This window comes from Mauremys reevesii, linkage group 5 (assembly GCF_016161935.1).
Source record: "Mauremys reevesii isolate NIE-2019 linkage group 5, ASM1616193v1, whole genome shotgun sequence".
Classification (NCBI taxonomy): Eukaryota; Metazoa; Chordata; order Testudines; family Geoemydidae; genus Mauremys; species Mauremys reevesii.
Window position 1 is genome coordinate 22,100,744 of NC_052627.1, and position 72,089 is coordinate 22,172,832.

General features: G+C 42.0%; 2 long non-coding RNA genes across 2 annotated transcripts; both read left to right on the forward strand.

The window, feature by feature from the left end:
* The first annotated feature begins 24,471 nt into the window (after nucleotides 1-24,471).
* Nucleotides 24,472-29,711, forward strand: LOC120405702. The gene is made up of 3 exons (XR_005598789.1): nucleotides 24,472-25,420; nucleotides 25,558-25,734; nucleotides 29,283-29,711. It is a non-coding gene; the product is annotated as an uncharacterized LOC120405702 (long non-coding RNA).
* Nucleotides 29,712-67,191: 37,480 nt separating this feature from the next.
* LOC120405703 lies at nucleotides 67,192-69,814 on the forward strand. The gene is made up of 2 exons (XR_005598790.1): nucleotides 67,192-68,654; nucleotides 69,613-69,814. It is a non-coding gene; the product is annotated as an uncharacterized LOC120405703 (long non-coding RNA).
* The last annotated feature ends 2,275 nt before the right edge of the window (nucleotides 69,815-72,089 follow it).

Genomic DNA, 72,089 nt, shown 5'->3' on the forward strand with positions numbered 1-72,089 from the left:
ACATCCCCTATGTTACGTTGATCTGGACAAGAGCGGGACATAAGAACAGCATTACGCTATGGGTATTCTAGCACCACTGCAAGTCCTGACCTTTCCTTAGAAACCCCTCATTTACACAAACTTTCTTCTCTATAGGTAGCACGGTAACTCCCTAATACACAGCCCAGTGCACTGCATTTTTGTATGCTATTGGCCCTCTGCATCAAGTCCTCCTTTCTCCTGAATAGGTCAGAATGTTGTGGAGCCAACATCCCAAAGCTGAAGCTTCAAAAGTCTTTTGCTGAATTGGGGTCTTAGTGTTCTGTCTTGCAAGATGCTGATAACTCCGGCCCTGATCCAACAAAGCACTTCAGCATAGGCTTATATTTAAGCACATGCTGATGTGCGGTGCTAGATCAGAGACAGAGTCCTCAGCACATTGGAGGATTGAGCCCTTAGGCTGTGCACCAGCAAGAAAGGGATTTGAAGTATTACAAATAGGAAACAAATACTTTTCAGTAGGCCAGCAGTAGTGATGGAGACATTTCCTTTTGTTTTCCTGGGAAGGAAGGAAAGGGAGAGTAGAAAAGATGGTGAATTGCATGGGTGGTTGGCTCCAAAATCAACAAGTCACAGGTGCAGGTTTGTTTTCTTTGTTGGCCCGGGTTACAAACTCCATGCTGACAGCAAAGTGGCTGGTAAGGAGAAGTAGAGGGAATTCAACTAGGGCATTTTTCCTAATGCTTCATTAAATTCATGCTGGCCTGGGAAAGAGCAGTGAGGATGAAAACACGGGCACAGCATGCAGCAAGAAGGTGGTCTGTAATTTTGACTTTGATCATAAACCCATGGGGTCAACAGTCTACCTGTCTGTGCTCTGTACAGCATGCTGTTGGTGCTCAACAAGTCAATAATCACCATTGTCCAAAGTCATCTGACATCAGAGAGGGAAGATGGCTGCCTGACCAAGCTCCTTAAAAATGGAGTGTTACTTAATTGATATTTACACCAGAATCTCTACTGCATTTAAAAGATATCTAAATGTACTGGCATTAGCCCATGACAAGACACTTTGCATCTCCAGAGGAGCCAAGGCTGCTGAAATAGCTGAAACAAACAGATTCCATTCCTCTCCCTGACACAGATACTGAGAATGTGATCTCAGCCATGCAGCCAGGTCATGAACTGTCTTCCACTGTGATCTCTTTCTCTCTCTCTGGGCCCAAATTCCACCCACAGATTTTGCTAGGACTTCCTTAGAGCTGACCATACAGCTCAACTATTTAAAAAGAGAAAATTGGAAGGATGGGTCGGAGGGAAGTTCACACACACTTTACTGTTGCCTTCTTAGATAGGGAGGATAGGTGGGGCATGATGTCCTCAGAACTGGGACAGCCAGTACTCTCAAAGATACTTAGAAACATCAACTTCTCCTCAGATTCTATAAAAATAATACACCCTAAGAGTGTACAAGGGTAAATGTTACAACAGAAAAATGTAATAGATTATAAAGTAACGTCATTAAGACATTAGCTAGGAAGGTATGCTAATTCTCTTAGAGCTCTTAGTTTCATAGAAAAGATCTGTCTATCATTTCTCTCTTTGGTGCTGATATAGTGCTATACTTTTGTACAGAATATAGAAATATCTAACTCCTTTCAGTTTCATTGCAATGTGTGGTCTCTCTCTCTCTCACTCACATCTCCCCAGCAGACAGCCTGTCACACCAATCTCTGAGCTTTCCTTTCTCTGTGGGAAGGATGAGTCACTATCAGTTTATTAATCTCATTCTTATATACTGTAGGAAGAGTTTTCTTTGATCTTTCAGGGATGGGTAAAGGAGTAGTCCTTTCCTATATCGGTTTGCCTCTCTCACTTGATAACCTTATTCTAAAAAAACATCCAAAGAAACCCCTTTTGATTTTAGTTTTCAAAAATTCATCATTTTTCAGGCTTTTTTTTTTTATATCTGATCCAAACTTTCAGTGTGAAATGATTGAATTGCATTAGTATCTAACAACAATGTTCACAGAGTTAAGAGCCTAAAAACCATTGTGGATGTTGGCCTATGTAAACATTACGGATACATATTTAAGTCACTTCCCTTTCAGATCCCATCTAGGAAACTAGCTTAGAAAATCTTCCTTTTTATATGCTCAACAAGGCAACCAGCACGCTGGTATAAAGAATAGATCATGAGAGTCAAGTTCCACAAATCTGAGAAGAAAAAATTTGCCCCTTACTTGTGAAACGCATTTCCTTTTATTATCTGTCTACTGATCAAACTTCCTGGCTACCATTAAATAAATTCTAACAAGATATTTATACTAATCAGGGGCGGCTCTAGGAATTTGGCCGCCCCAAACACGCCGGTCCCGCGGCTCGGGGGACCTCTTGCAGATGTGCCTGCAGATGGTCTGCTGGTCCCGTGGCTCCAGTGGAGCATCCGCAGGCACGCCTGCTGGAGGTCCTCTGGAGCCGTGGGACCAGCGGACCCTCCGCAGTCATGCCTGCAGGAGGTCCACCAGGTCCGCTGGTCCCACGGCTCCGGTGGACTTCCCGCAGGCATGACTGCGGAAGGTCCGCCGGAGCCACCTGCCGCCCTCCCGGCAAAATGCCGCCCCAAGTGTGCACTTGGCGCGCTGTGGTCTAGAGCCGGCCCTGATACCAATTTAACTTTATTTAATTTGACTGTCCAATTGTCCTGAGGTGTCAGTTTGAAGAGTACTATGTTCCAACGTGGAACACAGCGGATACATATTTCTGTAGAGGTATTGTTTTTTTAGATGAAAAGATGTAGCAATTATACAGTAGACGATCCATCATACCTGAGAAATACATTTGGAGTATCAGGAGGTTTTCTTTAAAATAATTAATAAATAATAATCCCACTAGAAGAGCATGTGCCATAGCTGAAATATTTGGCAGAGTCCCTTCAAATTTTCTGAGCACAAATAAGGCCAGATCTTCTGGTTTTAATCAGTTTAGCTCACTTGACTGGATTTGCCCAGGCTGAGGATCTCACCCCTAGTATGTAAGCGCTTGATCCTACAAGGTGCTGAACACCTTCACCTCCTACTAAATTAACGATGGCTACAGACTCTCACAGCACTTCCAGGAGTTGCTCAGCGCCTCGGCGGGTGGAGCCTTCAAAGAATATGTTAAAGAAATGTATTTATGTTTCCAGGAAGTCCCTTTCAAGAGTCTGGATTTTCATCTTGCATTCAACCGGGAGCGTTTCATTTGGTATTCTGTACGTGAACTACTATCATTATCATACAATCTTTGCTAAAAAATGTTGGCTAGCACAACTGGAGGGCAGCCTTGCATGGAAAGATGAGAGGGGAATAATTAAAAGGATTTCTCCTTTAAGTGAACACTGCATGTGGATTTTAGAAAATGGAGACTTTTCAGTAAAGGGAATTTGACCATTTTGTCTATAATTAATCTAGCACAGAGATAGAAAAACTAAATCATGGTGCTTCTTTATACTTTCCTTCCTTTGGATGAAAGTAGATAACTACTGACCTTTTGCCAGAGCTCAAATAAATTGCTATGTCCTGTCCACTGTTTATAAGGAGCAAGAAGAAATGGCCTATAAAATGTACTCAACAACAGCATCCACCCATTTTAACACTACTTCAGAGTGTATGCCATATGCATGCTAAGAACTAAGGGCCTGATCCAAAGCCTAGTAAAGTCAATGGGAATCTTTCCATTTATTTCAATACAATTTGGAGCAGGATTTAAAGATTCTATAGGTACAAAAGTCCAATTTTCAGGATTTTAGACCCTCAGCACCTGACAGCCCCAAAAGACAAATCAAAGACTGGTCCAAGATCAGATATTCCATACTCCTTGGGTAGATGTGAGAATCAGAGCTTTAGCGATAGCAGATGGATGATCCTATTTATCCAGGTTACTTAAGAACACAACTTGTTTCTTTCCTGATTTGGTTAATTTCTTTCCATTCTGGTATCTGCTATGGTCATAGCTGATGGCTGGCCATGCATTCTGTTATCCCCAAGTGTTCTTCCTGGATTATTGAGGATTTCACTGGAACACATAATAGATGGAAAGTGGCTTGTAAACTGTCTATATTCCTTTCCACCATCATGTTGGTACAGTGGACCAAATTCTGTTGTCCTTTACAACCAATGTAATTCCAGAGTAACTTCACTGACTGCAGTCAGGTTACTCTGGATTTACATTGGTGTAACTGAGATCAAAACTGCCCCACTTTTGGCATAGTAATTTCAAAAGATATAATAGTGTAAGACTTGTAATGCCCCCTATCATCTTAGTGCTAGCACAGAAGAGGGCTTTCCTTACAAAAAAGATGGCCCTAATGGGACTAGGTAGTGCATGAGGCTAGGGCAGTGACCTTTTATGTCTGGAGCATTGAATCCAAATCCCAGTTTACACTCTCACTGTAGTTCCTATTTTTTCAGATTAACACTGCCCACCCCTCCAAAACACAAAGTAGCATAATTGATTATCTATGTTATCAAGGGTCACAGGCAGGCCTTGATTGCAGTTACACTCATTTATACCAGCTGATGGGCTGGCTTTAAATTTTTGGGTAAATTGTCACTGACTTCATGGGAGCTCAGTCAAGCCCATGTGCATGAAATGCAAGTTGATGGCTGTGTTGGAGGAAAAGATTCTTGGATTTGAGGGGCGAGTTGAGATGCCACTGGGAACAAAGAATCTGAGGAGTTCTTAGTGTCACAGTTGGATCTTGGGTGGCCAGACCTAGTAGTCAGAGCCAGATTCCAGAGTCACAAGACAGGGGTCAAGAGTTGGCAGGGGCAGGATACCACGAGATCAGAAGCAGGAGACAAGTTGGACATCACAAGCACAAGTCAGGAACCTGAATCAGGCCAGGTCAGGATTCCAGCCAGTGAGAGGCAGGAGACAAACTGGGGATCAGAATCATGAGTCAGCTGCCAGGAGTTACGCCAGGTCAAGATGCCAGGAAATCAAGCCAGGGGAGCAGGAAGCACAAGGCAAACAGTCCAGAGCAGAATGGAGCCTGTTGTTCAGACAGCTTCCTGATTCTGCAGCTGGCTTAAACAGAGCCAGTAGGCCAATCAGACCTCGGGGTGGAGGCTCACACTGGGACCGGGCAACTTTCATTAGGCTGCTAAGTGGAGGGTTGGAGCACGGCTGCTCCCATTAACCCTGCAGACCTGGGTTTGTAGACCTGCCAAGTTCAGGAAACACCGCAGGTTCAAGGAAGAATGTAGCTGGCCACCAAGGAATTGGAGAGAGAGCAAGTCAGACAGGAGTTCTGGTGGTTCCTAACCAGTGGAGGTAGAAGGTCACAGTGGCATTCTACATGGAGGGAGACGGATGAGGATGGTAGGCTGTGGCTATCAGAGAGAAAAGGACTGGAACAAATTCAACACAGCTAGAAGTTTCAAATAAATACCAGGTCCTCAATGTGGAAACTTTGGAAGATACCTCTCAAGATCCAACAGGTCTCCATGAATGGAGAGATGTATTGGACACACATGTGGATGGCACCTTGGACCAACCTATAAGAAATCAAGCTTCCCTGCAAAGAGTTCTCCAACTGTCCAAGGAAAACAAATTATCCTTGTTGGAGATTCAATACACAGAAGAACTTTCTACAAGGGACAGGCAGACAACAGGAGAATGTGCTGCCTTCCTGGAACCAGGACATGAGATGTCACTCTAAGACTGGATAGGGTTATGAAGTCAATGGGCAAGGATCCACTGATGATGGTTTGTATCAGTAATATCTTACAGGCAGTAAATAACTTCAGAGGACTTGGAAATATGCTGAAGAAGAAGAAGAATGTTCAAACAATCTTCACCCAAGATCCTTCCTGTCCTAGGAGCAAAGAAAGGCAAAAGATTCTGGCGAGGGTTTTGAAGCATTAACATGTGAAACATTAATCCACCTTCTGTGGGGAGAGGGGGCAGCATAGTTTGCATGGCTTCCACCTCATTAGAAGGGGGACCAATCTCCTTGGAGACAGGCTAGCTGGAGTCAGGAGGAGGTTAAACTAATAACAGAAGGAGAAGGTAAAAGAGGGAAGATAGGAGCACTCAGCACAAAATTGAGATGTTAAGAACAAAATCAAGGAACCAAAGGACATGAAGATAGAAGAAATTTTTGACTTAGCTCTACATTAATGCTAGGCAGCTGGGTAACAATCAAGATGATTTGGAATTGCTCATTTATGAGAATAAATTCAATATAGCTGGTATTACCGAAACCTAGTGGGATGATTCCCATGACTGGAATGTTAGAAATCTTCTTTAGGAAGGACTGAGTGGGCAAAAGTGGAGTGGGAATGATATTCTATGTCAAAAATGGCCTCTTTCTGAGTCACTGATAACTCAGAAAAAATTATCTTGAATGCTAAGGGATCAAAGTCCTAACAGATAAAGCAAAGGATGGAATATTAGTTGGTGTCTACTACAGACCACCAAATCACACAAAGGAACTGGATGACTGCCTCCTTACACATCCACCTGTAACATGCAGGAAAAAACATTAGTGATAATGGAGGACTTTAATTTTGAGTGACATATTCTGGAGGTCTCCTGCTGTGAGTACTAAAACATCTTTGGAATTTCTAAACATTATAGATAATAATTTCCTAACTCAAAAAGTGTTGCAGCCAACGGGGGAATTCTTTATTAGACCTTGTCCTAACCAATAAAGAGGAACTGATCACAGAACTAAAAAATAATGGTAGCTTAGATATAAGTGGTCATGACGTGATCAGATTTATAATATGCAAACAGAATAAACTTCAGACCAGTAACACACACACACACAGTCTTTATGGAGCCAATGTCACAAAACTGAAAACAATTATGAGTCAAATCAGATGGGAGGAAGAAGTTAATCAGAAACATGTGACTGATAATTGGGAATCATTTAAGAACACCTTACTAGATGCCTAAAAAGCCACAAGGCCACAGATGAGGAAGACAGCTGTGCTGGTTAAAAAAATGATCAGGCTTACAAGGGAAGTGAAGATAGTTATAATTTAAAAAAAATAACAAATAGATAAAAGGAAAATTGATAGTAATATAAATCAGAAGATAGGAACTGTACAAAATTGATAAGCGAAGCAAAGGTACACAAGAAGAAATCTATGGCAAGCTGCGTTAAGTACAACAAGGAGTTTCTTAAATATATTATAAACAAAAAGAATCCTAACAAAGGTATTGGCCCATTACAAGATGGAAATGGTAGAATTATTAATAATAATGCAGAAAAGGTAGAAATGTTCAATAAATATTTCTGTTCTGCATTCGGGGGAAAAAACAGATGATGTAATCATATCATATAACACTCTTTTCATTCCATTGGTATCTCAGGAGAATGTTAAATAGCAGATACTGAAGTCAGATATTTTAAAATCAGCAGGTCCAGATAACTTTCCAAGAGTTATAAAAGAGCTGGTTGAGGAGCTTGCTGTACCACTACTGATGAGTTGCAATAAGTCTTGGAATACCAGAGAAGTTCCAGAAGACTGGAAGAAAGCTAATGTTATGCCAATATTTAAAAAGGGTAAATTGGATGATTTAAAAGGGTAAACAGGGCATTTATAGGCCTGTCAACCTGACATCGATCCCAGGTGAGATAATGGGGCAGCTGATACAGGACTTGAGGAATAAAGAATTAAAGGAGAGTAATGTACTTAATGCCAATCAACATGGGTTTAGGGAAAATAGATCCTGTCAAACTCACTTGATATATTTTTTGATGAAATTACAAATCTGGTTGATAAAGGTAATAGTGTTGATATAATATACTTAGAGACTTCTGTAAGGCCTTTGAGTTGTACAATGACATGTTGATAAAAATAGAATGATATAAAATCAATACGGTACACATTAAATGGATTAAAAACTGGCTAACTGATAAGTCTCAAAACTTAATTGTAAAAGGGAAAGTGGTTCTGTTTCCAGTGCGATCCCACAGGGATCAGTTCTTGGCCCTACACCATTTAACATATTTCGTAATGACCTGGAAGAAAACATAAAATTTTCACTGATAAAGTTTGCAGAGGACATAAACATTGGAGGAGTGGTGAATAATCAGGAGAATAGATCACTGATTCTGAGCAAACATTATATATTTTTTAATATAGCTAACTGTAAATGTATATCTCTAGGAACAAAGACTGTAGGCCATACTTACAGGATGGGGGCCACTATCCATGAAAGCAGTGACTCTGAAAAATATTTTGGGGGTGAGGGTGGATCAACAGAGCTCCGACTGTGATACTGTGGCTAAAAGAGCTAATTAGATCCTAGCATGCATACACTGGGGAATCTCAAATAGCAGTAGAGAGGTTATTTTATATCTGTATTTGGCACTAGTTCAACCATTACTGGAACACTGTGTCCTGTTCTGTTGCCCACAATTCAAGAAGGATGTTGATAAAGTGCAGAGGGCATAGAGAAGAACGGTTAAAGGATTAGAAAACATGCCCTATAATGATAGACTCAAAGAGCTCAATTTTTAGTTTAACAAAGAGAAGGTTAAGGGATGACTTGATTACAGTCTATAAGTATCTATATGTGCACCAAATGTTTAATAATAGGCTCTTCAGTCTATCAGAGAGAGAGATATAACAATGGCTGGAAGCTGAAGGTAGACAAATTCAAACAGGAATTACAGTGTAAATTTTTAATGGTGAGAGCAATTAATCATTGGATCAATTTACAAAGAGTTGTGGTGGATTTGCTATCACTGGCAATTTTAACATCAAGATTGGATGTTTTTCTAAAAGATCTGCTCTAGGAATTATTTCGGGGAAGTTTTATGTCCTGTGTTATACAGGAGGTCAGACTAGATGATCACAGTGTTTCCTTCAGGCCCTGGCATCTATTAAAGGAAGTGGCTGATATTCAGCTAGAAATTAACAGAATATCCTAGAATGCTTATCTATCTCTATTAGATAAGATGATGGATGCACAGGTGGAGGATCAGCTGGGGGCATTACTCATGGAATGGAAAGGTATTTAGATACATTTTTCTTTGGTCTTTCCAAGAAACAGTTTAATACAAGTTTAGGTGACTTTTAGCAGAGCAGGTCAGCAGACTTTAAAACCTCATGTTCAGCCAGCTTCTGCATATGTAAAATTTAGTGTGCAGAACCCTATGGGCCCTTCAGGATACAGAAAAGGTCTGAGCACAATGTTAGAATGGAAAAGTAATAACTCAGGCTTTCAGTTTGCATTTACTTTTCAGGTCATACAGTTTTCAATAAAAAGATAACCGAGGGCCATTTCATACAATTCTCAAGTCAGTGTAAAATTGCTTTAACCCTGTAGAGATTTACTTTTTGCAAGATCCACACTATTTCACTTCTTTTACACATCAACTCAATGGGAAACCATCAAGGAAAACCTTCCTCTTAGTAGGACTAAAATGGTGCAGAAAATGGACAGGGTTTTGCCAGTTTTCGGCAGAGACAATCATTTCAGTTTTGAGGTTTCGCTCTTGCAGGTCTGAGCAAAGGCCAATTCCACTAAACAATATCCTCCATGAAGTATGTCAATATGAATAAAAAGCAACACTGCTTTATATACGACATTATTAACATGAATTTCTGTTCTGAACTGTCAAAATAGTACCTTCTGACTCAGTGCGATGGGGTGCAACTCACCACTGTGGCGCCTCCTGCTGGCTGTCCTGGGGATTAGCTCTGCTAGCCAGTGCACCCTCTTCTGGTGGTGTCTCACCGCTGTCACTTCTGCTACAGGACCCCATCACTCCCAAGATCATGACATAGCCCTCTGGCTGTGCCACATTCTGTTCTCCCCCCTTCCAGGGGAACTGCAGTCCGGTGTCCAGCCACTTCCTTCAGTGGCAACTGTAGCCAATTGTAGGGTCACTTCCTCAGTGGCCTGGGTGAGGACATGGGCCTGCCCACTACTCCGGGTCCTGGCCAAGAGACCCTGTTAGAAGTCCACCACTTGCTGGGTCCCCTCTGACTCCTCAGTTCATTTCCCTGGGCCACTTCGCTGGATCCCCCAGCACCTTCTTTGCCCTTACCTGAGGGCTTCAGCCTGCCAGTCTTAGCAGCTAGCCAGGAGCACTCTCTAGCTTCTCCAGTCCCTGCTGGGAGCACTGCTCTGTCCAGGGTGCTGGCACTCCTTCCTCCTGCCAGGAGACTGATTTTCCCTGCCCTGCAGCCCTTCTTATATGGGCCTGACCAGCCCTCAATGGCTGCTCCTTGCAGCCTCTCTCCTATTGGCTGCTTTCTGTGCAGCCTGCCTAGGGCTCTATTAACCCCTTACAAGCCAGTGTGGGGCAGATGCCCCTTCACACTCAGCATGCTTGTTCCTTTTGTGTATTCAGATTCTTAAGTGCCCACTGGAATGACCAAAGAATTTACTACATTTTACTCCCATCAGCTCTTCAGAACCCACATATAAAAATGAGAGTGAACCGGATTCTTTTCCGGCTTATGTATTAGAATTATTATCAGTTCCATTTGGACAACCATTTGTGCAACCCCATTGCCTTAAAAAATTTACACCTGTGCAACGCCACTGAAGGCAATAAGGTAACACAGATTTAAGTGAAGGTACAATTTGTGGACAATGGAACTGCACAGGCATAATTGATAACGTCTGGTCAGCCAAATTTTATTACTAGAGTTGATGCATGAGTCAGAAAAAAAAACCAAAACAAAAACAGCTCAACTTTCAGTTTGCTGGACTGCCAGTTAGACAAAACAGAAAAGGACCAACTGATCCTACAGCCTCCAAACATGCCTGGTTCTCAAAATGCTTCGTTCTACAGATCCTCAGGAAAAGTGCTATGGCCTGCCAATTGTGAGCCATGGGCAAAAGTTTGAGAAAGCTGCTCCAGTAATTAATATATATGAGCTAATGATTATTGTTTGATGCTTTTCATCCTGAGATCTCAAAGTGCATTACAAAAGGAGGTAAGTATCTTATTCCCAGTGACAGCAGATTAGCGATGGATCCAGTAATAGTTGTGATTTAGTAACCTGACATCAGAGTTAATAATTATACATCACTACAGAGAGAAACATAATTAGGAGGAACATGGTTTATTCTGGCTGAATACCTCCATATTTGCTGAATATAATGAAGTGGGAATTAATTTTTCTGTTTTCAAGAAACTTAAGCAACAATATTTACAGAGAACAGCAATACAGAGAAATCTAATATAAAATATCTTCCCCCATCCCCCCAGTTTCATAAGCAGTTACAATATGATGCCTTATTTTTAATTCTAATCAAAATGTATCTTCAGATCAAACAGGATTAAATTTATACAGAAAAGTTATTCTGCAGACCAGCAAAGTTGGTCTAGATGTGTTGGAGTTTGTTCTCTGTCATTACATTTCACAGCCTCATACCAGAATCAATATTACAGGCAGTCCATGTGCCAATTTTTTATCAGCCCTTTATTGCTATTTATCTGGCTTCTCTTCAGCTCCTTTCTCTTTGCACCTCTATAAGCTACTTGAACTAAACTCTGCTCTCAGTCACACAGGCATAAATCTATAAAAACTCACTGGTGTAACTGACAGCCATGCGTGGCCCATTGTGTTCAAAGTTCCTACTGATAACACTAATAGATTCATGCATGAGTGTGCTAACCTGTATCCCTGTCTACATTAGGGTTTTACACTGCTGCCCAGCACTACAGCATGCATGTGAAACTGATAGCAATAGTCTCTGACATGTCTCTGATGCCAGTAGAATTATATGAGCTATGAATCCCTAGCCTGAGAGGGCTCAGGATTTGGCCCATAGTCTCATGTTATTTTTATCTTCCAGGAAATTCAGCAGAAACATTTGCTGTGTGCCTTAATAATTTCCCCAGCATGTTTCCTTGAACCCTGGACCCTCAGATCCAACTAAACGAATCTATAACTATAAAATAATATAAAGTTAAAATAGAGTCTCTGAAAACGACACGGTAGCTACTTATGAGGCCTGTGCCAATAGCTGCCCTGTGGTAAATGTTCAAAGCAGTTCTCAAGCTCTACCGCTCCTTTAGAAGGCATTGAGGGTATGGCTACACTTACAAATCTGCAGCGCTGGTAGTTGCAGCGCTGGTCGTCCAGCTGTGCAGGGCCAGCGCTGGTGTGTGGCCACACTCACAGCTACCAGCGCTGGTGTGTGGCCACATTTGCAGCGCTGTTGGGAGTGATGCATTATGGGCAGCTATCCCAGCATTCAAGTGGCAGCAACGGTGCTTTTCAAAAGAGGGGGGTGGGGTGGGGCGGGGCGTAGTGTGACAGGGAGCGGGGGGAGAGAGAGAGAGTGGATTTTTGGAGCCAACACTGTGTGTTAGCTTCCTGACTTGAAAAATCAGAACATGTTCCCGATCCCTTACCCTTAACTCTTAACTGCAAACAGCCTGTAGCCAACACGACTCCCTTTCTCCCCTCTGCCCCCCGCTGTTTCTGTCAAGCAAACACTCACTCCCTGCCTGCCTCATTATCTCATTTGATTGTTCACAGATTGATCACAACAAACAGGAGCTGTGTTTGTAGATAAACAGCTCCGGGATCTACGGATCTCGGAGTTCACAACAAAACAAAGAGAGGCTGCATAACAAAACAAAGAGAGTAATTTATAAAAGAATTCTGGGATACATCCTTATACCCTGGAGGCCAATCACAGCGCTGGTGTGTGGCCACACTTGATGACCAGCGCTGCAGTACCAGTGCTGGAATCCTTATTCCCCATGCTGAGTGAGGTGTACGGCCAGCGCTGCAGCCAGGGAGTTGCAGCGCTGGAAGTGCCCTGCAGGTGTGGCCACTTACTAATTGCAGCACTGGTGGAGGCTTTCCAGCACTGCAACTCGCCAGTGTAGCCATACCCTGAGAGTTAAAAAGTTGAATCCCAGCTCACCACTTTGAAACCAGAGGAGAAAGAAGCCTTCTGCTGAGAATTCACTGCTAGCTGCACCCAAACAAATTTAGTAGTCACTAAATTTCTACTCTCAGCTGCTAGGGTAGAACACAAAGAGAGAGATGAGCTCTAAAACACACAATACCCAAGCCAGGGAGAGCTATCTAGATTAGAATCAACAACTTGAATTATACCCAGCAACAGACTGAAAGCTGCTAGAAGGAATCTAGGTGCATAGGCATAATATGATTCATGGACACCGATGAGTTCACAAGTTGCAACATTCTGTATTGTCTAAAATGTGAGTGGTCTTCATGGATAGCCCCCATGTAGAGTAAACATTGCAGCAATTTAGTCTGGAGGTGACAAAAAGGTAGTGTGGATACAGGACTGGGAGTTGTGACTTGAGTATCTAACCACTCTGTTCTACATTTACCTCATCTGTAACCAGAGGCTAATGAACATAACGTTTACTTGCCTTTGCAGAATGCTTAGAGAACTACAGATGAAAAACTCCCTATATAATTATTAAAAATTATGGACCACTTGATAACTGTGGTGAGGTCCACATAGTGAGGATACAAACCTCATAGCCAAGTGCGGAGTTAGACAAAAACAGGTGTGTGTTTACTTCCTGTAGCTCATATTTCATAAAGGCCAGAAGGGACTACTATGATCATCTAATAATCTGACCTCCTGCATAACACCGGCCATAGAACTTCCCCGAAATAATTCCTGTTTGAACTTGAGCAGACCGTTTAGGAAAATATCCAACCTTATTTTAAAAATTCTTAGTGATGGAGAATACACCACAACCCCTGATAAACTGTTTCAACAGATTATGGTTAAACATTCACACTTTATGTCCAGTCTGAAATTGTTTAGTTTCAGTTTCTAACCATTGGATCTTTGTGTGGCTAGAATGACAGAATAATTTGTTCCCCATGTAGGTATTTACAGGCTGTGATGAAGTCGCTCCTGAACCTTCTCTTTGTTAAGCTAAGTAGGTTGAGCTCCTAGAGGCTATCACTATAAGGTGTGTTTTCTAATTTTTTAATCATGTTCATGGCTCTTCTGTGAACTCTCTCCAATTTATCAACACCGCAGTACAGGATTTGCTAGTTTAGACTATTGCCTAAGTGGTGCTGTTGCCCTTTAAAATGGCACCATGGGTAATCATGTCAATTAGCAGTGATTGACTAATATGGTATGTAGTCAGTGATGGAAGCCTATGGTAGCCTCCTCTACTGTTCAACATTTTCATGTATTCATAGGCATGTGTCCCCTATAATTTTGCCTCCAAAATGTAAAAACAGAGCCCCAAAAGAATAAATACTGCACAATGGCAGCAATTTTTTTTAAAGAGATCCTCTGCTGCTGTTACTGACACCTTCAAACATTTCAGGCATATTGACTTTGAATTTCTCATTTGCTCCAGTCTAACCACTCCAATTTTAATAGAGACATTAATTGTATCTGACTCACTCCAGTGGTATGACATTGATCTTTTAGCAGGCTTGTAACCCTGAGAATCATATTAGGGAAAGCTGAACATCAGTGAAATCAGAAACTACATTTTAATTCGTTATAGTCAACATCATTAAAGGGAGAAGACCCCACCATTAAAATCTCCTTCTGCATTCTCTCTCTCACAAAAGTGAAGTAACAAAGCCAATCCTGATATGTGCACATGCACTTTGTTTCCTTGCTTCAGCTGCTAAACATCAGCAATCCATTTCAAGCTCTGCCATAATGCTGCCCTTTCAATGGCATTACATTTTCTGGACAGCCTAATGAAATGAGTGATCCTGTTAGCAGCTCCTTGGTAGAGTTCACAAAAAAGCCAGAGAGATTTTTCACTTGCCTTTAGACCACAATGCAAAATAAAACTGACACAAGAATCTGTCAGAATCCAGCATTTCAGGATATGTTTCTAGTTATCAGAAGGAACAGTCATTTCTTCTACTTCTTTCTGCCTACTTGTAGCCAGTCAGTTTCCCAGGAACCTTTTGAGTGCATGCAGCCAAGTGACATCTTTCTATGGCATGCTTTCCATGTAACGGAGAATCTCTAATAATAGTTGTTCTTATACCATTAATTATCTGTGCTGCCCACAGAGGCTTCTACAATTTGGACATAATCCTGTTTCCATTAACGTCAATGAAAATATTCCCATTGACTGGAATGGGAGCAGGCTCTAAATCTGATACAAAATATTCTCTCCAATTCAGAATCCCCATGCTGAACCAGTAACCTCTCAGAGGCTTGTGCCTTTGCATAAGCCCAGGAAACTAGAGAGACTGAGCCAGTAACTGTGTCTATGCCTTGCTTTCAGTACACAAACTGAATGGCCTGTGTCTTGGTTTCAGCACACAAGGCAGAGATGCAGAGCAAGAGATCTTGCAGAAGCCTATGCTTTAAAATCATCTCAGGATGCTAAAGATGGTGAACTAGTGACTCACAGACAGAGATAAACACTTACAAGATCTCTATCAAGCATTCTTAAAACTACAATACCCACCTGCTGAAGTGAAAAAACAGATTGACAGAGCCAAAAGAGTACCCAGAAGCCACCTACTACAGGACAGGCCTAAAAAAGAAAATAACAGAACGCCACTAGCCATCACCTACAGCCCCCAACTAAAACCTCTCCAGCGCATCATCAAAGATTTACAACCTATCCTTAAAGATGATCCCTCACTCTCACAGATCTTGGGAGACAGGCCAGTCCTTGCTTATAGACAGCCTCCCAACCTGAAGCAAATACTCACCAGCAACCGCACACCATACAACATAAACACTAACCCAGGAACCTATCCTTGCAACAAAGCCCGATGCCAGCTCTGTCCACATATCCATTCAAGTGACACCATCATAGGACCTAATCACATCAGACACGCCATCAGGGGTCGTACACCTGCACATCTACCAACGTGATATATGCCATCATGTGCAAGCAATGCCCCTCTGCCATGTACATTGGCCAAACCGGACAGTCTCTACGCAAAAGAATAAATGGACACAAATCTGACATCAGGAATCATAACATTCAAAAACCAGTGGGAGAACACTTCAACCTCTCTAACCACTCAGTGACAGACTTGAAGGTGGCAATTCTGCAACAAAAAAACTTCAAAAACAGACTCCAAAGAGAAACTGCTGAACTCGAATTAATGTGCAAACTAGATACAATTAACTGTGGCCTAAACAGAGACTGGGAATGGTTGGGTCATTACACTAATTGAATCTATTTCCCTATGTTAAGTTCTCCTCACACCTTCTATGGGCCATCTTAATTATCACTTCAAAAATTTTTTTTTCCTCCTGCTGATGATAGCTCATCTCAATTGATTAGACTCTTCCTGTTGGTATGCATACTTCCACCTTTTCATGTTCTCTGTATGTATAAATATCTCCTGTCTGTGTGTTCCATTCTATGCATCTGAAGAAGTGAGCTGCAGCTCACGAAAGCTCATGCTAAAATAAATTTGTTAGTCTTTAAGGTGCCACAAGTACTCCTGTTCTTTTAGTGAATAGAATGAAGCAGCAGAACTGGTAGCCTCACAGAGGCCTGTGTCGTTTCATATCAGCCAGGGCCGGCTCCAGACCCCAGCGCGGCAAGCACGCGCGTGGGGCGGCCCTTTCCCGGGGGGGCGGCAGATTGGGCCGGCGGACCTGCCGCAGGCATGCCTGCAGGAGGTCCACCGGAGCCCCGGGAGGACCGGACCTGCCGCAGGCATGACTGCGGACGGTTCGCTGGTCCCGCGGCTCGGCTGGAAGTCCCGCAGGCATGACTGCGGCAGCTCAACCGCAGCCGCCGGACCAGCGAACCGTCCGCAGCTGTGGGAGGTCCAGCCGAGCCGCGCGACCAGCAGACCCTCTGCAGTCATGCCCGCGGGAGGTCCGCTGCTCCCGCGGCTCCGGGGCGCCTCCCGCGCATGACTGCTTGGGGCGGCCAAAAGGTAGAGCCGCCCCTGATATCAGCCCAGCAATCCAGAGTTGCTGAGCAGATGTTAAAGGGGAAATATGTGGGAATGCAGCTTCCCCTTATCTGCTTAAACAAGAAAGAGAATTTCCCTCTATTTCTCCTGGATTTTGAGAAGCTCAGCTCCCACTCCTGCTGCCTCTTCACTGCTGGGTGAAATGAGGATGCAGACGACAAGAGACTCTGAAGTGCAAGCAGCAGGAGGAGCTCATGCTCCATGCTCTCCCACAGCAGTTAGAGGAGCACAGGCACCTGACTGGGGAAGAAGAATTGTCCAAGCTGGGATTCCCCGTCTACCTCCTTTCTTTTACCACTAGCAATTGAATCCCAGAATATTTTGCTATGTCTAACCATAAGAAACCACTATCAACAGAAGCAATGATGCAAGAAAATAATTCCAAAATTCATACCAAGTTTGTAATACTTTAATATAAAGGGAATACCATGTAAGTGAAACTGCAGGGGGAAATTTAGGCAGGATAAATGGGGACACTGGGGTTTAATGCTCATAACTTTTTGACAAGTGCTATGGGCTCTTTGATGACCTGTGCTTGTGTTATCCTATGAAAAAAGAAGACTGACATGATTTCAGTAATCAAAAAGACCATGGTGAAATCTTGGCCGCATTGAAATAAACTGAAATTTTGTCACTGAGTCCAATGGGACGAGGATTTCATCCCATCCTTTATTTTAAAAAAAAATAGGCAGAGGGCACAGATCCTCTCCTGCTATTGCTATTGGTGTTATCAATTTGCTTTTCTCTCAGATGCAGAAAAAACAGCTAACACCTTACTTTCTAAAGAAGGACCGTCCCATCTGGGAGGAACCACATCTCTAGGAGATGCCACTCACTCAGCTACCATAGTAAACTCCATTATGATATTATATCATTGAAATAAATACAGTGGTTTCAAAACTAATTCAAGAGTTTCACCTACTCACTTGCAAGAAAATATAAACATGCTGCTTATCTTGGCCAAAGGTCCATAGTAAGACGGGAAGTTAATATACTGATCTGGAAACATAAGCAGATGGGAAAAGGTTTAGGTTGTTAGTCTAGACATGAAAAATTTGTCAGCGTATGAAGCAGTGTTCCAAAAAGCAAAAAGAAGAGGTACGGAATAGGATGAGAAAAAACCCTACTGAAAATGTAAAAAAATGTAAAATCATAAAGAATGCTCTCTCTTGGAACAACAGGGTTCAAATTGTGAGTTGCCTCTGTCTCAAAGAGGATATACCACAAATAGGAAGTGTGTTAGAGATGGGTGTAAAACTGATGAAAGGCAGAGAAACTTCCACATGAAAGAATGAAAAAAATTGGTGGGACTGCGTACAGAGGACCGAAGAGTGTGTAGTGTAGACTAAATTAAACAAATGGGATGAAGCAGTAAAAATAGGTTGTGAAAATCCTAATGCTTCCAAGAAACAACCAAACTCTACTGGAGAGGGTTATAAACCTAATATTTCCAGAACACAAATGAGACTACAAAATGAAATTTCAAAGTTTATTGGCAGGTGGCATTATTCAAATGGTAGCTGGTTCCTTGCATCTTAGAAAATCATCGCTGGATGTGGTCGTGGAAGGGTTGTTTGTTTTTGCCATAGCCGAAGTTTCGGAATGCTGGGTCCATGTCGTGCACAGGAGAAAGGGAGAAATTGGGAAATTAATATCTCCTTCTCCTCCTTCTCCTTCGAGTATGATCTCTATGACCTCTCCTCCTTCGGCCATGTCGTCGTCTTCTTCTCCTTCCATGTCAACCCCCGCGGCCTCCCCTTCATTGCCGTCTGCGACGGCTCCTGCTTCTGCTCCTGCTGCGTCTGTACCTTGCCATTTCCGGAGAAGATTTTGGCTTTCAAGATCTCTGCAGCGGGAGCACCAGCTCTGTAGGAGGCAGCCAACCTGTCTGGTGGGATATCCTCATCTTGTGAGCTGAGCTGGCAGCTCTGGCCTTTATATAGAGGGGCTGATAACTGTAACAAAAACCTACTGGGTCACTCACCTGTGATGAGCTATAATGGGCTCGTTCACATATGGGCATCAATTTTACTGTATAGCAAAGTGTCCATATAAAGAGAAAAACAGCTAATGTGACCACGTATACCCCCTAAATACGACTATCAAACAAAATGACTTATCAGGAAAAGAGACACATTTTCACACTATATGGCCATAAAATGGCTCTCTTTGTTGAAATGACCATATATGTAAAAAAACCTGAAGTATGGATAGAAAACAACTACATCTTTTAAAGTGACCACATAATGGAAATTCAATAGACTTTAATATAACTTTTATTAAAATAAGTGATCAATGTTCATGTGAATTGGTCTTAATATTAGAGCCATTGATCAAAGTCCCAAGTCTGGTGGAATGATAAATGCTTCATCAATCTTGAAAAGGGGGGGAACACTGTTAATTCCAAATATTAAATGAATAATATCTTTAAGACGCTCTAAAGAGTCTTAGAGCATTTAGGATCATTTTAAAAACTGAGTATCCTTACTGTAAATGAGTTTGAGGGGGAAAAATCTCTAGGAGTGAACAGAACACCCAGTGCAGAATAACTGCAAGAATTGTGTGTGTGTGAATCTGATTTCTTGATGGGCTTCTCATGTTGCAGAGGGAGAAAGAATATTCTGGATGCTGAATGCTTACAAAGCAGGGATAGCTCACTTTACTTTTAGGGAGAATGCTTTTGAAAAAACTCTCCGCAATGACCACGAAATCTCTTTGCAGAGAAAAGAGAGGAGAATTAAAAGTAAGTAAAGTCCAGTTAAAAGAAACATGTTGACATACCGTGAGAAAAAGGATAATGGAAATGGTAGTTTCTTCCATACCAAGTGCATCACACTCTTATCACCATAAGGAAAGGTTTCAAAGTGGAGGTTTTTTGTCTGGTTTTGGTTTGTTTTCAGCAGGGATTTGGCAAAATCTAATCTCACACTGGTTTAAATTTGGAGTAATACAAATCCATGGACCTGATTCTGATCTCACGATGTTCATACAGCGGTGTCATTCCATTACCTGAGAGAAGTTACCCCTAATTTATAGATGTTAAATTTCTAACACAAAAGGTCTTTTCCCCAGTGTGGGATAACTAGTTTAGACCTCAGTATGATGGGGGAAAAGGAACTGATCACTGGAATGGAAATTGGTAATTGCCGAGTATCTTGTCTTCATGGCACAGTCTCAACCAGAAATAAACATACATGGCAGATGATGGAGGGGTGGCCAAAGGGTGACCAGATGTCCCAATTTTATAGAGACAGTCCCAATTTTGGGGTCTTTTTCTTATTTAGGCTCCTATTACCCCCCACCACCTGTCCTGATTTTTCACATTTGCTGTCTGGTCACCCTAGGTAGCCAGGCAAAATTTGAGTGAGTGGGTGCTGCGACCCTGTGCTCCAGGTCACACTGTCACTCTCTCAAATTTGTCTTGCTGACTTTCCATTACCAGAGGGCCAGCTGGGGGAAAACTGTGTGCTGTGACCTCATGGACCAATTCACAATGACTGGAATGCGGAGCTGCGCCCAGCCCTGCAGAAGAGGAGCTGCTGCTGTGGTGTGAGTTCGCTTTCTAACCCCCACTCCTCTGGCCTTCCCTCCACACCAGGACCGTGAGCCATGTAGAAACTTCCCACAACCCACTGGTGGGTCACAACCCATTGTTTGGGAAACATATTGTTTTAGAGGATGTTTTTGTGGGTGTGTGAATAAATAGTGATTTACCCAGCCAGCGAAGTAAACAGTTACATTACAGTATCATTCAAATAATTACAGAGGGTTCAGAACTAATCGCTACATGCTTGGTACAGCACATACTTTTCTACAGGCAAACAGCTAAGAATAAAATTGGTAGTTTTTCGTATCTTGCCAATGCCATATTGTCCATAGTAAGGCTATAGGACAACAGATTGACCTGAAAATATGCATATGTTGGAGAATATATATAGGCTGTTTGTCAGGATGTGAAGCAAAACTGATAGGTGAGACAAGGAATGGGATATTACTAAAAATATAATGCCCAATATAAAATCAGAAGCCACCGAAGGATGTTGCAGCACTGTTCCAAAAAATCTCAAGAAGGAATGGAATGGATAATACAGAAAATATTCCATCATCAAATATTAAGACCGTCTAACACCAGTGTTCAAATTCTGGGCAGCTAATGTCATCTGACTTTCAGAGATGGTTGAAAATAATGGATCAAAGGCAGAGAAACTTCCGTATGAAAAAAGAAAAAAAAATGGGGACAGTTTTATTGAGGAAAAAAGAGGTACATGAATGATAAATATTTAGTGCAGAAGGTAGTAAAAAGGATGCTCGAATCCTGATCCTTCCAGGAAATAACCAACCTCTGACTGAGAGGCTAGGAAGAAACTATAAACTGTTATAAATACACCCAATATTTCCAAACCTATGCAATGACCCAATGAGACTGCAAAATGAAATTTCAAAGTTTATTGACAGGTGGCATTGTTCAAATGGTAGCTGGTTCCTTTTATCTTAGGAAGTCATCGCGGGGTGTTGTCACTGAAGGAATGTTTCTTTTTGCCATAGCAGACATTGCAGAGTGGAGGGTCGATGACTTGCACAGGAGAAATCAGGAAATTAAAAACTCCTCCTTCTCCTCCTCCTCCTCCTCCTGTGAGTTCGCTCTCTACCTCTATGACCTCTCCTCCTTCTGCCATGTCGTCGTCTTCTCCTCCTTCCATGCCGACCCCCACGGCCTCCCCTTCGTCGCCTTCTGCGACGGCTCCTGCTTCTGCTCCTGCTGCGTCTGTACCTTGCCATTTCTGGAGAAGATTATGGCTTTCAGGATCTCCGCAGCTGGAGCACCAGCACCATAGGAGACAGCCAACCTGTCTGGTGGGATGTCCTTAGTTTGTGAGTTGAGCTGGCAGCTCTGGCCCTTATATAGAGGGGCTGGTAAGTGTGACAAAAACTTACCGGGTCACTCACCTGTGATGAACTATAATGGGCTTGTTCAGACATGGGCATCAATTTTACTGTATAGCAAATTGTCCGTATAAGGAAAACACCAGCTATCCTGATCATGTCATTAATTAACACTTTCCACTGAAATGACTATATAAGGACAAAGCCACACGTTTTGACCCTATATGGACATATAATGGTTCTTTGTTGAAACGACAGTATAACCACAAAAACAACATCACAAACACCCTGAAGTTAGCATAGATGCAGCCAACTATGAAGCTATGGAATTGTTTGCCTCTACATTACCCTTGCCTTGCTGGATTAATTTTGTCAATGTTTGGGTGACTTGATTTTAACTGTGGATCTATTCAACCTACCTGTCTTTGGTGGAATTTCCTGAGCTTGTTAGTTGAGCTGGCACTCTGACCTTTATGTAGTGAGGCTGATAAGTATGACCCACATTGCCCTATTATTCAGCTGTGATAAACTAGAATTTAGCAATATATGGCCATCAAATTTACTGTACAGCAAAGTGTCTATGTAGGAAAACAAATAGATTTTTCCCCTTTTATAAACACTTTGGAAGTTGATTTATGTCGGTCACACTTATAAGAGGGGAAAGCAGTGACCAGTTGATATTATCATATCTCTTCACTACATAATGGCAACACCCATCATGACACCCAACCATCAGAAATGAGAAGTTGCCCTTCCTAATTTGATCTACTTTGATTACTACCCATGTGTTCATTTAAGAAGTCCCGGAGAAGGCACTAACTCAGTCCTAATTGTGTTTTCTTGACTTTGAACATTTAGCTTCTAATATCATGTGAAATGTTTTGGATCTAGTGCCTCTTTTTTTTTTTTTGGTTTAAAGTGAGAAAAAGTAACTTATGGCCCCAAAAGGTTTCACCTTTGTTTCCTGAGGGCAATTGAAACAGTATGTGAATTGCACTTTAAAAGAGATGGCTGATTTATACTATGTGTAACTTGTATCCTGCAGCAAATGAATAACTTCAATATTGTTGTCAAATGCACGCTGTAGTATTTTTGGGTGATAAAATAATTAAGTGTTGATACATTGTGATCCGTGTGTCATTGAGAGGACTAAAGATTTGTGAAAAATTGCTCAAAAGCTTAAAACCAAATCCATGATTTGAAGACAGTGTGTGAAATTCCTCTTTCCAATATTTCAAGCCAATACTTTTGCACTGGAAATGTATAAATCAAATATGTTATAGACTTCTGTCATAAACAGATAGTTAAAGGTTATTGCCTCTTTTATTTGTAAAGGGTGAAGAAGTTCACCTAGCCTAGTTGACACGTGACCAGAGGAACCAATTGGGGGACAGGATGTTTCAAAAGGAAGAATGGAAGTTCCCTTTGGCTTGGTCAGTTTCAGTTTTGGCCGGAGTGGAAAAGATCAAGGAACCAGCCTCTTATCAGAGTAGTGAGTATCAGAAACAAATAAATAGGTTTATGTTTATTTTCTTTTGTGATTTTGTGCAATTAGAGGAATAATCAAATTAGGGATTCTTTTGTGTACTAAGTTTTTGCCCAGGGGAACATCCTCTGTGTTTTGAATCTGTTGTCTGTGAGAGTAGCTGGTACGCTAATCTCTCCCAGAGGTTTTTTTCTTTTACCTTTCTTTTCTTTAATTAAAAGCCTTTTTTTAAAGAACCTGATTGATTTTTTCTTGTTTTTAGATGCAAGGGGATTGGATCTGGACTCACCAGGGATTGGTGAGGGAAGAAGGGGGGAGGGGAATGAGTAACTCTTCCTTGTTTTAAGATCCAAGGGGTTTGGATCAGTGTTCACCAGGGAATTGGTGGCGAAGTCTCTCAAGTCTACCCAGGGAGGGAAAGGTTTTGGGGGGGAAGACAGAGTTTTCCAAATGACTCAAATATTTGGATGGTGGCAGCATACTGATCTAAGCTGGTAATTAAGCTTAGGGTTTCTCATGCAGGTCCCCACATATGTACCCTAAAGTTCAGAGTGGGGGTGGAACCTATGACTACTTCTCCACTTCATAGTCTACAATATCTTCTTGGCTTCATCTCTCTTCTCAGTCACCTGTGTGATGCATACCATTAGTCATGCACTCACACTTGCTCCTGTCATGCCTTTATTACATCTGACCAGGCAAGTCTCAGAATAAGGAAACCTCTCAATAGAATAAGTACTCTGTGTTCCATTTGGACAAGGTGGTCTTTTGAACTGATGTGGCATTCAGCCCCAAAGTACTCCATCTTTCATAAATCCCAAGGTAGTCTTGCTGTCCTTGTGCTTCTCCAAAGCATTCACAGTCAAAGAAGAGACTCTAGAACTTGGTGGATGTCCACTGGCCTTCAAAATATAGATTGAATGTACTCAGTTCCTCAGGAAATCCTAGGCCCTTTCATGTTTTTCCACTCATGTATGAAGGCCGAGAAATCTTGCAAATCATCTATCTCATGATTCATTAGATGGAACATCTTGGGGGCACAAAGCAAAAAACCTTATCTCTTCATTAAACATCAGGGCCCTGTCCCTAAGTGAGGGGTGACAACATATGTTTTGGAGGGCTAGTATGCACAAATTCACATAGTCACTGACAGTTTTAATCACAGGAAACAAACTGGCTCTACAAAGCAGATCCACCTCAATAACCAAACAGGCCTCTGTAGAAGGATTGTTTTGAGATCAGTAAACGGCTATGTGAGTAGAAAATCATTAAGAGGCAAAATATTTTCTCTGTCATAGGATCAGATCATCTCCCCCAACCTCCATCCCTGACCTTTATGTAGAGAGGCTGATAAGTAGGACCTCACAAAAGCCCAAGGCTTAACATCAGCCCAGAGAGCCAGAGGTGCTGATCTAGCAAACCTTACAAAGACCTGTGCTTTGACAAGAGCCAGTAGCCTCACAGAGGCCTGACTTTGACTTTACCCCAGCAAAGTAGTGGTTCTGTGCCAGAGACCTGAGGCCTGTGTCCAGACTCATGCTAGGAAGATGGAGGTACCGAGCTAGTATCCTGACAAAGTCCCGCTTGGCTTCAGCCAGGAGCCTGGAAGTGCTGTAGCCGGAACTCTGTGTCAGTGCTTTCACCATTACCAACCTAGCATGTCATATGTGATGAGCCAGTGACCTCATAGAAGCCCATTCTTTGATATCAATCCAGTATGCTACATTTGAGGAACAAGTGACCTCATAGAGGACATAAACCCAGAAACCTAGAGGTGCTGAAACATTAACCACATAAAGGCCTGTTGCCTTGGCGCCAGCCATCATTCTAGAATGTGTTGAGATTTGACTTTATCCCAGCAAGCTAAAGGTCCTGAGCTGGTAACCCTCCAAGGCCTGTGCATTTACATTAACCCAGCACGCTATAATTGGTGAGCGAGTGACATCACAGAGGCCTTTGCACTGAATTCAGCCCGTGGTGATCAGATCAGCATGGGAAAAAGAATGAGCTAGTGAACTCTTCTGGAGCGATACAAGAGGGATTTAAGAAGAGCTGAGGAGCTGGCCTTCTGCAGATATTACATGTTAATATAGCCTGGAACACACAAGGACATTCCAGAAGCATTCTGATGCTGTACCATTATTCACAAAAGACAAGCTCTGTAAACTGGGTAACAATAGGCTGCTTAGTCTGAAATCAGAACTGGGCAAATAAAGAGAAAAACTGATATGAGATTCAATCAGTAAAGAGCTAAAAGTTGGGAATATAATTAATATCAGTTAACATGTATGTTTTCTTTTCTCCCAGATACAGAAGAAAAAGCAGGTGACACCCATGAGCAGCTCTCTCATTGAGACTCTTTGATTCAGGTTGTTAAATCTGAGAGGAGCCAAAAGCATTAGGGAATGTCTGTGGGTGTGCCAAGAAAGACCCACTCACCCACCCAGTCAGCACAGTAAACTGTTACACTACAATGTCATTCAGGTGAATACAATGGTTTCAGAACTAACTTCAGTGTTCTTTACTGGAGCCAAATATCTAGGAATAAGTGGTCAATATTCATCGCAGCAAAAGGTCTTAAGCACAAATGACACAAGGTTCCATAGTTAGACCAAAGGCTAAGAGACTGAACTAGCAATATGAGATGGGAAAATGTTTAAGGTGTTAGTCTGAACCTGACGAATTTGTCAGGATGTGCAACGAAATGACCGGTAAGGTAAGGAATGGAATATTAGTGAAAATATAATGCTGTTATAAAATCAGAACAAACCAGAGGTATGTTGCAGCACTGTTCCAATTCCGCTCCCCAAAGGAATGGAATGGACAATAGTGAAAAGATGCCATAATGAAATCACAAATGCTTTCTCCTGGAACAGGGCAGCCTATCCCATGTGGGGGCTCAGAGTCTTGTGAAAAAATATGATCAAAGTTGGAGAAATTTCCATATGAAAAGATAAAAAAATTCTTTATAAAGAAAAAACAGATACACAAGAGCGCAAATTAGAGAACAAAGTAGGGATAAATGTAGTAAAAAGATTGTGAGAAGCCTGATGCTTCCAGGAAAAACCAGTCTCTGAGAGGGTGCTTGCTCCTACCTACTTCCTATCCCACAAATGGCTCGGAGGCCTTCCGGTAAATCACCTTGTGCAATTTACAGTGTTCTTTTCCACCACCTTTACAGGCTATGCAGCCTCATCCCAACAGTAACACGGACTCCTCAGCTTCTCAGGCAAGGAGGGGAGAGGCTCTTACTCTACAAAGCTACCAGCCAGACAGGCCAGCCGGCCTGCCTGCCTCAGTCTGACCCCACTCACTCTCTTCTTCCCCTTCACTTCCTGACTTGTGTCTTTTGTACCATCTGGGCTAATGAGTGAGTTAGCCTTTTAACTCTCTCAAGACAATCCCAATCTATCACCCGAGTGTATTTCCTATTGTCAGATGCACTCAGAGCAACTAAGAGGAGCCTCAGTGATCATAGGGCGGGTTCAGCTGCTGTCACAGAGGATTAGGAAGAAACTGCAACCTGTCAAAAATACAGCCCCTATTTTCTAAATGCAGGCAAAACACAAGGACTCAGTGAGACTGCAAAATGAAATGTCAAAGTTTATTGACAGGTGGTATTGTTCAACTGGTAGCAGGCTCCTTCCATCTTGGGATGTCATCGCGGGGTATTGTCACTGAAGGAATGTTTCTTTTTGCCATAGCAGATGTTGCAGAGTGGAGGGTCGATGACTTGGACAGGAGAATGGGAGAAATCAGGAAATTAAAAACTCCTCCTTCTCCTCCTCCTCCTCCTCCTCCTGTGAGTTCGCTCTCTACCTCTACGACCTCTCCTCCTTCTGCCATGTCGTCGTCTTCTCCTCCTTCCATGTCGACCTCCGCGGCCTCCCCTTCGTCGCCTTCTGCGACGGCTCCTGCTTCTGCTCCTGCTGCGTCTGTACCTTGCCATTTCTGGAGAAGATTTTGGCTTTCAAGATCTCCGCAGCAGGAGCACCAGCTCTGTAGAATGCAGCCAACCTGTCTGGTAAGATATCCTCATCTTGTGAGCTGAGCTGGCAGCTCTGGCCTTTATATAGAGGGGCCGATAACTGTGACAAAAACCTACCGTGTCACTCACTTGTGATGAACTATAATGGGCTCGTTCACATATGGGCGTCAATTTTACTGTATAGCAAAGTGTCCATATAAGGAGAAAACCAGCTAACATGACCACATATACCCCCTAAATACCACTATCAAACAAAATTCCTAATCAGGAAAAGAGACACATTTTCACACTATATGACCATAAAATGGCTCTCTTTGTTGAAATGACCATATATGTAAAAAACCTGAAGTATGGATAGCAACCAACTACATCTTTTAAAGTGACCACATAAGGGAAATTAAAAAGACTTTAATATAACTTTTATTAAAATAAATGATCAATGCTCATGTGAATTAGTCTTAACATTAGAGCCATTGAGCAAGGTCCCAAGTCTGGTGGAATGATAAATGCTTCATCAATCTTGAAAAGAGGGGGACCACTGTTAATTCCAAATATTAAATGAATAATATCTTTAAGACTCTCTAAAGAGCATAGGCATTTAGGATCATTTTTTAAACTGAGTATCCTTACTGTAAATGAGATTGAGGGGGAAAAAACTGTAGGAGTGAACAGAACACCCAGTGCAGAATAACTGCAAGAATTGTGTGTGTGTTGATCTGATTTCTTGATGGGCTTCTCATGTTGCAGAGGGAGAAAGAACTCAGGGCAACTAAGAGGAGGCTCAGTGATCATAGGGTGGAAGATTAGGAAGAAACTGCAATCTGTCAAAAATACAACCCCTATTTTCTAAGTGCAGGCAAAACACAAGGACCCAATGAGACTGCAAAATGAAATTTCAAAGTTTATTGACAGGTGGTATTGTTCAACTGGTAGCAGGCTCCTTCCATCTTGGGATGTCATCGCGGGGTGTTGTCACTGAAGGAATGTTTCTTTTTGCCATAGCAGATGTTGCAGTGTGGAGGGTCGATGACTTGCACAGGAGAATGGGAGAAATCAGGAAATTAAAAACTCCTCCTTCTCCTCCTCCTCCTTCTCCTCCTGTGAGTTTGCTCACTACCTCTACGACCTCTCCTCCTTCTGCCATGTCGTCGTCTTCTCCTTCCATGTCGACCTCCGCGGCCTCCCCTTCGTCGCCTTCTGCGACGGCTCCTGCTTCTGCTCCTGCTGCGTCTGTACCTTGCCATTTCCGGAGAAGATTATGGCTTTCAAGATCTCCGCAGCTGGAGCACCAGCTCCGTAGGAGACAGCCAACCTGTCTGGTGGGATGTCCTCATCTTGTGAGCTGAGCTGGCAGCTCTGGCCCTTATATAGAGGGGCTGGCAAGTGTGACAAAAACCTACCGGGTCACTCACCTGTGATGAACTATAATGGGCTTGTTCAGACATGGGCATCAATTTTACTGTATAGCAAAGTGTCCATATAAGGAAAAATGCCAGCTGTCCTGATCATGTCATTAACACTTTCCACTGAAATGACTATATAAGGACAAAGCCACTAGTTTTGACCCTATATGGACATAAAATGGTTTTTTGTTGAAATGACAGTATAACCACAAAAACAACATCACAAACACCCTGAAGTTAGGAGGATGCAGGCAACTATGAAGCTATGGAATTGTTTGCCTCTACATTACCCTTGCCTTGTTGGATTAATCTTGTCAATGTTTGGCTGACTTGATTTAAACTGTGGATCTATTCAGCCTACCTGTCTTTGGTGGAATTTCCTGAGCTTGTTAGCTGAACTGGCACTCTGACCTTTATGTAGAGAGGCTGATAATTATGACCCACATTGCCCTATTATTCAGCTGTGATAAACTAGAATTAAGCAATATATGGCCATCAAATTTACTGTACAGCAAAGTGTCTATGTAAGAAAACAAATAGATTTTTCCCTTTTTATAAACACTTTGGAAGTTAATTTATGTAGGTCACACTTATCAGAGGGGAAAGCAGTGACCAGTTGATATTATATCTCTTCACTACAGAATGGCAACACCCATCATGACACCCAACCATCAGAAATGAGAAGTTGCCCTTCCTAATTTGATCTACTTTGATTACTACCCATGTGTTCATTTATGAACTCCAGGAGATGGCACTAATTCAGTCCTAATTGTGTTTTCTTGACTTTGAACCTTTATGTACCTAAAAAGGTTGTTTTTAAGATCATGTGAAATGTTTTGGATCTAGTGCCCTTTTTTTTTTTTTTTGTAAAGTGAGAAAAAGTAGCTTATGGCCCCAAAAAGTTTTACCTTTGTTTCCTGAGGACAATTGAAACAGCATGTGAATTACAAGTTAAAAGAGATGGCTGATTTATACTATGTGTATCTTTTTCCCTGCAGCAAATGAATAACTTCAATATTGTTATCAAATGCACACTGTAGTATTTTGGGGTGATAAAATAATTAAGTGTTGAAACGTTGTGATCCGTGTGTCATTGAGAGGACTAAAGATTTGTGAAAAAATGGTCAAAAGCTTAAAACCAAACCCATGATTTGAATACAGTGGGCCAAATTCCCCTTTCCATTTCAGGCAAGCAGGAATGTAACCCATTAGATTTGTAGTAAAAAGGAAGGTATTTTAGCCACTAGAACGAACAGTGTTTCAATAGCAGCTGTTACAATTTGAAAATAATAGGCTTGATTCTCCATTCACACCAGTTTTATATCACTATAACTCTATAAACTCTTATGGAGCTAACTCCTAATTGACACTGGTATAACTGAGAGGATGATCAAGCCAATCCTTTTCACTGGAAATGTCTAAATTAAATATGTTATAGACATCTCCACTTCATATTCTACAAAATCTTCTTGGCTTTATCCCTCTTCTCAGTCACCTCTATAGTACTCCATCTTCCATAAATCCTGTCCTTGTGCTTATCTAAAGCATTCACAGTCAAAGACTCTAGAACTTGTGGATGTTCACTGGCCTTCAAAATATAGATTGAATGTACTCAGTTCTTCAGGAAATCCTAGGCCCTTTCATGTTTTTTCACACATGTATGAAAGCTTTGAAAGCTTGCAAATCATCTATCTCATGATGCATTAGATGGAACATCTTGGAGGCCCTCTCCCTGAGGGAGGGGTGACAACATATGTTTTGGAGGGCAAGTATGCACAAATTCATGTAGTCACTGACAGTTTTAATCACAAGAACCATACAGACTCTACAAAACAGATCCACCTCAATCACCAAACAGGCCTCTGTAGAAGGACTGTTTTGAGATCAACAAATGGCTATGTGAGTAGAAAATCATTAAGATGCAAAATATTTCTCTCCTCTGTCATAGGATCAGGTCATCTCCCCCAACCTCCATCGTAGATATTTTTGTTTATGTGTTTCATTAATTGACTCTCTCAGTTTGGTTGCTATGTTTTATTGATTTTCACACCTCTCTGAGCCTTCCTTCTGTTTCCCCACATTCCCTACACTCCCCCCAGTCTGTTTCCCCATTCCCATGTTTTCCTGCTCCCTCATAGTTTCCTGTCCAATTTCCAAATAACAGAGAGAGCCACATTAAAATCACATTCTCTGAAGGCAGCCCAGGTTCGATTTCTTCAGGAAAAAGATGGGAGTCATCAGTGAACTTTACGGCACAAGCCTTCTTTCTCCACATTCTTTCTCTGGCTTTCACAGAGAAAATAAAACAGTGCAGTATGAAGCATGTGGGTTACACTTTGATTTCCGACCAGCAAGCCAAAGCTGCTGAGCCAGTAAGCTCACAAAGGCCTGCACTAGAGACCTCACAAAAGCCTGAGGCTTAACATCAGCCCAGAGAGCCAGAGGTGCTGATCTAGCAAACCTTACCAAAGAACTCTGCTTTGACAAGAGCCAGTAGCCTCACAGAGGCCTGACTTTGACTTTACCCCAGCAAGGTAGTGGTGCTGTGCCAGACACCTGAGGCCTGTGTCCCGACATCATGCTAGGAAGATGGAGGTACCGAGCTAGTATCCTGACAAAGTCCCGCTTGGCTTCAGCAGGGGCCTGGAAGTGCTGTAGCCGGAACTCTGTGTCAGTGCTTTGACCATTACCAACACAGCATGTCGTTTGTGCTGAGCCAGTGACCTCATAGCAGCCCATTCTTTGATATCAACCCAGTATGCTACATTTGAGGAACAAGTGACCTCATAGAGGCCTGTACTTGGACATAATCCCAGAAACCTAGAGGTGCTGAACCACTCAAGGCCTGTTGCCGTGGCGCCAGCCATCATTCTAGAATGTGTTGAGATTTGACTTTATCCCAGCAAGCTAAAGGTCCTGAGCTGGTAACCCTTCAAGGCCTGTGCATTTACATCAACCCAGCATGCTAGAATTGGTGAGCTAGTGACCTCACAGAGGCCTTTGCACTGAATTCAGCCCGTGGTGATCAGATCAGTGTGAGAAAAAGAATGAGCTAGTGAACTCACAGAAAGTGCTTTAAGTCCCATTTACTCTTCCGGAGTGACACAAGAGGGATTTAAGAAGAGCTGAGGAGCTGGCCTTCTGCAGTTATAAAAACTCAGGACCTATTTATCTGGAATGACTACAACCCTTGGAATTTATTAAAATCAATAATAACACTGTTTTAATATGTAGTGGCAAATGAGACATACAGCTTGTCTCAGTTGGCCATCTTCACTGATTACGTCTAGAGAATCCAGGCCTTTATTTGTTTTGACCACAATAGGAAATTCTGTCTATCCAATCACTGAAGCGTGCAGAAAATTGAATAGATTTATGGACTAGCAGTTACAATTTTAATTATAACCTCCATTTTGAAAACGTTAGCCCTCAGTCTCTCAGGAGGCTGTTTTGTGTAAAGCTTCACAGGCCAACTGGAATCCATCATTTAAGCAAATGGATACCTTCTTGAACAAGAAATACATGCCTTCACTTGACAGAAACACTTTTCCTATTTGCATTACTGAGAGTTTTGCTACAATAAATGTACAGAGAGAAATGGCATTTTCTTAAATGTAATTGCCTGGGCAAGTGTGACACATACTGTATAAAACAACATGAAAGTAGGTCGGATATATATATTTTTTTTCTGGGGGGGGTTTGATCTGTGTGTGTTGATCTGATTTCTTGATGAGCTTATGTTGCAGAGGGAGAAAGAACATTCTGGATGCTGAATGCTTACAAAGGATGGATAGCTCACTTTACCTTTAGGGAGAATGCTTTTTAAAAAACTCTCCACAATGACCACGACATCTCTTTGCAGAGAAAAGAGAGGAGAATTAAAAGTAAGTAAAGTCCAATTAAAAGAACCATGGTGAAAATTCAGGTAATTTTGCTAGGGACAAATATTTTTCAGCTCAGTTCCATAAGGGATTAGTTTAAACAGATATCTCAAAATTGCACAATACATTTATAAAACTGTCAATAACATTTCTAATGGGAAGAGCCCATCACTAAATACACTCCCTAGTTAAAACAGATTCATGTCTTCCAGTAATTTCTCGACAAGTAATCTTTCCCCTCAAGAAAATTTTGCTCAGTTAGACGACCTGGGAATGAAAGTCTGTCTTTATCACAGATGCAACAGATTCACCCCTGAAAATATTATAGCTGTTCTAAGAGACAGTCTACATGGGAACACTCCAAAAAGATATTCCAAATGAGCTGAAGGTGTGAATGTAAAGTGGATCATTTAAACTGAATTGCATTCAGAATGAATGCGGCTTTATTCAGTTTAGCTTATTTTAATTCTGAATTAGAGTAACCACACAGAGGTTTAATGCAATTTAACTAATCCTCTTTAAATTAATACTTGTAGTTAATTCAGATTAATTTTCCTGAGTGTTCCTGCGTAGACAAGTCCTAAAATTCGAGTAGCATGAGAGGTGTACCACAACTCAGAGACAAACGCTGAAGACATTTCAGCTGCTAGGTCTTGTGAGGCACCAGCCCTAGTTGCTTCCCTAACAGCTTTAATGCATGGCGAAAGTGAAGAGGTATTTTTCTAGAGCTGAAAAAGGGAGGGTTGCAATTACCCCAAGTACTGTGTCTTAAACAGTTACAACTCTGGAGAAACAATAGCAGTTCTTATTTGGGCCCCTGATTGGAGTGGGGTGGAAGAAGTGGGGTGGAAGAAGTGGCAATCTAATAGAGGACTAAGGTTCTTCAGGCCTAGTCACTGCTGGATAGTCCAGACCAGTCTCTTATTCCAAGCAAACAGGAGTTTACAGGTTTGCAGTTAGCGGTTTCTCTCACTGGAGCCTGTCTGCCATGATTTCCTGCTCAGTCGCTGCTGTTTCCACATGCACAGGCCAACTCTCACTTGCAATCTCCTTCAGCCACACCCTATTCCATATGCAGTCCCCCAGCTTCTGATGATGCCTGTCCTAGATACATTTCCCTGGGGATTTCTCCATGGATCCAGCTTCTCTGATGCTCCTGGTTTCCAAGCCACAGCTGTTCCCCCACAATCCCCTGCCCCAGGAGCGAGGGTCCTGCCTTAAGGTCTTTCCTTCTACCTGGCCAGAGGACGGAGAAAAAGGATAATGGAACTGGTAGTTTTTTCCATACCAGGTGCATCAATCACCATAAGGAAAAGTTTCAAAGTGGAGGTTTTTTGTCTGTTTGTTGGTTTGTTTTCAGCAGGGATTTGGCAAAATCTAATCTCACACTGGTTTAAATTAGGAGTAACACAAGTCCATGGACCTGATTCTGATCTCACACTGTGTTCATACAGTGGTGTCATCCATTTACCTGAGAATAGTTACCCGTAATTTATAGATGTGAATTTTCTAACACAAAAGGTATTTCACCCAATGTGGGGTAACTAGTTTACACCTCAGTATGATGCGAGGGGCGGGGGGGTGGGGGGGAGGAACTGATCACTGGAATGGAAATTGGTAATTGCCTAGAATCTTGTCTTCATGGTACAGTCTCAACCAGAAATATACATACATGGCCGATGATGGATGGGTGGCCAGGCAAAATTTGAGTGAGTGAGAGCTGCGACCCTGTGCTCCAGGTCACGCTGCCACTCTCTCACATTTGTCTCACTGTTCTTCCATCACCACAGAGGGGCAGCTGGGGGAAAACTGTGTGCTGTGACCTCATGGACCAATTCACAATGCCTGGAATGGAGAGTCAGGCCCAGCCCTGCAGAAGAGGGGCTGCTAATGTGGGGTTACTTTGCTTTTCAACCCTCCCTTCTCTGGCCTTCCATCCACACCAGGACCGTGAGCCATGTAGAAACTTCCCACAACCCATTGTTTGGGAAACATATTCCTTTAGAGGATATTTTTGTGCGTGTGTCAAAAAATACTGACGTACCCAGCCAGCAAAGTAAACAGTTACATTACTGTATCATTTAAATAATTACAGAGGGTTCAGAACTATTCGCTACATGCTTGATACACCTCATACTTTTCTGCAAGCAAACAGCTAGGAATAAAATTGGTAATTTTTTTTATCTTGGCAAGGCTATAGGTCAATAGATTGACCTGAAAATATGCATATATTGGTGAATGTCTATAGGCTGTTTGTCAGGATGTGCAGCAAAACTGATAGGTGAGACATGTTATGGGATATTACTGAAAATATAATGCCCATTATAAAATCAGAAGGCACTGGAAGAATGTTGCAGCACTGTTCCAAAAATTCTCAAGAAGGACTGGATAATACCGAAAATATGCCATCATCAAATCATAAGACAGTCTAACAACAGTGTTCAAATTCTGGGCAGCTTATCTCATTGGGTTTCAGAGATGGCTGAAAAAAATAATGATCAAAGGCAGAGAAACTTCCATATGAAAAAAGAAACAACTTGGGACAGTTTATTGAGGGGGAAAAGAGATAGATGAAAGATATATGATAGATAGGTTGCGTAGAAGATAGTAAAAAGGATGTAAGAATCCTGATCCTTCCAGGAAATAACCAACCTCTGGCTGAGACGGCTAGGAAGAAAGTGTAAATTATCATAAATCCACCTATTATTTCCAAACCTATGCAAAGAAACAATGAGACCGCAAAATGACATTTCAAAGTTTATTAACAGGTGGCATTGTTCAAATGGTAGCTGGTTCCTTGCATCTTAGGAAGTCATCGCGGGGTGTTGTCACTGAAGGAATGTTTTTTTGCCATAGCAGATATTGCAGTGTGGAGGGTCGATGACTTGCACAGGAGAATGGGAGAAATCAGGAAGTTAAAAACTCCTCCTTCTCCTCCGCCTCCTTCTCCTGTGAGTTTGCTCACTACCTCTACGACCTCTCCTCCTTCTGCCATGTCGTCGTCTTCTCCTTCCATGTCGACCTCCGCGGCCTCCCTCCGTCGCCTTCTGCGACGGCTCCTGCTTCTGCTCCTGCTGCCTGTACCTTGCCATTTACGGAGAAGATTATGGCTTTCAAGATCTCCGCAGCTGGAGCACCAGCTCCGTAGGAGACAGCCAACCTGTCTGGTGGGATGTCCTCATCTTGTGAGCTGAGCTGGCAGCTCTGGCCCTTATATAGAGGGGCTGGTAAGTGTGACAAAAACCTACCGGGTCACTCACCTGTGATGAACTATAATGGGCTCGTTCAGACATGGGCATCAATTTTACTGTATAGCAAAGTGTCCATATAAGGAAAATGCCAGCTGTCCTGATCATGTCATTAACACTTTCCACTGAAATGACTATATAAGGACAAAGCCACTAGTTTTGACCCTATATGGACATAAAATGGTTTTTTGTTGAAATGACAGTATAACCACAAAAACAACATCACAAACACCCTGAAGTTAGGAGGATGCAGGCAACTATGAAGCTATGGAATTGTTTGCCTCTACATTACCCTTGCCTTGTTGGATTAATCTTGTCAATGTTTGGCTGACTTGATTTAAACTGTGGATCTATTCAGCCTACCTGTCTTTGGTGGAATTTCCTGAGCTTGTTAGTTGAACTGGCACTCTGACCTTTATGTAGAGAGGCTGATAAGTATGACCCACATTGCCCTATTATTCAGCTGTGATAAACTAGAATTAAGCAATATATGGCCATCAAATTTACTGTACAGCAAAGTGTCTATGTAAGAAAACAAATAGATTTTTCCCTTTTTATAAACACTTTGGAAGTTAATTTATGTAGGTCACACTTATCAGAGGGGAAAGCAGTGACCAGTTGATATTATATCTCTTCACTACAGAATGGCAACACCCATCATGACACCCAACCATCAGAAATGAGAAGTTGCCCTTCCTAATTTGATCTACTTTGATTACTACCCATGTGTTCATTTATGAACTCCAGGAGATGGCACTAATTCAGTCCTAATTGTGTTTTCTTGACTTTGAACCTTTATGTACCTAAAAAGGTTGTTTTTAAGATCATGTGAAATGTTTTGGATCTAGTGCCCTTTTTTTTTTTTTTTTGTAAAGTGAGAAAAAGTAGCTTATGGCCCCAAAAAGTTTTACCTTTGTTTCCTGAGGACAACTTTAATTACAAGTTAAAAGAGATGGCTGATTTATACTATGTGTATCTTTTTCCCTGCAGCAAATGAATAACTTCAATATTGTTATCAAATGCACACTGTAGTATTTTGGGGTGATAAAATAATTAAGTGTTGAAACGTTGTGATCCGTGTGTCATTGAGAGGACTAAAGATTTGTGAAAAAATGGTCAAAAGCTTAAAACCAAACCCATGATTTGAATACAGTGGGCCAAATTCCCCTTTCCATTTCAGGCAAGCAGGAATGTAACCCATTAGATTTGTAGTAAAAAGGAAGGTATTTTAGCCACTAGAACGAACAGTGTTTCAATAGCAGCTGTTACAATTTGAAAATAATAGGCTTGATTCTCCATTCACACCAGTTTTATATCACTATAACTCTATAAACTCTTATGGAGCTAACTCCTAATTGACACTGGTATAACTGAGAGGATGATCAAGCCAATCCTTTTCACTGGAAATGTCTAAATTAAATATGTTATAGACATCTCCACTTCATATTCTACAAAATCTTCTTGGCTTTATCCCTCTTCTCAGTCACCTCTATAGTACTCCATCTTCCATAAATCCTGTCCTTGTGCTTATCTAAAGCATTCACAGTCAAAGACTCTAGAACTTGTGGATGTTCACTGGCCTTCAAAATATAGATTGAATGTACTCAGTTCTTCAGGAAATCCTAGGCCCTTTCATGTTTTTTCACACATGTATGAAAGCTTTGAAAGCTTGCAAATCATCTATCTCATGATGCATTAGATGGAACATCTTGGAGGCCCTCTCCTGAGGAGGGGTGACAACATATGTTTTGGAGGGCAAGTATGCACAAATTCATGTAGTCACTGACAGTTTTAATCACAAGAACCATACAGACTCTACAAAACAGATCCACCTCAATCACCAAACAGGCCTCTGTAGAAGGACTGTTTTGAGATCAACAAATGGCTATGTGAGTAGAAAATCATTAAGATGCAAAATATTTCTCTCCTCTGTCATAGGATCAGGTCATCTCCCCCAACCTCCATCGTAGATATTTTTGTTTATGTGTTTCATTAATTGACTCTCTCAGTTTGGTTGCTATGTTTTATTGATTTTCACACCTCTCTGAGCCTTCCTTCTGTTTCCCCACGTTCCCTACACTCCCCCCAGTCTGTTTCCCCATTCCCATGTTTTCCTGCTCCCTCATAGTTTCCTGTCCAATTTCCAAATAACAGAGAGAGCCACATTAAAATCACATTCTGTGAAGGCAGCCCAGGTTCGATTTCTTCAGGAAAAAGATGGGAGTCATCAGTGAACTTTACTGCACAAGCCTTCTTTCTCCACATTCTTTCTCTGGCTTTCACAGAGAAAATAAAACAGTGCAGTATGAAGCATGTGGGTTACACTTTGATTTCCGACCAGCAAGCCAAAGCTGCTGAGCCAGTAAGCTCACAAAGGCCTGCACTAGAGACCTCACAAAAGCCTGAGGCTTAACATCAGCCCAGAGAGCCAGAGGTGCTGATCTAGCAAACCTTACCAAAGAACTCTGCTTTGACAAGAGCCAGTAGCCTCACAGAGGCCTGACTTTGACTTTACCCCAGCAAGGTAGTGGTGCTGTGCCAGACACCTGAGGCCTGTGTCCCGACATCATGCTAGGAAGATGGAGGTACCGAGCTAGTATCCTGACAAAGTCCCGCTTGGCTTCAGCAGGGGCCTGGAAGTGCTGTAGCCGGAACTCTGTGTCAGTGCTTTGACCATTACCAACACAGCATGTCGTTTGTGCTGAGCCAGTGACCTCATAGCAGCCCGTTCTTTGATATCAACCCAGTATGCTACATTTGAGGAACAAGTGACCTCATAGAGGCCTGTACTTGGACATAATCCCAGAAACCTAGAGGTGCTGAACCACTCAAGGCCTGTTGCCGTGGCGCCAGCCATCATTCTAGAATGTGTTGAGATTTGACTTTATCCCAGCAAGCTAAAGGTCCTGAGCTGGTAACCCTTCAAGGCCTGTGCATTTACATCAACCCAGCATGCTAGAATTGGTGAGCTAGTGACCTCACAGAGGCCTTTGCACTGAATTCAGCCCGTGGTGATCAGATCAGTGCGGGAAAAAGAATGAGCTAGTTAACTCACAGAAAGTGCTTTAAGTCCCTTTTACTCTTCCGGAGTGACACAAGAGGGATTTAAGAAGAGCTGAGGAGCTGGCCTTCTGCAGTTATAAAAACTCAGGACCTATTTATCTGGAATGACTACAACCCTTGGAATTTATTAAAATCAATAATAACACTGTTTTAACATGTAGTGGCAAATGAGACATACAGCTTGTCTCAGTTGGCCATCTTCACTGATTACGTCTATAGAATCCAAGCCTTTATTTGTTTTGACCACAATAGGAAATTCTGTCTATCCAATCACTGAAGCTTGCAGAAAATTGAATAGACTTATGGACTAGCAGTTACAATTTTAATTATAACCTCCATTTTGAAAACGTTAGCCCTCAGTCTCTCAGGAGGCTGTTTTGTGTAAAGCTTCACAGGCCAACTGGAATCCATCATTTAAGCAAATGGATACCTTCTTGAACAAGAAATACATGCCTTCACTTGACAGAAACACTTTTCCTATTTGCATTACTGAGAGTTTTGCTACAATAAATGTACAGAGAGAAATGGCATTTTCTTAAATGTAATTGCCTGGGCAAGTGTGACACATACTGTATAAAACAACATGAAAGTAGGTCGGATATATATATTTTTTTTCTGGGGGGGGTTTGATCTGTGTGTGTTGATCTGATTTCTTGATGAGCTTATGTTGCAGAGGGAGAAAGAACATCCTGGATGCTGAATGCTTACAAAGGATGGATAGCTCACTTTACCTTTAGGGAGAATGCTTTTTAAAAAACTCTCCACAATGACCACGACATCTCTTTGCAGAGAAAAGAGAGGAGAATTAAAAGTAAGTAAAGTCCAATTAAAAGAACCATGGTGAAAATTCAGGTAATTTTGCTAGGGACAAATATTTTTCAGCTCAGTTCCATAAGGGATTAGTTTAAACAGATATCTCAAAATTGCACAATACATTTATAAAACTGTCAATAACATTTCTAATGGGAAGAGCCCATCACTAAATACACTCCCTAGTTAAAACAGATTCATGTCTTCCAGTTTTTTCTAGACAAGTAATCTTTCCCCTCAAGAAAATTTTGCTCAGTTAGACGACCTGGGAATGAAAGTCTGTCTTTATCACAGATGCAACAGATTCACCCCTGAAAATATTATAGCTGTTCTAAGAGACAGTCTACATGGGAACACTCCAAAAAGATATTCCAAATGAGCTGAAGGTGTGAATGTAAAGTGGATCATTTAAACTGAATTGCATTCAGAATGAATGCGGCTTTATTCAGTTTAGCTTATTTTAATTCTGAATTAGAGTAACCACACAGAGGTTTAATGCAATTTAACTAATCCTCTTTAAATTAATACTTGTAGTTAATTCAGATTAACTTTCCTGAGTGTTCCTGCGTAGACAAGTCCTAAAATTCGAGTAGCATGAGAGGTGTACCACAACTCAGAGACAAACGCTGAAGACATTTCAGCTGCTAGGTCTTGTGAGGCACAAGCCCTAGTTGCTTCCCTAACAGCTTTAATGCATGGCGAAAGTGAAGAGGTATTTTTCTAGAGCTGAAAAAGGGAGGGTTGCAATTACCCCAAGTACTGTGTCTTAAACAGTTACAACTCTGGAGAAACAATAGCAGTTCTTATTTGGGCCCTGATTGGAGTGGGGTGGAAGAAGTGGGGTGGAAGAAGTGGCAATCTAATAGAGGACTAAGGTTCTTCAGGCCTAGTCACTGCTGGATAGTCCAGACCAGTCTCTTATTCCAAGCAAACAGGAGTTTACAGGTTTGCAGTTAGCGGTTTCTCTCACTGGAGCCTGTCTGCCATGATTTCCTGCTCAGTCGCTGCTGTTTCCACATGCACAGGCCAACTCTCACTTGCAATCTCCTTCAGCCACACCCTATTCCATATGCAGTCCCCCAGCTTCTGATGATGCCTGTCCTAGATACATTTCCCTGGGGATTTCTCCATGGATCCAGCTTCTCTGATGCTCCTGGTTTCCAAGCCACAGCTGTTCCCCCACAATCCCCTGCCCCAGGAGCGAGGGTCCTGCCTTAAGGTCTTTCCTTCTACCTGGCCAGAGGAAGGAGAAAAAGGATAATGGAAATGGTAGTTTTTTCCATACCAGGTGCATCAATCACCATAAGGAAAGGTTTCAAAGTGGAGGTTTTTTGTCTGTTTGTTGGTTTGTTTTCAGCAGGGATTTGGCAAAATCTAATCTCACACTGGTTTAAATTAGGAGTAACACAAGTCCATGGACCTGATTCTGATCTCACACTGGGTTCATACAGTGGTGTCATCCATTTACCTGAGAATAGTTACCCGTAATTTATAGATGTGAATTTTCTAACACAAACGGTATTTCACCCAATGTGGGGTAACTAGTTTACACCTCAGTATGATGCGAGGGGCGGGGGGGTGGGGAGGAGGAACTGATCACTGGAATGGAAATTGGTAATTGCCTAGAATCTTGTCTTCATGGTACAGTCTCAATCAGAAATATACATACATGGCCGATGATGGATGGGTGGCCAGGCAAAATTTGAGTGAGTGAGAGCTGCGACCCTGTGCTCCAGGTCACGCTGCCACTCTCTCACATTTGTCTCACTGTTCTTCCATCACCACAGAGGGGCAGCTGGGGGAAAACTGTGTGCTGTGACCTCATGGACCAATTCACAATGCCTGGAATGGAGAGTCGGGCCCAGCCCTGCAGAAGAGGGGCTGCTAATGTGGGGTTACTTTGCTTTTCAACCCTCCCTTCTCTGGCCTTCCATCCACACCAGGACCGTGAGCCATGTAGAAACTTCCCACAACCCATTGTTTGGGAAACATATTCCTTTAGAGGATATTTTTGTGCGTGTGTCAAAAAATACTGACGTACCCAGCCAGCAAAGTAAACAGTTACATTACTGTATCATTTAAATAATTACAGAGGGTTCAGAACTATTCGCTACATGCTTGATACACCTCATACTTTTCTGCAAGCAAACAGCTAGGAATAAAATTGGTAATTTTTTTTATCTTGGCAAGGCTATAGGTCAATAGATTGACCTGAAAATATGCATATATTGGTGAATGTCTATAGGCTGTTTGTCAGGATGTGCAGCAAAACTGATAGGGGAGACATGTTATGGGATATTACTGAAAATATAATGCCCATTATAAAATCAGAAGGCACTGGAAGAATGTTGCAGCACTGTTCCAAAAATTCTCAAGAAGGACTGGATAATACCGAAAATATGCCATCATCAAATCATAAGACAGTCTAACAACAGTGTTCAAATTCTGGGCAGCTTATCTCATTGGGTTTCAGAGATGGCTGAAAAAAATAATGATCAAAGGCAGAGAAACTTCCATATGAAAAAAGAAACAACTTGGGACAGTTTATTGAGGGGGAAAAGAGATAGATGAAAGATATATGATAGATAGGTTGCGTAGAAGATAGTAAAAAGGATGTAAGAATCCTGATCCTTCCAGGAAATAACCAACCTCTGGCTGAGACGGCTAGGAAGAAAGTGTAAATTATCATAAATCCACCTATTATTTCCAAACCTATGCAAAGAAACAATGAGACCGCAAAATGACATTTCAAAGTTTATTAACAGGTGGCATTGTTCAAATGGTAGCTGGTTCCTTGCATCTTAGGAAGTCATCGCGGGGTGTTGTCACTGAAGGAATGTTTCTTTTTGCCATAGCAGATATTGCAGTGTGGAGGGTCGATGACTTGCACAGGAGAATGGGAGAAATCAGGAAATTAAAAACTCCTCCTTCTCCTCCTCCTCCTTCTCCTCCTGTGAGTTTGCTCACTACCTCTACGACCTCTCCTCCTTCTGCCATGTCGTCGTCTTCTCCTTCCATGTCGACCTCCGCGGCCTCCCCTTCGTCGCCCTCTGCGACGGCTCCTGCTTCTGCTCCTGCTGCGTCTGTACCTTGCCATTTCCGGAGAAGATTATGGCTTTCAAGATCTCCGCAGCTGGAGCACCAGCTCCGTAGGAGACAGCCAACCTGTGTGGTGGGATGTCCTCATCTTGTGAGCTGAGCTGGCAGCTCTGGCCCTTATATAGAGGGGCTGGTAAGTGTGACAAAAACCTACCGGGTCACTCACCTGTGATGAACTATAATGGGCTTGTTCAGACATGGGCATCAATTTTACTGTATAGCAAAGTGTCCATATAAGGAAAAATGCCAGCTGTCCTGATCATGTCATTAACACTTTCCACTGAAATGACTATATAAGGACAAAGCCACTAGTTTTGACCCTATATGGACATTGTCTCAAGACAATCCCAATCTATCACCCGAGTGTATTTCCTATTGTCAGATGCACTCAGAGCAACTAAGAGGAGCCTCAGTGATCATAGGGCGGGTTCAGCTGCTGTCACAGAGGATTAGGAAGAAACTGCAACCTGTCAAAAATACAGCACCTATTTTCTAAATGCAGGCAAAACACAAGGACTCAGTGAGACTGCAAAATGAAATGTCAAAGTTTATTGACAGGTGGTATTGTTCAACTGGTAGCAGGCTCCTTCCATCTTGGGATGTCATCGCGGGGTATTGTCACTGAAGGAATGTTTCTTTTTGCCATAGCAGATGTTGCAGAGTGGAGAGTCGATGACTTGGACAGGAGAATGAGAGAAATCAGGAAATTAAAAACTCCTCCTTCTCCTCCTCCTCCTCCTCCTGTGAGTTCGTTCTCTACCTCTACGACCTCTCCTCCTTCTGCCATGTCGTCGTCTTCTCCTCCTTCCATGTCGACCTCCGCGGCCTCCCCTTCGTCGCCTTCTGCGACGGCTCCTGCTTCTGCTCCTGCTGTGTCTGTACCTTGCCATTTCTGGAGAAGATTTTGGCTTTCAAGATCTCCGCAGCAGGAGCACCAGCTCTGTAGAATGCAGCCAACCTGTCTGGTAAGATATCCTCATCTTGTGAGCTGAGCTGGCAGCTCTGGCCTTTATATAGAGGGGCCGATAACTGTGAAAAAAGCCTACCGTGTCACTCACTTGTCATGAACTATAATGGGCTCGTTCACATATGGGCGTCAATTTTATTGTATAGCAAAGTGTCCATATAAGGAGAAAACCAGCTAACATGACCACATATACCCCCTAAATACCACTATCAAACAAAATTCCTAATCAGGAAAAGAGACACATTTTCACACTATATGACCATAAAATGGCTCTCTTTGTTGAAATGACCATATATGTAAAAAACCTGAAGTATGGATAGCAACCAACTACATCTTTTAAAGTGACCACATAAGGGAAATTAAAAAGACTTTAATATAACTTTTATTAAAATAAATGATCAATGCTCATGTGAATTAGTCTTAACATTAGAGCCATTGAGCAAGGTCCCAAGTCTGGTGGAATGATAAATGCTTCATCAATCTTGAAAAGAGGGGGACCACTGTTAATTCCAAATATTAAATGAATAATATCTTTAAGACTCTCTAAAGAGCATAGGCATTTAGGATCATTTTTTAAACTGAGTATCCTTACTGTAAATGAGATTGAGGGGGAAAAAACTGTAGGAGTGAACAGAACACCCAGTGCAGAATAACTGCAAGAATTGTGTGTGTGTTGATCTGATTTCTTGATGGGCTTCTCATGTTGCAGAGGGAGAAAGAACTCAGGGCAACTAAGAGGAGGCTCAGTGATCATAGGGCGGAAGATTAGGAAGAAACTGCAATCTGTCAAAAATACAACCCCTATTTTCTAAGTGAAGACAAAACACAAGGACCCAATGAGACTGCAAAATGAAATTTCAAAGTTTATTGACAGGTGGTATTGTTCAACTGGTAGCAGGCTCCTTCCATCTTGGGATGTCATCGCGGGGTGTTGTCACTGAAGGAATGTTTCTTTTTGCCATAGCAGATGTTGCAGTGTGGAGGGTCGATGACTTGCACAGGAGAATGGGAGAAATCAGGAAATTAAAAACTCCTCCTTCTCCTCCTCCTCCTTCTCCTCCTGTGAGTTTGCTCACTACCTCTACGACCTCTCCTCCTTCTGCCATGTCGTCGTCTTCTCCTTCCATGTCGACCTCCGCGGCCTCCCCTTCGTCGCCTTCTGCGACGGCTCCTGCTTCTGCTCCTGCTGCGTCTGTACCTTGCCATTTCCGGAGAAGATTATGGCTTTCAAGATCTCCGCAGCTGGAGCACCAGCTCCGTAGGAGACAGCCAACCTGTCTGGTGGGATGTCCTCATCTTGTGAGCTGAGCTGGCAGCTCTGGCCCTTATATAGAGGGGCTGGTAAGTGTGACAAAAACCTACCGGGTCACTCACCTGTGATGAACTATAATGGGCTTGTTCAGACATGGGCATCAATTTTACTGTATAGCAAAGTGTCCATATAAGGAAAATGCCAGCTGTCCTGATCATGTCATTAACACTTTCCACTGAAATGACTATATAAGGACAAAGCCACTAGTTTTGACCCTATATGGACATAAAATGGTTTTTTGTTGAAATGACAGTATAACCACAAAAACAACATCACAAACACCCTGAAGTTAGGAGGATGCAGGCAACTATGAAGCTATGGAATTGTTTGCCTCTACATTACCCTTGCCTTGTTGGATTAATCTTGTCAATGTTTGGCTGACTTGATTTAAACTGTGGATCTATTCAGCCTACCTGTCTTTGGTGGAATTTCCTGAGCTTGTTAGTTGAACTGGCACTCTGACCTTTATGTAGAGAGGCTGATAAGTATGACCCACATTGCCCTATTATTCAGCTGTGATAAACTAGAATTAAGCAATATATGGCCATCAAATTTACTGTACAGCAAAGTGTCTATGTAAGAAAACAAATAGATTTTTCCCTTTTTATAAACACTTTGGAAGTTAATTTATGTAGGTCACACTTATCAAAGGGGAAAGCAGTGACCAGTTGATATTATATCTCTTCACTACATAATGGCAACACCCATCATGACACCCAACCATCAGAAATGAGAAGTTGCCCTTCCTAATTTGATCTACTTTGATTACTACCCATGTGTTCATTTATGAACTCCAGGAGATGGCACTAACTCAGTCCTAATTGTGTTTTCTTGACTTTGAACCTTTATGTACCTAAAAAGGTTGTTTTTAAGATCATGTGAAATGTTTTGGATCTAGTGCTCTATTTTTTTTTTTTTTTTGCAAAGTGAGAAAAAGTAGCTTATGACCCCAAAAGGTTTCACCTTTTCCCCTGAGGGCAATTGAAACAGTATGTGAATTACAAGTTAAAAGAGATGGCTGATTTATACGGTGTGTATCTTTTTCCCTGCAGCAAATGAATAACTTCAATATTGTTGTCAAATGCATACTGTAGTATTTTGGGGTGATAAAATAATTAAGTGTTGAAACCTTGTGATCCGTGTGTCATTGAGAGGACTAAAGATTTGTGAAAAAATGGTCAAAAGCTTAAAACCAAACCCATGATTTGAATACAGTGGGCCAAATTCCCCTTTCCATTTCAGGCAAGCAGGAATGTAACCCATTACATTTGTAGTAAAAAGGAAGGTATTTTAGCCACTAGAACGAACAGTGTTTCAATAGCAGCTGTTACAATTTGAAAATAATAGGCTTGATTCTCCATTCACACCAGTTTTATATCACTATAACTCTATAAACTCTTATGGCGCTAACTCCTAATTGACACTGGTATAACTGAGAGGATGATCAAGCCAATCCTTTTCACTGGAAATGTCTAAATTAAATATGTTATAGACATCTCCACTTCATATTCTACAAAATCTTCTTGGCTTTATCCCTCTTCTCAGTCACCTGTGTGATACGTACCATTAGTTATGCAATCACACTCGCTCCTGTCATGCCTTTATTACATCTGACCAGGCAAGTCTCAGAATAAGGAAACCTCTCAATAGAATCAGTACTGTGTGTTCCATTTGGACAAGGTCGTCTTTGAACTGATGTGGCATTCACCTCTATAGTACTCTGTCTTCCATAAGTGCCGTCCTTGTGCTTATCCAAAGCATTCACAGTCAAAGACTCTAGAACTTGCTGGATGTTCACTGGCCTTCAAAATATAGATTGAATGTACTCAGTTCTTCAGGAAATCCTAGGTCCTTTCATGTTTTTTCACACATGTATGAAAGCTTTGAAAGCTTGCAAATCATCTATCTCATGATGCATTAGATGGAACATCTTGGAGGCCCTCTCCCTGAGGGAGGGGTGACAACATATGTTTTGGAGGGCAAGTATGCACAAATTCACGTAGTCACTGACAGTTTTAATCACAAGAACCATACAGACTCTACAAAACAGATCCACCTCAATCACCAAACAGGCCTCTGTAGAAGGACTGTTTTGAGATCAACAAATGGCTATGTGAGTAGAAAATCATTACGAGGCAAAATATTTCTCTCCTCTGTCATAGGATCAGGTCATCTCCCCCAACCTCCATCCTAGATATTTTTGTTTATGTGTTTCATTAATTGACTCTCTCAGTTTGGTTGCTATGTTTTATTGATTTTCACACCTCTCTGAGCCTTCCTTCTGTTTCCCCACATTCCCTACACTCCCCCCAGTCTGTTTCTTCATTCCCATGTTTTCCTGCTCCCTCATAGTTTCCTGTCCAATTTCCAAACAACAGAGAGAGCCACATTACAATCACATTCTCTGAGGGCAGCCCAGGTTTGATTTCTTCAGGAAAAAGATGAGAGACATCAGTGAACTTTACGGCACAAGCCTTCTTTCTCCACATTCTTTCTCTGGCTTTCACAGAGAAAATAAAACAGTGCATTATGAAGCATGTGGGATACACTTTGACTTCAGACCAGCAAGCCAAAGCTGCTGAGCCAGTAAGCTCACAAAGGCCTGCACTAGAGACCTCACAAAAGCCTGAGGCTTAACATCAGCCCAGAGAGCCAGAGGTGCTGATCTAGCAAACTTTACCAAAGAACTCTGCTTTGACAAGAGCCAGTAGTCTCACAGAGGCCTGACTTTGACTTTACCCCAGCAAGGTAGTGGTTCTGTGCCAGACACCTGAGGCCTGTGTCCAGACATCATGCTAGGAAGATGGAGGTACCGAGCTAGTATCCTGACAAAGTCCCGCTTGGCTTCAGCAGGGGCCTGGAAGTGCTGTAGCCGGAACTCTGTGTCAGTGCTTTGACCATTACCAACACAGCATGTCGTTTGTGCTGAGCCAGTGACCTCATAGCAGCCCGTTCTTTGATATCAACCCAGTATGCTACATTTGAGGAACAAGTGACCTCATAGAGGCCTGTACTTGGACATAATCCCAGAAACCTAGAGGTGCTGAACCACTCAAGGCCTGTTGCCGTGGCGCCAGCCATCATTCTAGAATGTGTTGAGATTTGACTTTATCCCAGCAAGCTAAAGGTCCTGAGCTGGTAACCCTTCAAGGCCTGTGCATTTACATCAACCCAGCACGCTATAATTGGTCAGCTAGTGACCTCACAGAGGCCTTTGCACTGAATTCGGCCTGTGGTGATCAGATCAGTGTGGGAAAAAGAATGAACTAGTGAACTCACAGAAAGTGCTTTAAGTCCCATTTACTCTTCCGGAGTGACACAAGAGGGATTTAAGAAGAGCTGAGGAGCTGGCCTTCTGCAGTTATAAAAACTCAGGACCTATTTATCTGGAATGACTACAACCCTTGGAATTTATTAAAATCAATAATAACACTGTTTTAACATGTAGTGGCAAATGAGACATACAGCTTGTCTCAGTTGGCCATCTTCACTGATTACGTCTATAGAATCCAAGCCTTCATTTGTTTTGACCACAATAGGAAATTCTGTCTATCCAATCACTGAAGCTTGCAGAAAATTGAATAGATTTATGGACTAGCAGTTACAATTTTAATTATAACCTCCATTTTGAAAACTTTAGCCTCAGTCTCTCAGGAGGCTGTTTTGTGTAAAGCTTCACAGGCCAACTGGAATCCATCATTTAAGCAAATGGATACCTTCTTGAACAAGAAATACATGCCTTCACTTGACAGAAACACTTTTCCTATTTGCATTACTGAGAGTTTTGCTACAATAAATGTACAGAGAGAAATGGCATTTTCTTAAATGCAATTGCCTGGGCAAGTGTGACACATACTGTATAAAACAATATGAAAGTAGGTCGGATATATATTTTTTTTTCTGGAGGGGGTTTGATCTGTGTGTGTTGATCTGATTTCTTGACGAGCTTATGTTGCAGAGGGAGAAAGAACATTCTGGATGCTGAATGCTTACAAAGGATGGATAGCTCACTTTACCTTTAGGAGAATGCTTTTAAAAATCTCTCCACAATGACTACGACATCTCTTTGCAGAGAAAAGAGAGGAGAATTAAAAGTAAGTAAAGTCCAATTAAAAGAAACATGGTGAAAATTCAGGTAATTTTGCTAGGGACAAATATTTTTCAGCTCAGTTCCATAAGGGATTAGTTTAAACAGATATCTCAAAATTGCACAATACATTTATAAAACTGTCAATAACATTTCTAATGGGAAGAGCCCATCACTAAATACACTCCCTAGTTAAAACAGATTCATGTCTTCCAGTTTTTTCTAGACAAGTAATCTTTCCCCTCAAGAAAATTTTGCTCAGTTAGACGACCTGGGAATGAAAGTCTGTCTTTATCACAGATGCAACAGATTCACCCCTGAAAATATTATAGCTGTTCTAAGAGACAGTCTACATGGGAACACTCCAAAAAGATATTCCAAATGAGCTGAAGGTGTGAATGTAAAGTGGATCATTTAAACTGAATTGCATTCAGAATGAATGCGGCTTTATTCAGTTTAGCTTATTTTAATTCTGAATTAGAGTAACCACACAGAGGTTTAATGCAATTTAACTAATCCTCTTTAAATTAATACTTGTAGTTAATTCAGATTAATTTTCCTGAGTGTTCCTGCGTAGACAAGTCCTAAAATTCGAGTAGCATGAGAGGTGTACCACAACTCAGAGACAAACGCTGAAGACATTTCAGCTGCTAGGTCTTGTGAGGCACCAGCCCTAGTTGCTTCCCCTAACAGCTTTAATGCATGGCGAAAGTGAAGAGGTATTTTTCTAGAGCTGAAAAAAAGGGGAGGGTTGCAATTACCCCAAGTACTGTGTCTTAAACAGTTACAACTCTGGAGAAACAATAGCAGTTCTTATTTGGGCCCCTGATTGGAGTGGGGTGGAAGAAGTGGGGTGGAAGAAGTGGCAATCTAATAGAGGACTAAGGTTCTTCAGGCCTAGTCACTGCTGGATAGTCCAGACCAGTCTCTTATTCCAAGCAAACAGGAGTTTACAGGTTTGCAGTTAGCGGTTTCTCTCACTGGAGCCTGTCTGCCATGATTTCCTGCTCAGTCGCTGCTGTTTCCACATGCACAGGCCAACTCTCACTTGCAATCTCCTTCAGCCACACCCTATTCCATATGCAGTCCCCCAGCTTCTGATGATGCCTGTCCTAGATACATTTCCCTGGGGATTTCTCCATGGATCCAGCTTCTCTGATGCTCCTGGTTTCCAAGCCACAGCTGTTCCCCCACAATCCCCTGCCCCAGGAGCGAGGGTCCTGCCTTAAGGTCTTTCCTTCTACCTGGCCAGAGGAAGGAGAAAAAGGATAATGGAAATGGTAGTTTTTTCCATACCAGGTGCATCAATCACCATAAGGAAAAGTTTCAAAGTGGAGGTTTTTTGTCTGTTTGTTGGTTTGTTTTCAGCAGGGATTTGGCAAAATCTAATCTCACACTGGTTTAAATTAGGAGTAACACAAGTCCATGGACCTGATTCTGATCTCACACTGTGTTCATACAGTGGTGTCATCCATTTACCTGAGAATAGTTACCCGTAATTTATAGATGTGAATTTTCTAACACAAGGTATTTCACCCAATGTGGGGTAACTAGTTTACACCTCAGTATGATGCGAGGGCGGGGTGGGGAGGAGGAACTGATCACTGGAATGGAAATTGGTAATTGCCTAGAATCTTGTCTTCATGGTACAGTCTCAATCAGAAATATACATACATGGCCGATGATGGATGGGTGGCCAGGCAAAATTTGAGTGAGTGAGAGCTGCGACCCTGTGCTCCAGGTCACGCTGCCACTCTCTCACATTTGTCTCACTGTTCTTCCATCACCACAGAGGGGCAGCTGGGGGAAAACTGTGTGCTGTGACCTCATGGACCAATTCACAATGCCTGGAATGGAGAGTCAGGCCCAGCCCTGCAGAAGAGGGCTGCTAATGTGGGGTTACTTTGCTTTTCAACCCTCCCTTCTCTGGCCTTCCATCCACACCAGGACCGTGAGCCATGTAGAAACTTCCCACAACCCATTGTTTGGGAAACATATTCCTTTAGAGGATATTTTTGTGCGTGTGTCAAAAATACTGACATACCCAGCCAGCAAAGTAAACAGTTACATTACTGTATCATTTAAATAATTACAGAGGGTTCAGAACTATTCGCTACATGCTTGATACACCTCATACTTTTCTGCAAGCAAACAGCTAGGAATAAAATTGGTAACTTTTTTTATCTTGGCAAGGCTATAGGTCAATAGATTGACCTGAAAATATGCATATATTGGTGAATGTCTATAGGCTGTTTGTCAGGATGTGCAGCAAAACTGATAGGTGAGACATGTTATGGGATATTACTGAAAATATAATGCCCATTATAAAATCAGAAGGCACTGGAAGAATGTTGCAGCACTGTTCCAAAAATTCTCAAGAAGGACTGGATAATACCGAAAATATGCCATCATCAAATCATAAGACAGTCTAACAACAGTGTTCAAATTCTGGGCAGCTTATCTCATTGGGTTTCAGAGATGGCTGAAAAAAATAATGATCAAAGGCAGAGAAACTTCCATATGAAAAAAGAAACAACTTGGGACAGTTTATTGAGGGGGAAAAGAGATAGATGAAAGATATATGATAGATAGGTTGCGTAGAAGATAGTAAAAAGGATGTAAGAATCCTGATCCTTCCAGGAAATAACCAACCTCTGGCTGAGACGGCTAGGAAGAAAGTGTAAATTATCATAAATCCACCTATTATTTCCAAACCTATGCAAAGAAACAATGAGACCGCAAAATGACATTTCAAAGTTTATTAACAGGTGGCATTGTTCAAATGGTAGCTGGTTCCTTGCATCTTAGGAAGTCATCGCGGGGTGTTGTCACTGAAGGAATGTTTTTTTGCCATAGCAGATATTGCAGTGTGGAGGGTCGATGACTTGCACAGGAGAATGGGAGAAATCAGGAAGTTAAAAACTCCTCCTTCTCCTCCTCCTCCTTCTCCTCCTGTGAGTTTGCTCACTACCTCTACGACCTCTCCTCCTTCTGCCATGTCGTCGTCTTCTCCTTCCATGTCGACCTCCGCGGCCTCCCCTTCGTCGCCTTCTGCGACGGCTCCTGCTTCTGCTCCTGCTGCGTCTGTACCTTGCCATTTCCGGAGAAGATTATGGCTTTCAAGATCTCCGCAGCTGGAGCACCAGCTCCGTAGGAGACAGCCAACCTGTCTGGTGGGATGTCCTCATCTTGTGAGCTGAGCTGGCAGCTCTGGCCCTTATATAGAGGGGCTGGTAAGTGTGACAAAAACCTACCGGGTCACTCACCTGTGATGAACTATAATGGGCTTGTTCAGACATGGGCATCAATTTTACTGTATAGCAAAGTGTCCATATAAGGAAAAATGCCAGCTGTCCTGATCATGTCATTAACACTTTCCACTGAAATGACTATATAAGGACAAAGCCACTAGTTTTGACCCTATATGGACATAAAATGGTTTTTTGTTGAAATGACAGTATAACCACAAAAACAACATCACAAACACCCTGAAGTTAGGAGGATGCAGGCAACTATGAAGCTATGGAATTGTTTGCCTCTACATTACCCTTGCCTTGTTGGATTAATCTTGTCAATGTTTGGCTGACTTGATTTAAACTGTGGATCTATTCAGCCTACCTGTCTTTGGTGGAATTTCCTGAGCTTGTTAGTTGAACTGGCACTCTGACCTTTATGTAGAGAGGCTGATAAGTATGACCCACATTGCCCTATTATTCAGCTGTGATAAACTAGAATTAAGCAATATATGGCCATCAAATTTACTGTACAGCAAAGTGTCTATGTAAGAAAACAAATAGATTTTTCCCTTTTTATAAACACTTTGGAAGTTAATTTATGTAGGTCACACTTATCAGAGGGGAAAGCAGTGACCAGTTGATATTATATCTCTTCACTACAGAATGGCAACACCCATCATGACACCCAACCATCAGAAATGAGAAGTTGCCCTTCCTAATTTGATCTACTTTGATTACTACCCATGTGTTCATTTATGAACTCCAGGAGATGGCACTAATTCAGTCCTAATTGTGTTTTCTTGACTTTGAACCTTTATGTACCTAAAAAGGTTGTTTTTAAGATCATGTGAAATGTTTTGGATCTAGTGCCCTTTTTTTTTTTTTTTGTAAAGTGAGAAAAAGTAGCTTATGGCCCCAAAAAGTTTTACCTTTGTTTCCTGAGGACAACTTTAATTACAAGTTAAAAGAGATGGCTGATTTATACTATGTGTATCTTTTTCCCTGCAGCAAATGAATAACTTCAATATTGTTATCAAATGCACACTGTAGTATTTTGGGGTGATAAAATAATTAAGTGTTGAAACGTTGTGATCCGTGTGTCATTGAGAGGACTAAAGATTTGTGAAAAAATGGTCAAAAGCTTAAAACCAAACCCATGATTTGAATACAGTGGGCCAAATTCCCCTTTCCATTTCAGGCAAGCAGGAATGTAACCCATTAGATTTGTAGTAAAAAGGAAGGTATTTTAGCCACTAGAACGAACAGTGTTTCAATAGCAGCTGTTACAATTTGAAAATAATAGGCTTGATTCTCCATTCACACCAGTTTTATATCACTATAACTCTATAAACTCTTATGGAGCTAACTCCTAATTGACACTGGTATAACTGAGAGGATGATCAAGCCAATCCTTTTCACTGGAAATGTCTAAATTAAATATGTTATAGACATCTCCACTTCATATTCTACAAAATCTTCTTGGCTTTATCCCTCTTCTCAGTCACCTCTATAGTACTCCATCTTCCATAAATCCTGTCCTTGTGCTTATCTAAAGCATTCACAGTCAAAGACTCTAGAACTTGTGGATGTTCACTGGCCTTCAAAATATAGATTGAATGTACTCAGTTCTTCAGGAAATCCTAGGCCCTTTCATGTTTTTTCACACATGTATGAAAGCTTTGAAAGCTTGCAAATCATCTATCTCATGATGCATTAGATGGAACATCTTGGAGGCCCTCTCCCTGAGGGAGGGGTGACAACATATGTTTTGGAGGGCAAGTATGCACAAATTCATGTAGTCACTGACAGTTTTAATCACAAGAACCATACAGACTCTACAAAACAGATCCACCTCAATCACCAAACAGGCCTCTGTAGAAGGACTGTTTTGAGATCAACAAATGGCTATGTGAGTAGAAAATCATTAAGATGCAAAATATTTCTCTCCTCTGTCATAGGATCAGGTCATCTCCCCCAACCTCCATCGTAGATATTTTTGTTTATGTGTTTCATTAATTGACTCTCTCAGTTTGGTTGCTATGTTTTATTGATTTTCACACCTCTCTGAGCCTTCCTTCTGTTTCCCCACATTCCCTACACTCCCCCCAGTCTGTTTCCCCATTCCCATGTTTTCCTGCTCCCTCATAGTTTCCTGTCCAATTTCCAAACAACAGAGAGAGCCACATTACAATCACATTCTCTGAGGGCAGCCCAGGTTCGATTTCTTCAGGAAAAAGATGAGAGACATCAGTGAACTTTACTGCACAAGCCTTCTTTCTCCACATTCTTTCTCTGGCTTTCACAGAGAAAATAAAACAGTGCATTATGAAGCATGTGGGATACACTTTGACTTCAGACCAGCAAGCCAAAGCTGCTGAGCCAGTAAGCTCACAAAGGCCTGCACTAGAGACCTCACAAAAGCCTGAGGCTTAACATCAGCCCAGAGAGCCAGAGGTGCTGATCTAGCAAACTTTACCAAAGAACTCTGCTTTGACAAGAGCCAGTAGTCTCACAGAGGCCTGACTTTGACTTTACTCCAGCAAAGTAGTGGTTCTGTGCCAGACACCTGAGGCCTGTGTCCAGACATCATGCTAGGAAGATGGAGGTACTGAGCTAGTATCCTGACAAAGTCCCGCTTGGCTTCAGCAGGGGCCTGGAAGTGCTGTAGCCGGAACTCTGTGTCAGTGCTTTTGACCATTACCAACACAGCATGTCGTTTGTGCTGAGCCAGTGACCTCATAGCAGCCCGTTCTTTGATATCAACCCAGTATGCTACATTTGAGGAACAAGTGACCTCATAGAGGCCTGTACTTGGACATAATCCCAGAAACCTAGAGGTGCTGAACCACTCAAGGCCTGTTGCCGTGGCGCCAGCCATCATTCTAGAATGTGTTGAGATTTGACTTTATCCCAGCAAGCTAAAGGTCCTGAGCTGGTAACCCTTCAAGGCCTGTGCATTTACATCAACCCAGCACGCTATAATTGGTCAGCTAGTGACCTCACAGAGGCCTTTGCACTGAATTCGGCCTGTGGTGATCAGATCAGTGTGGGAAAAAGAATGAACTAGTGAACTCACAGAAAGTGCTTTAAGTCCCATTTACTCTTCCGGAGTGACACAAGAGGGATTTAAGAAGAGCTGAGGAGCTGGCCTTCTGCAGTTATAAAAACTCAGGACCTATTTATCTGGAATGACTACAACCCTTGGAATTTATTAAAATCAATAATAACACTGTTTTAACATGTAGTGGCAAATGAGACATACAGCTTGTCTCAGTTGGCCATCTTCACTGATTACGTCTATAGAATCCAAGCCTTCATTTGTTTTGACCACAATAGGAAATTCTGTCTATCCAATCACTGAAGCTTGCAGAAAATTGAATAGATTTATGGACTAGCAGTTACAATTTTAATTATAACCTCCATTTTGAAAACTTTAGCCCTCAGTCTCTCAGGAGGCTGTTTTGTGTAAAGCTTCACAGGCCAACTGGAATCCATCATTTAAGCAAATGGATACCTTCTTGAACAAGAAATACATGCCTTCACTTGACAGAAACACTTTTCCTATTTGCATTACTGAGAGTTTTGCTACAATAAATGTACAGAGAGAAATGGCATTTTCTTAAATGCAATTGCCTGGGCAAGTGTGACACATACTGTATAAAACAATATGAAAGTAGGTCGGATATATATTTTTTTTTCTGGAGGGGGTTTGATCTGTGTGTGTTGATCTGATTTCTTGACGAGCTTATGTTGCAGAGGGAGAAAGAACATTCTGGATGCTGAATGCTTACAAAGGATGGATAGCTCACTTTACCTTTAGGGAGAATGCTTTTTAAAAATCTCTCCACAATGACCACGACATCTCTTTGCAGAGAAAAGAGAGGAGAATTAAAAGTAAGTAAAGTCCAATTAAAAGAAACATGGTGAAAATTCAGGTAATTTTGCTAGGGACAAATATTTTTCAGCTCAGTTCCATAAGGGATTAGTTTAAACAGATATCTCAAAATTGCACAATACATTTATAAAACTGTCAATAACATTTCTAATGGGAAGAGCCCATCACTAAATACACTCCCTAGTTAAAACAGATTCATGTCTTCCAGTTTTTTCTAGACAAGTAATCTTTCCCCTCAAGAAAATTTTGCTCAGTTAGACGACCTGGGAATGAAAGTCTGTCTTTATCACAGATGCAACAGATTCACCCCTGAAAATATTATAGCTGTTCTAAGAGACAGTCTACATGGGAACACTCCAAAAAGATATTCCAAATGAGCTGAAGGTGTGAATGTAAAGTGGATCATTTAAACTGAATTGCATTCAGAATGAATGCGGCTTTATTCAGTTTAGCTTATTTTAATTCTGAATTAGAGTAACCACACAGAGGTTTAATGCAATTTAACTAATCCTCTTTAAATTAATACTTGTAGTTAATTCAGATTAACTTTCCTGAGTGTTCCTGCGTAGACAAGTCCTAAAATTCGAGTAGCATGAGAGGTGTACCACAACTCAGAGACAAACGCTGAAGACATTTCAGCTGCTAGGTCTTGTGAGGCACCAGCCCTAGTTGCTTCCCCTAACAGCTTTAATGCATGGTGAAAGTGAAGAGGTATTTTTCTAGAGCTGAAAAAAAGGGGAGGGTTGCAATTACCCCAAGTACTGTGTCTTAAACAGTTACAACTCTGGAGAAACAATAGCAGTTCTTATTTGGGCCCCTGATTGGGAGTGGGGTGGAAGAAGTGGCAATCTAATAGAGGACTAAGGTTCTTCAGGCCTAGTCACTGCTGGATAGTCCAGACCAGTCTCTTATTCCAAGCAAACAGGAGTTTACAGGTTTGCAGTTAGCGGTTTCTCTCACTGGAGCCTGTCTGCCATGATTTCCTGCTCAGTCGCTGCTGTTTCCACATGCACAGGCCAACTCTCACTTGCAATCTCCTTCAGCCACACCCTATTCCATATGCAGTCCCCCAGCTTCTGATGATGCCTGTCCTAGATACATTTCCCTGGGGATTTCTCCATGGATCCAGCTTCTCTGATGCTCCTGGTTTCCAAGCCACAGCTGTTCCCCCACAATCCCCTGCCCCAGGAGCGAGGGTCCTGCCTTAAGGTCTTTCCTTCTACCTGGCCAGAGGAAGGAGAAAAAGGATAATGGAAATGGTAGTTTTTTCCATACCAGGTGCATCAATCACCATAAGGAAAGGTTTCAAAGTGGAGGTTTTTTGTCTGTTTGTTGGTTTGTTTTCAGCAGGGATTTGGCAAAATCTAATCTCACACTGGTTTAAATTAGGAGTAACACAAGTCCATGGACCTGATTCTGATCTCACACTGTGTTCATACAGTGGTGTCATCCATTTACCTGAGAGTAGTTACCCGTAATTTATAGATGTGAATTTTCTAACACAAAAGGTATTTCACCCAATGTGGGGTAACTAGTTTACACCTCAGTATGATGCGAGGAGCGGGCGGGGGGAGGGGTGTGAAAGGAACTGATCACTGGAATGGAAATTGGTAATTGCCTAGAATGTTGTCTTCATGGCACAGTCTCAACCAGAAATATACATACATGGCTGATTATGGATGGGTGGCCAGGCAAAATTTGAGTGAATGGGTGCTGCGACCCTGTGCTCCAGGTCACGCTGCCACTCTCTCAAATTTGTCTCGCTGACCTTCCATCACCACAGAGGGGCAGCTGGGGGAAAACTGTGTGCTGTGACCTCATGGACCAATTCACAATGCCTGGAATGGAGAGTCGGGCCCAGCCCTGCAGAAGAGGGGCTGCTAATGTGGGGTTACTTTGCTTTTCAACCCTCCCTTCTCTGGCCTTCCATCCACACCAGGACCGTGAGCCATGTAGAAACTTCCCACAACCCATTGTTTGGGAAACATATTCCTTTAGAGGATATTTTTGTGCGTGTGTCAAAAAATACTGACGTACCCAGCCAGCAAAGTAAACAGTTACATTACTGTATCATTTAAATAATTACAGAGGGTTCAGAACTATTCGCTACATGCTTGATACACCTCATACTTTTCTGCAAGCAAACAGCTAGGAATAAAATTGGTAACTTTTTTTATCTTGGCAAGGCTATAGGTCAATAGATTGACCTGAAAATATGCATATATTGGTGAATGTCTATAGGCTGTTTGTCAGGATGTGCAGCAAAACTGATAGGGGAGACATGTTATGGGATATTACTGAAAATATAAAATCAGAAGGCACTGGAAGAATGTTGCAGCACTGTTCCAAAAATTCTCAAGAAGGACTGGATAATACCGAAAATATGCCATCATCAAATCATAAGACAGTCTAACAACAGTGTTCAAATTCTGGGCAGCTTATCTCATTGGGTTTCAGAGATGGCTGAAAAAAATAATGATCAAAGGCAGAGAAACTTCCATATGAAAAAAGAAACAACTTGGGACAGTTTATTGAGGGGGAAAAGAGATAGATGAAAGATATATGATAGATAGGTTGCGTAGAAGATAGTAAAAAGGATGTAAGAATCCTGATCCTTCCAGGAAATAACCAACCTCTGGCTGAGACGGCTAGGAAGAAAGTGTAAATTATCATAAATCCACCTATTATTTCCAAACCTATGCAAAGAAACAATGAGACCGCAAAATGACATTTCAAAGTTTATTAACAGGTGGCATTGTTCAAATGGTAGCTGGTTCCTTGCATCTTAGGAAGTCATCGCGGGGTGTTGTCACTGAAGGAATGTTTCTTTTTGCCATAGCAGATATTGCAGTGTGGAGGGTCGATGACTTGCACAGGAGAATGGGAGAAATCAGGAAATTAAAAACTCCTCCTTCTCCTCCTCCTCCTTCTCCTCCTGTGAGTTTGCTCACTACCTCTACGACCTCTCCTCCTTCTGCCATGTCGTCGTCTTCTCCTTCCATGTCGACCTCCATGGCCTCCCCTTCGTCGCCTTCTGCGACGGCTCCTGCTTCTGCTCCTGCTGCGTCTGTACCTTGCCATTTCCGGAGAAGATTATGGCTTTCAAGATCTCCGCAGCTGGAGCACCAGCTCCGTAGGAGACAGCCAACCTGTCTGGTGGGATGTCCTCATCTTGTGAGCTGAGCTGGCAGCTCTGGCCCTTATATAGAGGGGCTGGTAAGTGTGACAAAAACCTTCCGGGTCACTCACCTGTGATGAACTATAATGGGCTTGTTCAGACATGGGCATCAATTTTACTGTATAGCAAAGTGTCCATATAAGGAAAAATGCCAGCTGTCCTGATCATGTCATTAACACTTTCCACTGAAATGACTATATAAGGACAAAGCCACTAGTTTTGACCCTATATGGACATAAAATGGTTTTTTGTTGAAATGACAGTATAACCACAAAAACAACATCACAAACACCCTGAAGTTAGGAGGATGCAGGCAACTATGAAGCTATGGAATTGTTTGCCTCTACATTACCCTTGCCTTTTGGATTAATCTTGTCAATGTTTGGCTGATTTGATTTAAACTGTGGATCTATTCAGCCTACCTGTCTTTGGTGGAATTTCCTGAGCTTGTTAGTTGAACTGGCACTCTGACCTTTATGTAGAGAGGCTGATAAGTATGACCCACATTGCCCTATTATTCAGCTGTGATAAACTAGAATTAAGCAATATATGGCCATCAAATTTACTGTACAGCAAAGTGTCTATGTAAGAAAACAAATAGATTTTTCCCTTTTTATAAACACTTTGGAAGTTGATTTATGTCGGTCACACTTATAAGAGGGGAAAGCAGTGACCAGTTGATATTATCATATCTCTTCACTACATAATGGCAACACCCATCATGACACCCAACCATCAGAAATGAGAAGTTGCCCTTCCTAATTTGATCTACTTTGATTACTACCCATGTGTTCATTTATGAACTCCAGGAGATGGCACTAACTCAGTCCTAATTGTGTTTTCTTGACTTTGAACCTTTATGTACCTAAAAAGGTTGTTTTTAAGATCATGTGAAATGTTTTGGATCTAGTGCCCCCTTTTTTTTTTTTTTTGTAAAGTGAGAAAAAGTAGCTTGTGGCCCCAAAAAGTTTTACCTTTGTTTCCTGAGGACAATTGAAACAGCATGTGAATTACATGTTAAAAGAGATGGCTGATTTATACTATGTGTATCTTTTTCCCTGCAGCAAATGAATAACTTCAATATTGTTATCAAATGCACACTGTAGTATTTTGGGGTGATAAAATAATTAAGTGTTGAAACGTTGTGATCCGTGTGTCATTGAGAGGACTAAAGATTTGTGAAAAAATGGTCAAAAGCTTAAAACCAAACCCATGATTTGAATACAGTGGGCCAAATTCCCCTTTCCATTTCAGGCAAGCAGGAATGTAACCCATTAGATTTGTAGTAAAAAGGAAGGTATTTTAGCCACTAGAACGAACAGTGTTTCAATAGCAGCTGTTACAATTTGAAAATAATAGGCTTGATTCTCCATTCACACCAGTTTTATATCACTATAACTCTATAAACTCTTACGGAGCTAACTCCTAATTGACACTGGTATAACTGAGAGGATGATCAAGCCAATCCTTTTAACTGGAAATGTCTAAATTAAATATGTTATAGACATCTCCACTTCATATTCTACAAAATCTTCTTGGCTTTATCCCTCTTCTCAGTCACCTCTATAGTACTCCATCTTCCATAAATCCTGTCCTTGTGCTTATCTAAAGCATTCACAGTCAAAGACTCTAGAACTTGTGGATGTTCACTGGCCTTCAAAATATAGATTGAATGTACTCAGTTCTTCAGGAAATCCTAGGCCCTTTCATGTTTTTTCACACATGTATGAAAGCTTTGAAAGCTTGCAAATCATCTATCTCATGATGCATTAGATGGAACATCTTGGAGGCCCTCTCCCTGAGGGTGGGGTGAGAAGCTATGTTTTGGAGGGCAAGTATGCACATATTCACGTAGTCACTGACAGTTTTAATCACAAGAACCATACAGACTCTACAAAACAGATCCACCTCAATAACCAAACAGGCCTCTGTAGGAGGACTGTTTTGAGATCAACAAATAGCTATGTGAGTAGAAAATCATTACGAGGCAAAATATTTCTCTCCTCTGTCATAGTATCAGGTCATCTCCCACAACCTCCCTCCTTGATATCGTTGTGTATGTGTTTCATTAATTGGCTGTCTCAGTTTGGTTGCTATGTTTTATTGATTTTCACACCTCTCTGAGCCTTCCTTCTGTTTCCCCACATTCCCTACACTCCCCCCAGTCTGTTTCCCCATTCCCATGTTTTCCTGCTCCCTCATAGTTTCCTGTCCAATTTCCAAATAACAGAGAGAGCCACATTAAAATCACATTCTCTGAGGGCAGCCCAGGTTCGATTTCTTCAGGAAAAAGATGGGAGTCATCAGTGAACTTTACTGCACAAGCCTTCTTTCTCCACATTCTTTCTCTGGCTTTCACAGAGAAAATAAAACAGTGCAGTATGAAGCATGTGGGTTACACTTTGATTTCCGACCAGCAAGCCAAAGCTGCTGAGCCAGTAAGCTCACAAAGGCCTGCACTAGAGACCTCACAAAAGCCTGAGCCTTAACCTCAGCCCAGAGAGCCAGAGGTGATGATCTAGCAAACCTTACCAAAGAACTCTGCTTTGACAAGAGCCAGTAGCCTCACAGAGGCCTGACTTTGACTTTACCCCAGCAAGGTAGTGGTGCTGTGCCAGACACCTGAGGCCTGTGTCCAGACATCATGCTAGGAAGATGGAGGTACCGAGCTAGTATCCTGACAAAGTCCCGCTTGGCTTCAGCAGGGGCCTGGAAGTGCTGTAGCCGGAACTCTGTGTCAGTGCTTTGACCATTACCAACACAGCATGTCGTTTGTGCTGAGCCAGTGACCTCATAGCAGCCCGTTCTTTGATATCAACTCAGCATGCTACATTTGAGGAACAAGTGACCTCATAGAGGCCTGTACTTGGACATAATCCCAGAAACCTAGAGGTGCTGAACCACTCAAGGCCTGTTGCCGTGGTGCCAGTCATCATTCTAGAATGTGTTGAGATTTGACTTTTTCCCAGCAAGCTAAAGGTCCTGAGCTGGTAATCCTCCAAGGCCTGTGCATTTACATCAACCCAGCACGCTATAATTGGTCAGCTAGTGACCTCACAGAGGCCTTTGCACTGAATTCAGCCCGTGGTGATCATATCAACATGGGAAAAAGAATGAGCTAGTGAACTCTTCTGGGGCGATACAAAAGGGATTTAAGAAGAGCTGAGGAGCTGGCCTTGTGCATTTATAAAAACTCAGGACTTATTATTTACAAACCTATGCAAAAAAACAATGAGACCGCAAAATGACATTTCAAAGTTTATTGACAGGTGGCATTGTTCGAATGGTAGCTGGTTCCTTGCATCTTAGGAAGTCATCGCGGGGTGTCGTCACTGAAGGGTTGTTTCTTTTTGCCATAGCAAATATTGGAGAGTGAAGGGTCGATGACTTGCACAGGAGAATGGGAGAAATCAGGAAATTAAAAACTCCTCCTCCTCCTCCTCCTCTGAGTTCTCTCTCTACCTCTACGACCTCTTCTCCTTCTGCCATGTCGTCTTCTCCTCCTTCCATGTCGACCCCCGCAGCCTCCCATTCATCGCCTTCTGTAACTGCTCCTGCTTCTGCTCCTGCTGCGTCTGTACCTTGCCATTTCTGGAGAAGATTATGGCTTTCAAGATCTCCGCAGCTGGAGCACCAGCTCCGTAGGAGACAGCCAACCTGTCTGGTGGGATGTCCTCATCTTGTGAGCTGAGCTGGCAGCTCTGGCCCTTATATAGAGGGGCTGGTAAGTGTGACAAAAACCTACCGGGTCACTCACCTGTGATGAACTATAATGGGCTTGTTGAACTCACAGAAAGCGCTTTAAGTCCCATTTACTCTTCTGGAGTGACACGAGGGATTTAAAAAGAGCTGAGGAGCTGGCATTCTGCAGTTATAAAAACTCAGCACCTATTTATCTGGCCACACCCTATTCCATATGCAGTTCCCCAGCTTCTGATGATGCCTGTCCTAGACACAGTTCCCTGAGGATTTCTCCATGGATCCAGCTTCTCTGATGCTCCTGGTTTCCAAGCCACAGCTGTTCCCCCACAAACCTCTGCTCCAAGAGCGAGGGTCCTGCCTTAAGGTCTTTCCTTCTACCTTGCTAGAGGAAGGATTAAAAGGATAATGGAAATGGTAGTTTCTTCCATACCAGGTGCATCACTCTCTTATCACCATAAGGAAAGGTTTCAAAGTGGAGGTTTGTCGTCTTTTTGCAGGTTTGTTTTCAGCAGGGATTTGGCAAAATCTGATCTCACACTGGTTTAAATTAGGAGTAACACAAGTCACTGAAATGGAAGTTGGTAATTGCCTAGAATCTTGTCTTCATGGTACAGTCTCAACCAGAAGTATAGGTGGTGGCCTGGCAAAATTTGAGTGAGTGGGTGCTGCGACCCTGTGCTCCAGGTCACACTGTCACTTTCTCAAATTTGTCTTGCTGACTTTCCATTACCACACAGGGGCAGCTGGGGGAAAACTGTGTGCTGTGACCTCATGGACCAATTCACAATGACTGGAATGCGGAGCTGCGCCCAGCCCTGCAGAAGAGGAGCTGCTGCTGTGGTGTGAGTTCGCTTTCTAACCCCCACTCCTCTGGCCTTCCCTCCACACCAGGACCGTGAGCCATGTAGAAACTTCCCACAACCCACTGGTGGGTCACAACCCATTGTTTGGGATTTACCCAGCCAGCGAAGTAAACAGTTACATTACTGTATCATTCAAATAATTACAGAGGGTTCAGAACTAATCGCTACATGCTTGGTACAGCACATACTTTTCTACAGGCAAACAGCTAAGAATAAAATTGGTAGTTTTTCGTATCTTGCCAATGCCATATTGTCCATAGTAAGGCTATAGGACAACAGATTGACCTGAAAATATGCATATGTTGGAGAATATATATAGGCTGTTTGTCAGGATGTGAAGCAAAACTGATAGGTGAGACAAGGAATGGGATATTACTAAAAATATAATGCCCAATATAAAATCAGAAGCCACCGAAGGATGTTGCAGCACTGTTCCAAAAAATCTCAAGAAGGAATGGAATGGATAATACAGAAAATATTCCATCATCAAATATTAAGACCGTCTAACACCAGTGTTCAAATTCTGGGCAGCTAATGTCAACTGACTTTCAGAGATGGTTGAAAATAATGGATCAAAGGCAGAGAAACGTCCGTATGAAAAAAATGGGGACAGTTTTATTGAGGAAAAAAGAGGTACATGAATGATAAATATTTAGTGCAGAAGGTAGTAAAAAGGATGCTCGAATCCTGATCCTTCCAGGAAATAACCAACCTCTGACTGAGAGGCTAGGAAGAAACTATAAACTGTTATAAATACACCCAATATTTCCAAACCTATGCAATGACCCAATGAGACTGCAAAATGAAATTTCAAAGTTTATTGACAGGTGGCATTGTTCAAATGGTAGCTGGTTCCTTTCATCTTAGGAAGTCATCGCGGGGTGTTGTCACTGAAGGAATGTTTCTTTTTGCCATAGCAGACATTGCAGAGTGGAGGGTCGATGACTTGCACAGGAGAAATCAGGAAATTAAAAACTCCTCCTTCTCCTCCTCCTCCTCCTCCTCCTGTGAGTTCGCTCTCTACCTCTATGACCTCTCCTCCTTCTGCCATGTCATCGTCTTCTCCTCCTTCCATGCCGACCCCCACGGCCTCCCCTTCGTCGCCTTCTGTGACGGCTCCTGCTTCTGCTCCTGCTGCGTCTGTACCTTGCCATTTCTGGAGAAGTTTATGGCTTTCAGGATCTCCGCAGCTGGAGCACCAGCACCATAGGAGACAGCCAACCTGTCTGGTGGGATGTCCTCATCTTGTGAGCTGAGCTGGCAGCTCTGGCCCTTATATAGAGGGGCTGGTAAGTGTGACAAAAACCTACCGGGTCACTCACCTGTGATGAACTATAATGGGCTTGTTCAGACATGGGCATCAATTTTACTGTATAGCAAATTGTCCATATAAGGAAAACACCAGCTATCCTGATCATGTCATTAATTAACACTTTCCACTGAAATGACTATATAAGGACAAAGCCACACGTTTTGACCCTATATGGACATATAATGGTTCTTTGTTGAAACGACAGTATAACCACAAAAACAACATCACAAACACCCTGAAGTTAGCATAGATGCAGCCAACTATGAAGCTACGGAATTGTTTGCCTCTACATTACCCTTGCCTTGCTGGATTAATTTTGTCAATGTTTGGGTGACTTGATTTTAACTGTGGATCTATTCAACCTACCTGTCTTTGGTGGAATTTCCTGAGCTTGTTAGTTGAGCTGGCACTCTGACCTTTATGTAGTGAGGCTGATAAGTATGACCTACATTGCCCTATTATTCAGCTGTGATAAACTAGAATTTAGCAATATATGGCCATCAAATTTACAGTACAGCAAAGTGTCTATGTAGGAAAACAAATAGATTTTTCCCCTTTTATAAACACTTTGGAAGTTGATTTATGTCGGTCACACTTATAAGAGGGGAAAGCAGTGACCAGTTGATATTATCATATCTCTTCACTACATAATGGCAACACCCATCATGACACCCAACCATCAGAAATGAGAAGCTCCCCTTCCTAATTTGATCTACTTTGATTACTACCCATGTGTTCATTTAAGAAGTCCCGGAGAAGGCACTAACTCAGTCCTAATTGTGTTTTCTTGACTTTGAACATTTAGCTTCTAATATCATGTGAAATGTTTTGGATCTAGTGCCTCTTTTTTTATTGGTTTAAAGTGAGAAAAAGTAACTTATGGCCCCAAAAGGTTTCACCTTTGTTTCCTGAGGGCAATTGAAACAGTATGTGAATTGCACTTTAAAAGAGATGGCTGATTTATACTATGTGTAACTTGTATCCTGCAGCAAATGAATAACTTCAATATTGTTGTCAAATGCACGCTGTAGTATTTTTGGGTGATAAAATAATTAAGTGTTGATACATTGTGATCCGTGTGTCATTGAGAGGACTAAAGATTTGTGAAAAATTGCTCAAAAGCTTAAAACCAAATCCATGATTTGAAGACAGTGTGTCAAATTCCCCTTTCCAATATTTCAAGCCAATACTTTTGCACTGGAAATGTATAAATCAAATATGTTATAGACTTCTGTCATAAACAGATAGTTAAAGGTTATTGCCTCTTTTATTTGTAAAGGGTGAAGAAGTTCACCTAGCCTAGCTGACACGTGACCAGAGGAACCAATGGGGGGACAGGATGTTTCAAAAGGAAGGATGGAAATTCCCTTTGGCTTGGTCAGTTTCAGTTTTGGCCGGAGTGGAAAAGATCAAGGAACCAGCCTCTTATCAGAGTAGTGAGTATCAGAAACAAATACATAGGTTTATGTTTATTTTCTTTTGTGATTTTGTGCAATTAGAGGAATAATCAAATTAGGGATTCTTTTGTGTACTAAGTTTTTGCCCAGGGGAACATCCTCTGTGTTTTGAATCTGTTGTCTGTGAGAGTAGCTGGTACGCTAATCTCTCCGAGAGGTTTTTTTCTTTTACCTTTCTTTTCTTTAATTAAAAGCCTTTTTTTAAAGAACCTGATTGATTTTTTCTTGTTTTTAGATGCAAGGGGATTGGATCTGGACTCACCAGGGCTTGGTGAGGGAAGAAGGGGGGAGGGGAATGAGTAACTCTTCCTTGTTTTAAGATCCAAGGGGTTTGGATCGGTGTTCACCAGGGAATTGGTGGCGAAGTCTCTCAAGTCTACCCAGGGAGGGAAAGGTTTTGGGGGGGAAGACAGAGTTTTCCAAATGACTCAAATATTTGGATGGTGGCAGCATACTGATCTAAGCTGGTAATTAAGCTTAGGGTTTCTCATGCAGGTCCCCACATATGTACCCTAAAGTTCAGAGTGGGGGTGGAACCTATGACTACTTCTCCACTTCATAGTCTACAATATCTTCTTGGCTTCATCTCTCTTCTCAGTCACCTGTGTGATGCATACCATTAGTCATGCACTCACACTTGCTCCTGTCATGACTTTATTACATCTGACCAGGCAAGTCTCAGAATAAGGAAACCTCTCAATAGAATAAGTACTGTGTGTTCCATTTGGACAAGGTGGTCTTTTGAACTGATGTGGCATTCAGCCCCAAAGTACTCCATCTTTCATAAATCCCAAGGTAGTCTTGCTGTCCTTGTGCTTCTCCAAAGCATTCACAGTCAAAGAAGAGACTCTAGAACTTGCTGGATGTTCACTGGCCTTCAAAATATAGATTGAATGTACTCAGTTCCTCAGGAAATCCTAGGCCCTTTCATGTTTTTCCACTCATGTATGAAGGCCGAGAAATCTTGCAAATCATCTATCTCATGATTCATTAGATGGAACATCTTGGGGGCACAAAGCAAAAAACCTTATCTCTTCATTAAACATCAGGGCCCTGTCCCTAAGTGAGGGGTGACAACATATGTTTTGGAGGGCTAGTATGCACAAATTCACGTAGTCACTGACAGTTTTAATCACAGGAAACAAACTGGCTCTACAAAGCAGATCCACCTCAATAACCAAACAGGCCTCTGTAGAAGGATTGTTTTGAGATCAGTAAATGGCTATGTGAGTAGAAAATCATTAAGAGGCAAAATATTTTCTCTGTCATAGGATCAGATCATCTCCCCCAACCTCCATCCCTGACCGTTATGTAGAGAGGCTGATAAGTAGGACCTCACAAAAGCCCAAGGCTTAACATCAGCCCAGAGAGCCAGAGGTGCTGATCTAGCAAACCTTACAAAGACCTGTGCTTTGACAAGAGCCAGTAGCCTCACAGAGGCCTGACTTTGACTTTACCCCAGCAAAGTAGTGGTTCTGTGCCAGAGACCTGAGGCCTGTGTCCAGACTCATGCTAGGAAGATGGAGGTACCGAGCTAGTATCCTGACAAAGTCCCGCTTGGCTTCAGCCAGCAGCCTGGAAGTGCTGTAGCCGGAACTCTGTGTCAGTGCTTTCACCATTACCAACCTAGCATGTCATATGTGATGAGCCAGTGACCTCATAGAAGCCCATTCTTTGATATCAATCCAGTATGCTACATTTGAGGAACAAGTGACCTCATAGAGGACATAAACCCAGTAACCTAGAGGTGCTGAAACATTAACCACATAAAGGCCTGTTGCCTTGGCGCCAGCCATCATTCTAGAATGTGTTGAGATTTGACTTTATCCCAGCAAGCTAAAGGTCCTGAGCTGGTAACCCTCCAAGGCCTGTGCATTTACATTAACCCAGCACGCTATAATTGGTGAGCTAGTGACATCACAGAGGCCTTTGCACTGAATTCAGCCCGTGGTGATCAGATCAGCATGGGAAAAAGAATGAGCTAGTGCACTCTTCTGGAGCGATACAAGAGGGATTTAAGAAGAGCTGAGGAGCTGGCCTTCTGCAGTTATAAAAACTCAGGACCTATTTATCTGGAATGACTACAACCCTTGGAATTTATTAAAAATCAATAATAATACTGTTTTAACACGTAGTGGCGAATGAGACATACAGCTTGTCTCAGTTAGCCATCTTCACAGATTAAGTCTATAGAATCCAAGCCTTCATTTGTTTTGACCACAATAGGAAATTCTGTCTATCCAATCACTGAAGCTTGCAGAAAATTGAATAGATTTATGGACTCGCAGTTACAATTTTAATTATAACCTCCATTTTGAAAACTTTAGCCCTCAGTCTCTCAGGAGGCTGTGTTTTGTGTAAAGCTTCACAGGCCAACTGGAATCCATCATTTAAGCAAATGGATACCTTCTTGAACAAGAAATACATGCCTTCACTTGACAGAAACACTTTTCCTATTTGCATTACTGAGAGTTTTGCTAGAACAAACATACAGACAGAAATAGCATTTTCTCAAATACAATTACTTGGGCAAGTGTGACAGATACTGAATAAAACAACATGAAATACAGATAACTTGAACTCAGAAGTCCTAAATGAAGTGGTTGAAGAAAGATCTCTAGTCCACAGATATTACATGTTAATATAGCCTGGAACACACAAGGACATTCCAGAAGCATTCTGATGCTGTACCATTATTCACAAAAGACAAGCTCTGTAAACTGGGTAACAATAGGCTGCTTAGTCTGAAATCAGAACTGGGCAAATAAAGAGAAAAACTGATATGAGATTCAATCAGTAAAGAGCTAAAAGTTGGGAATATAATTAATATCAGTTAACATGTACGTTTTCTTTTCTCCCAGATACAGAAGAAAAAGCAGGTGACACCCATGAGCAGCTCTCTCATTGAGACTCTTTGATTCAGGTTGTTAAATCTGAGAGGAGCCAAAAGCATTAGGGAATGTCTGTGGGTGTGCCAAGAAAGACCCACTCACCCACCCAGTCAGCACAGTAAACTGTTACACTACAATGTCATTCAGGTGAATACAATGGTTTCAGAACTAACTTCAGTGTTCTTTACTGGAGCCAAATATCTAGGAATAAATGGTCAATATTCATCGCAGCAAAAGGTCTTAAGCACAAATGACACAAGGTTCCATAGTTAGACCAAAGGCTAAGAGACTGAACTAGCAATATGAGATGGGAAAATGTTTAAGGTGTTAGTCTGAACCTGACGAATTTGTCAGGATGTGCAACAAATGACCGTAAGGTAAGGAATGGAATATTAGTGAAAATATAATGCTGTTATAAAATCAGAACAAACCAGAGGTATGTTGCAGCACTGTTCCAATTCCGCTCCCCAAAGGAATGGAATGGACAATAGTGAAAAGATGCCATAATGAAATCACAAATACTTTCTCCTGGAACAGGGCAGCCTATCCCATGTGGGGGCTCAGAGTCTTGTGAAAAAATATGATCAAAGTCGGAGAAATTTCCATATGAAAAGATGAAAAAAATTCTTTATAAAGAAAAAACAGATACACAAGAGCGCAAATTAGAGAACAAAGTAGGGATAAATGTTGTAAAAAGATTGTGAGAAGCCTGATGCTTCCAGGAAAAACCAGTCTCTGAGAGGGTGCTTGCTCCTACCTACTTCCTATCCCACAAATGGCTCGGAGGCCTTCCGGTAAATCACCTTGTGCAATTTACAGTGTTCTTTTCCACCACCTTTACAGGCTATGCAGCCTCATCCCAACAGTAACACGGACTCCTCAGCTTCTCAGGCAAGGAGGAGAGGCTCTTACTCTAAAGCTACCAGCCAGACAGGCCAGCTGGCCTGCCTGCCTCAGTCTGACCCCACTCACTCTCTTCTTCCCCTTCACTTCCTGACTTGTGTCTTTTGTACCATCTGGGCTAATGAGTGAGTTAGCCTTTTAACTCTCTCAAGACAATCCCAATCTATCACCCGAGTGTATTTCCTATTGTCAGATGCACTCAGAGCAACTAAGAGGAGCCTCAGTGATCATAGGGCGGGTTCAGCTGCTGTCACAGAGGATTAGGAAGAAACTGCAACCTGTCAAAAATACAGCCCCTATTTTCTAAATTCAGGCAAAACACAAGGACTCAGTGAGACTGCAAAATGAAATGTCAAAGTTTATTGACAGGTGGTATTGTTCAACTGGTAGCAGGCTCCTTCCATCTTGGGATGTCATCGCGGGGTGTTGTCACTGAAGGAATGTTTCTTTTTGCCATAGCAGATGTTGCAGTGTGGAGGGTCGATGACTTGCACAGGAGAATGGGAGAAATCAGGAAATTAAAAACTCCTCCTTCTCCTCCTCCTCCTCCTCCTGTGAGTTCGTTCTCTACCTCTACGACCTCTCCTCCTTCTGCCATGTCGTCGTCTTCTCCTCCTTCCATGTCGACCTCCATGGCCTCCTTCGTCGCCTTCTGCGACGGCTCCTGCTTCTGCTCCTGCTGCGTCTGTACCTTGCCATTTCTGGAGAAGATTTTGGCTTTCAAGATCTCCGCAGCAGGAGCACCAGCTCTGTAGAATGCAGCCAACCTGTCTGGTAAGATATCCTCATCTTGTGAGCTGAGCTGGCAGCTCTGGCCTTTATATAGAGGGGCCGATAACTGTGACAAAAACCTACCGTGTCACTCACTTGTCATGAACTATAATGGGCTCGTTCACATATGGGCGTCAATTTTATTGTATAGCAAAGTGTCCATATAAGGAGAAAACCAGCTAACATGACCACATATACCCCCTAAATACCACTATCAAACAAAATTCCTAATCAGGAAAAGAGACACATTTTCACACTATATGACCATAAAATGGCTCTCTTTGTTGAAATGACCATATATGTAAAAACCCTGAAGTATGGATAGCAACCAACTACATCTTTTAAAGTGACCACATAAGGGAAATTAAAAAGACTTTAATATAACTTTTATTAAAATAAATGATCAATGCTCATGTGAATTAGTCTTAACATTAGAGCCATTGAGCAAGGTCCCAAGTCTGGTGGAATGATAAATGCTTCATCAATCTTGAAAAGAGGGGGACCACTGTTAATTCCAAATATTAAATGAATAATATCTTTAAGACTCTCTAAAGAGCATAGGCATTTAGGATCATTTTTTAAACTGAGTATCCTTACTGTAAATGAGATTGAGGGGGAAAAAACTGTAGGAGTGAACAGAACACCCAGTGCAGAATAACTGCAAGAATTGTGTGTGTGTTGATCTGATTTCTTGATGGGCTTCTCATGTTGCAGAGGGAGAAAGAACTCAGGGCAACTAAGAGGAGGCTCAGTGATCATAGGGCGGAAGATTA